The sequence below is a fragment of the Ovis canadensis genome, chromosome 7 (genome assembly GCF_042477335.2).
Source record: "Ovis canadensis isolate MfBH-ARS-UI-01 breed Bighorn chromosome 7, ARS-UI_OviCan_v2, whole genome shotgun sequence".
Lineage (NCBI taxonomy): Eukaryota > Metazoa > Chordata > Mammalia > Artiodactyla > Bovidae > Ovis > Ovis canadensis.
In genome coordinates, this window is record NC_091251.1 from 45,218,419 (window position 1) to 45,290,507 (window position 72,089).

Here is a 72,089-nt window from a genome sequence, read left to right on the forward strand (position 1 = left end):
ATGGATGTGAGAGTTGGGCCATAAAGAAGGCTGAGCACCAAAGAATTGATGCTTTTGAACTGTGGTGTTGGAGAAGACTCTTGAGAGTCCCTTGAACTACAAGGAGATGAAACCAGTCAATCCTAAAGGAAATCAGTCCTGACTATTCATTGGAAGCACTGATGCTGCAGCTCCAATACTTTGGCCACCTGATGCAAAGAAATGACTTATTGGAAAAGACCCTGATGCTGGCAAAGATTGAAGGCAGGAGAAGAAGGAGATGACAGAGCATGAGACAGTTGGATAGCATCACTGACTTGATGGACATGAGTTTAAGCAAGCTCCGGGAGTTGGTGATGTACAGGGAGGCCTGGTGAGCTGTGGTCCATGAGATCTCAAAGAGTCAGACACGACTGAGTGACTGAACAGAACTCCCAGTTGACTCAGTGGTAAAGAATCTGCCTGCCAATGCAGGAGACATGGGTTCGATCCCTAGGTTGGAAAGACACCTTGGAGAAGGAAATGGCAACTCACTCCAGTATTCTTGCCTGGGAAATTCCATGGACAGGGGTGGACACAATAAATAGCCACCACAGCAGCAGTAGTGCAAATAAGTCACCATCCAGAGCAACGAAATCCCAATGAGAACCAATAAGGGAGGTGGTTTAAACTATCTGCAAAGAGTTAGTGAAGGTTGAGTAAGGATAAAGGGAAGTTTCCCTATTAGGACATGGAGGGGGGAAAGGGAAATTCCCTAAATTAAAAAAAAAAAAAAATGAAAGAGCTCTGAAAAGACTGGCCAGTGTGAGCTGACGCTGAAGCCGACACACAAACACTAAAAAATGTCAAACTGTTATTCCCAGAGGCCAGCTGGTGCCTGAGACCCAGCACTGGGGTTATTAGGCCATAGCTGGAGCTCCTCTGGCTCTGCTTCTCTCCCCAAAGGTCTCTTGCTACCCAATAGGCCAATAGTTGCTAAATCCAACAGAACAAGATAAATTATGTCATCTTTCTCTCTGGGATTTTATGACTAGCGAAGATTTGTAGAGACCTCACAAGGGATACTCTCAAATTAAATACTAGATTTACATCCACCCTTTTATAATTTTATACATTATCTCCTAAGTAGAATTCACCTGATTTTCAGGGAAAAGAGGAATGGCCTGAAAAATACTCAAAGACATGATGTAGTTAATAAGTACTAAAAGTTTCAGTCTACACATTCCTTTTTAAATGAAGATTCCAGTGCAGCTGAAATAGGATGATTCCATTCTAACACATGTAAAGATATTTATCATAGTTGGCAGAACAGAATTGCTCCTTCTCAGTGAAATTATTTCATTCCTCTCTCAATGTTCATAAAAGTTGGATCATTAAAAGGCTAAACTATAAAATATTGTCCCACAGCTGCACACCCAAAATAAGTTATCAAAATTCAAATGGAAACACACTGCCCCAGCTTGTTCACTGTAGTGAGTAAAGGTATAACTAGCTGTAGCTGATGATATCTGACACTAAAAAATTACCCATCTAATACATAGCATCAGTGGGGGTACTGGCTAGTACCACCTTCCTGGAGCTGATTACATGCATCTCTTTCCAATTCTGCATTCGGTGATCCAACTTGGCAATTTGAAATTGGCCATGATCAGAGTTTTTAGACAAAGAAATTGGCAAAATCCACAAATCATAAGTTTTCTGCCCTCTAGCCCTTCCCCCAAGCCAGCTATTAAACATATACCAACATGCCACGGCACAGCCTTCTACTTTAATCATAGCTGAGCCTAATTTTTTTTAAAAAGTCACATTTACCTATTGTTGCCATTGTACCAACTCATAGGTTGATTAAGAAGATAAGTACTAGCAACAAGATTGCAATTCAGAGAAGGCATTGGAGGTAGGAGGATTCTCATGTGGGTAACATAAGAGTTATCCCTCAGTTTACTGGCAACAGCTAGCTGGTACCCTAGACTCATCGGCCAGCAAGTGAGAGGCTATGCCCAGATGCAACTTCTCCCAGATCTGAGGTCTTAAGATCTCTAGATGGTAGGCAGCTGGCATCTTCAGAACTTCCCTTTAAACAGCTGGCACTCAATCTCAGGTTGCCAGAGGCTGAAGCCCAGATCCTCGTGTGTCCAGCTGTGCTCCAGTCCTTCTGCAGAGAGCATCTCTTACATGCAGGAAGCCAAGAGGACGGGAACCCATGCACGCATTGGCCCCTCTGCCAGTCTGTATCAAACAATGCTGTTTACCTAGAGTTTTTGCATAATGATGGGGAAACAGACACAAGGATCCTGTGAAACCACAATTCATCTACAGAGTCTACATGGTCTATGTAAATGGTCTACCTGGTCCATGTAAATAGTCTACATGGTTTCTATGTAAATAGATCTACCTTCCTATTTACATAGAAATCTACCTGTAAAGAAACCACCTACAAACGTAGCCCCTTCTTTCAAATTCTAATTGCCACCCCGTTTTCTCCCCAACCTAGCAGTGCCTACAACATTGTTAAGCAAGGTTAACTCTCTCTAATAAAAGAGCAAATGAACATTCTTATATGACAGCTTTCAATAAGCAAAAGGAAAAAAATTAGTGTAGGGCCCTGGGGTTCAAATAAACAAAAAAGGAAATGGATTCTGGTATTTGCCTATGACACATTATGAGTTGGCGGAGGACAAACAACATTTTCTGTTCATGCAAAATAACCATAGTGAGGAATCTCTTTGTAAGTGAAGACCAAAGTAATCTAGGCATTTGGTGTTACCAACACGTCCTTCATTTTCTTGCAAATAACACAACCACCCTGCCCCGACACACACACCACAAATTCACAATCAAAGTTAAAAGAGATTTTAAAAAATTATGCAGATGTGAAATGTCATGTTAGTTATTTTGTATGTAAAATCCGTATTTGAAAAGAGAGATTAAAAAGAAAAATATAAAATAGAATTAATAAACACCTGGAGTTCGGCCACGAAATATGATTGAGATTAGGAGAAGGGTGAAGCTGTGGTCAAGCTGTTGATGCAAAAGCTCTGCTTGCCTGTAACCAGATGTGAATCATAACATCTCCATGGAGATGAGTGGGCAAATGACCAATGGTATATTCATGTCCACATTAAGAGGGTGAGAATTTCAATGGTTTATTGATTCCAAGTCAGGGGTTAAACAAGGAATCTTATCTAACATGAAACTCTTATGGACTCTTTAAATAATGCAGCCTGACTTTTTATTAGGCTGATCTCAAGAGGCTCCTTTATTTCTCTATAGCAGATGGTTTCCTAGCCTTTACTTCATTGTGATGCTATCTTCTCACTCAGGAAGTGAGAAGTATACCTCTAAACCTAAAAGCTAGCTTGCTATGCTCAGTATTTCAACATGGACCGTTTCTTGTCTCACTGATTTTATGTCATAATTATTATTGCTGGTCTTCATGTATAAGCACTCAACTGGAAGTGAGGTGATTGCACTTGACAACCTTTTAAATTTTATTATTGTGAGAAAGTATAATAAATGCTTCCCTGATGGCTCAGGTGGTAAAGAATCTGCCTGCAATGCAGGAGACCCAGTATAATACCTGGATAGGGAAGATCCCCTGGAGGAGGAAATGGCAACCCACTCCAGTATTCTTGCCTGGAAAACTCCATGGACAGAGGAGCCTAGAGGGCTACAGTCAATAGGGTCACAGATAGTCAGAAACAACTGAGCGACTAACACACATACATAATAAATGCAGCTGGGAATATTATATAATTGTTTCAGTTCAGTTCAGTAGGTCATTCATGTCCGACTCTTTGCGACCCCATGAATCGCAGCACGCCAGGCCTCCAACTCCCGGAGTTCACTCAAACTCATCCATCAAGTCGGTCGGTGATGCCATCCAGCCATCTCATCCTCTGTCGTCCCCTTCTCCTCCTGCCCCCAATCCATCCCAGCATCAGAGTCTTTTCTGATGGGTCAACTCTTTGCATGAGTTGGCCAAAGTATTGGAGTTTCAGCTTTAGCATCAGTCCTTCCAAAGAACACCCAGGACTGATCTCCCTTAGAATGGCCTGGTTGGATCTCCTTGCAGTCCAAGGGACTCTCTAGAGTCTTCTCCAACACCACAGTTCAAAAGCATCAATTCTTCAGTGCTCAGCCTTCTTCACAGTCCAACTCTCACATCCATACATGACCACTGGAAAAACCATAGCCTTGACTAGATGGACCTTTGTTGGCAAAGTAATGTCTCTGCTTTTGAATATACTATCTAGGTTAGTCATAACTTTTCTTCCAAGGAGTAAGCGTCTTTTAATTTCATGGCTGCAATCACCATCTGCAGTGATTTGGGAGCCCCCAAAAACAAAGTCTGACACTGTTTCCACTGTTTCCCCATCTATTTCCCATGAAGTGATGGGACCGGATGCCATGATCTTCATTTTCTGAATGTTGAGCTTTAAATCAACTTTTTCACTCTCCTCTTTTATTTTCAAGAGGCTTTTTAGTTCCTCTTCACTTTCTGCCATAAGGGTGGTGTCATCTGCATATCTGAGGTTATTGATATTTCTTCCGGCAATCTTGATTCCAGCTTGTGCTTCTCCCAGCCCAGCGTTTCTCATGATGTACTCTGCATAGAAGTTAAATAAACACGGTGACAATATACAGCCTTGACGTACTCCTTTTCTTATTTGGAACCAATCTGTTGTTCCATGTCCAGTTCTAACTGTTGCTTCCTGACCTGCATACAGGCTTCTCAAGAGGCAGGTCAGGTGGTCTGGTATTCTCATCTTTTTCAGAATTTTCCACAGTTTATTGTGATTCACACAGTCAAAGGCTTTGGCATAGTCAAGAAAGCAGAAATAGATGTTTTTCTGGAACTCTCTTGCTTTTTCCATGATCCAGCAGATGTTGGCAATTTGATTTCTGGTTGCTCTGCCTTTTCTAAAACCAGCTTGAACATCTGGAGGTTCATGGTTCATGTATTGCTGAAGCCTGGCTTGGAGAATTTTGAGCATTACTCTACTAGCGTGTGAGGTGAGTGCAACTGTGCGGTAGTTTGAACATTCTTTTGCATTGCCTTTCTTTGGGATTGGAATGAAAGCTGACCTTTTCCAGTCCTGTGGCCACTGCTGGGTTTTCCAAATTTGCTGGCATATTGAGTGCAGCACTTTCACAGCATCATCTTTCAGGGTTTTATATTTACTTGATATTAATTAATACCTTTAATTAATTCCAAGTCTCACTTGGTGCAATACAAGTAATACAAAGTATTATACTAATACCAAGTAAAACTAGGTGTCAGACAAGAAAGACAAAACCTGAAAACCCTAGCATGTCACATATGGGTCTTGAGTGTCTTCTGATTTAAGACACATCATCAAGATAATGCGAATGATTGTTAAGGAACAGGGGAGCTGATATTTTAAGGTGGAAATCATGAGGATCTTTGAGCAAGGGTGGAACTGAGATTAATGCTAAAAGTGCTAAAGCGATGAGATCCTTCACACGGAAAGAAGCTACCCTCTCTGTCCTCCTCCATTTTTCTATTTGTAACTAAACTCTTCAGAAATGTTCAAAATTGTGTTAATGTGTATTTTGAGATGGGCATTCTCATGTAGTGCTCATGACACAATAAAATGGTACTCTTAAGGGAGGCAATTTGGCAAAATAAACCAAGAACTTTAAAAATGCTCAATTCTTTGTCCCAGTATTTCTGTATTAAGAATTAGTCATGATATCAAACAAAACAAAACACCATAAATTTCCAAGTACAAGGGAATGATTAAATAAAGACATCTAAGTAAGAATGAAATAGTGCATTTTTACAAAAATGTTTTTTATGAAATATGTAATGTATTGAGAATATAGTTAGAATATTCTATCAAGTGAAAAGACTAATACAACATTGTATATACATTATGTCCTCAATGTATACATATACACACAAATATACATAGACAGATATAACAGACAAAACACTGAGAAGAAATTTGCCAGAGTATTTAAAGTGGTTATTTCAGGATGGGGGAGGGGAATAATGATGAATTGTATTTATTTTATTTATATTGCATTATACTTTCCAGTGGTTTACACTGAGCACTAGTTAATTTTTCCAGATTTACATTTTTAATGGCAAAAGATGATATAGAAATACTATATAAACATCAAGAAATATAAAAATGTATGAAGAAAAAGGGGCTTCCCTGGTAGCTCAGCTGGTAAAGAATCCTCCTGCAGTGCAGAAGATCCCGTTTCGATTCCTGGGTCGGGAAGATCCCATGGAGAAGGGATATTCTACCCACTCCAGTATTCTTGGGCTTACCCTTGGTGGCTCAGATGGTAAAGAATCCTCCTGCAGTGCAGGAGACCTGGGTTTGATCCCTGGGGTGGGAAGATCCCCTGGAGGAGGGCATGGCAATCCACTCCAATATTCTTGCCTGGAGAATCTCCATGGACAGAGGAGTCTGGTGGGCTACAGCCCATGGGGTCGAAAAGAGTTAGACACGACTGAGCAACACGCACAGCACAACATGAAGTAAAAGATGGAGATCCTTTCCCTATTTATTCTCCAGATGTGCCTGCTTAACAACAGGAAAAGTTTAATAGAGTTTATCTTTCCAGACTGTTTATGTCTATATGTATTACACAAGTACACACGTGTATGTACTTATATAATTATTTCATTAAAATATAACAATTATTTACTTTACATTAAATAAAATACTTTGGATGTTTCCTTGTTGTCGTAGGGAAATATATCATCTTTAATTTAATTTTTAGAGCTGTCTTAGAGTCACAGCAAAATTGAGCAGAAAGTAGAGTCCCCATGTACAATATCTCTGCCATCTCCACCGCAGACAGCTTCCCTCTACCGACATTACACATCAAAATGGTATATTTGTTACAATCAATGAAACTATATCAACACATCACCACCCAAAGTCCAGAGGTCATGTTCAGATACATTTGTGTTATTGTGCATTCTATGGATTTTGACAAACATATAATGACACACACATCTACCATTATAGTATCACACAGAACAGTTTCATTGCCCTAAAAGTTTTTGGGCTCTATCTATTCATCCTTCCTCCCGGTCCCTAGCAACCACTGATGTTTTTATTGTGTCCATTGTCTTGCCTTTTCTAAGATGTCACATAGTTGAAATAACACAGTAGGTAGCCTTTTCAGATTGGTTTCTTTCACTTAGTAATATGAGTCTGAGTTCTTCCGTGTTTTTCTCATGGCTTGATAGAATATTCTATGTGCTCCTGAGAAGAATGTATAGCCTGCTGTTGTTGGGTGGAGTGTTTTGTGTATGTCTCTTAGGTCCCAAATCTATGTCTTTTGATTAGTGAGTATCATTCCCCATTTACATTTAAAACTAATTAATAATAGGGAAGGCTTTACTATTGTCATTTTGGTCATTGTTTTCTGTGCATCTTATAGCTTTTTTTGCCCCTCCTTTCTTCTCTTAGTGCTTTACATTGTGTTTTGTTGGTTTTTTTTAATATAATGATATGCTTTGATTGGGGCTTCACAGGTGGTGCTAGAGGTAAAGAATCTGCCTGCCAATGCAGGAGAGTCAAAAGACATGAACCCTGGGTTGGGAAGATCCCCTGGAGAAGGAAATGGCAACCCACTCCAGTATTCTTGCTGGGAAATTCCATGGACAGAGAAGACTGGTGAGCTATAGTCCATGGGGTTGCAAAAAGTTAGACATGACTGAGTACACACACAAGTACAAATACACACACATACACACACAGAGAGAGAACTGAATCACTTTGTTCTATACCTAAAACTAACACAACATTGTAAATCAACTATGTTGTTGTTGTTGTTCAGTCACCAAGTCATGTCCAACTCTTTGTGACCCCATGGACTACAGCTTCCCTGTCCCTCACCATCTCCCAGAGTTTGCCCAAGTTCATGTCCATTGAATCGGTGATGCCGTCCAACCATCTCATCCTCTGTCGCCCTCTTCTGCCTTCAATCTTTCCCATTATCAAGGTCTTTTCCGATGAATCGTCTCTTCGCATCAGGTGGCCAAAGTATTGGAGCTTCAGCATCAGCATCAGTCCTTGCAAAGATTATTCAGAGTTGATTTCCTTTAAGACTAACTGTCTTAATCTCCTTGCAGTCCAAAGGACTCTCAAGAGTCTCCTCCAGCACCACAGTTCAAAAAGCATCAATTCTTCAGTGCTCTGCCTTCTTTATTGTCCAGCTCTCACAACTATACTTCAATTAAAAAAACAGTCTGTCCATGTAATCAGACATGGAGTTAGCATATCAGGTATTTGTTACCCTGATGCTTTTGGGTGATTTCTGGGAGATGGGGAGGTGTCCAGTATTATTCCGTCAATTGAAAACCAGACATGAGTGAGTGGCTTTTCAAAAATTCTGTAGCCATTTGTATTTCTTCACTTATTAATTATATGTTCATATTCTTGATCATTTCTTTTCTTTCTTTCAGATATGTACTTTCAGTCATCAAACAAAATTGAAAATTAATAAACCATTTTCTCTAAGAAGGGTGGCAGTGACCATGATGTGAATTGCAAAGTCAGAGCTGATAGGAAGATTCAGCCTTTAGTCCGATGGAGTTAGTCTTTGGAATGTTCCCATTGTAGTCTGTGACCTAAGAAGCCTTCTTTGGTGAGAACTCAGTGGGCTCATTCCTGGGCCTGGTTCATCGTCTGATTATTTTACGTGCCATTTAAGAAGTATAATGAGAGATGAAAAATTGGAAAGGTAAGCTTCCCTGCTTGTTGCTCGTGCTTAGTCACTCAGTTGTGTCCAACTCTTTGTGACCCCGAGGACTGTAGCCTGTAAGGCTCCTCTGTCCATGAGATTCTGCAGGCAAGAATACTGCAGTGGGTTGCCATTTCCCCCTCCAGTGTATCTTCCCCACCCAGTAACTGAATCCAAGTCTCCTGTATCTCCTGCATTGCAAGTGGATTCTTTACCCACTGAGACATCAGGAAGCCCTGAGTGACCCTGAATATTATGTTTTTATATCTACTTTCTTCTCTTTCCCTTGTCCCATCAACAGAACTATCAGGGGCCACTTGCTTTGTCATAAGGATTTGAAGAAAATAATTTAATAAAATTTATTTTAATTTGGAATGACTTGAAACCTAGATACACTCAGATTTAGTTTAATCTATTTCTTCCTTAATTACTCAGCATATTGCAAAGGCAAAGCAAAACAAATCAAAACAAAATGCATTTCTGATTCATATGTGCACAGATATCAATGTGCTGAGATGTATATGAAATGATGTTACTTTTCTCTTTCTAGTTTTATAACTTCCAGATCATTTTGGCCAAAATTAAATAAACCAAATCACTGATTATAATATAGACTTATTACAAATATCTCTACATACATGCATTCTTTAAGCAAACATGGGGTTGAGTCCAACTTTACTCTTTTATCATTATAGATTAGGAAGAAGTCATAAATTGGGTATAAATTGGAGAGAAGGCATTTAAATAGTCAAATTTTATATTAATATAAATAATATGTAACTTTATAAATTAGATAATCAAATATTTAAATTTAAATATTGTGGCTTATCCAAAACTCTCTAATTTCTCTCAAATAGACTACAATAAAACAAGATTAGTCACAGGACTGTTATTTTTCACAACTACCAAAATGCCATCAATTACTGAAGTATTTATTCTCAAACAGAAAAGCATAATGTTGTAATTTTACAATTTCAAGTTCTTGAAAGTAGACAGTAGACAATGTTATAAATCACTGCCAAGTGGTGAGAAGGGAATGAGGAAAAAAATAAGATAAAGTGATAATCCCCCAAAACTTATGACAAATGAAAGGTATATTAGTCACATTATTTCCTCCTTAAAATGTTTGTTCTGAATACTAGTACCCTGTTTACCCATGGCCAACACACCATGAAAAGACAATCTCTGCCTAAACTACTGCACATTCTGTCTATATGACTCATATTCCCAGACATTAATTGATTTTGAAGTAGCTGGATTTTCCCCACTAATTTCAAAATCAATTTGGCAAAAACTGGAAAACTATAATAAAAAGCAGAGGAAGATACTCCCAAAACTACATAAAATGCATTTGGCAATTAGCTTGGGTTATTCATGATAAAAGTCTCAGAAAAATTAGCCTTTGTATTATGAAAAACACTTGGAAAATATTTTTGAAATTTTGGTGACACCCCGTTCTTCGTGAAAAAAAATTAATCATAGTATTGATGCAGTGGAAAACACAAGGGAATTTTCAATGAAATGTTTTCTCTCTTTTTTACTGATGCAATATTTGAAATGGGAGCACAGGGCATTTTTCTAAGCAAAGCAGTTGTCTGCAAGTATGACTCTTTTGAGCAATTCACCTGTAGGCCTCTGAACAAAAATTGTGGATATCAGATTGAAAGACATGAACTCAGCCTGTTTCCGATTGAACTGTGGTCTTTATCATTAAGTGAATAATTTATAAATCTTTGGCATGTTCTTCATGTGTCCTTCCTCTTCCAGGAAAGAGGTAAGGGCCTTTGTTGGAATCACATGGAGTCTGGATCAGATTTGGGACCAGAGCCCACAGCAGCTCCCTGCTGGCCCAGAGTCTACCTCCTTATCATGTTACCTGACTTGATTTTCTTAAGATCTCTTCACGTTAGCTTGGTAGCATGCAAAAAAATATTCTAGTTATCATACCTGGATAAAGCAACTCACTGAAATGTGATAGGTTCTGGGCCAAGCAGAAGCTAAAGCATGGCAATGACTTCTATCCAGAGATAAGGATACTGGCTGTGACCCACGAATTCCCACCCTCTGGCCTAGGCACTTGACATTTGAGGTTTCCTCTTGGTTTGTTGGGCTTGTAGGACAGAACCTCTGTGGGTTAAAGTTCAAAAATTCAATACCATGGTTCAAGGAGCAGTCCTCTGGGAGAAAAGTCATGCAGCAGGACTGAAACAAGGTTTGGACACAGAATAACCCAACCAAGAGCACTTAGGCAAAAATTATTTACAAATTGAGCAATACTCCTACTGGTCATGCTATTGATGACTAATACATCTAAATTGGTGTGGGTACTTCAAAATCATCCATCAGATTATTAAAAAGGGATTTCTTGTTCCTTCCATTAGTTATGTTTATGACTCTTTCCCTGATGTTCATCAGTACATGGCAAATCATGCCAATTTGTGGAAAACACGGCATGGAGGGGTAAGTGAATACCCAAATTGGATATTTCAGCTGTGAAAATGAATTGGAACCAAAGAATATAATTTCAAATCAAAATTTGTCCTCAGTCTTTAAATTCAATTTTTTTCTTCTTTTGTGCCAGTAATACACATTCAGGAAACAAAAAAAAAGGAAGGTTCACCAACCCCCAAAATTGTCACCTTTTTTCTTGTACAATTCATTTCTCTTTTTCTCTTGCATTCTTGTCACCTTCTTTCCTCCCTTCTTTTTCATCACTCTCTCCATTCATTTATTCACTCTTTCAACAGTCATTTAGTTCCAGATGATATTCTAGGTGCTTGAATTCCTCAGTGATAAAACCACTGAAATCCTTGCCTTCATGAAATTTGCAGTGTCCTTTCTCCTGCATATGATATTAGCAGTGCTGATACAGCTTAAGGCCTCAGAAGCACCTGTTCGGTTGTTTTGATCCACAACTGCTGTCCCTCTTCCATGATACCTATATTTTCTCTGCCTGGAGGTGAGGGTCACATGGTGAGAAAAGGAGAGCTCTATCTAGGCACTGCAGAAGAGAGGGATTAAAAAATTCTCAGTCCTATGAGGAAATAGCCCAACCAAACTGAACCAAAGTACAACATCACAGCCCATGTAGACTTTGTAGTCCTCTAGATTTGAGATGAAGTCAGAGGTCATGAATACAATTCTATTTGGCATTATGAGAAAAAGGTAGGATTTAGAGCCATACAAACCTGTATGGGGCTGTATTTTAGGGCTGTATTTTAGGTCTGTAGTCTGGGGGCAGGTCAAATAACCTCTTTAGGTCTCAGTATCCTCAACTCTTAGTGAATTTAACATCATTTACCTTATGGGTTCTATCGCTATTTTATTCATTCATCCATTTATTCATTCAAGGAGTATTTATTAAGCCCTTTCTATGCATTTGGCACTGCGGTAAATACTGGAGTTCAGAGTGAAGAGATGATGAAGGGACAAAAATTCTTGCCATCATGGAGGGCATTACCACCCTAGGGAGTAAGCTACTGGGAGAGGAAGCATGTGAGGGAGGGGTTAGTTTCAATCATGATTGCATCTATAGGGTAACTAACTCTTAAATAGGCAGGAGAAGTACGTCAGAGAGTGGAAGGGTCTAGACACCGGCTGTGGATCAGATCCCCTCCAAGTTGCTTCCTGTGGCACATGCAGTCAGGGTGAGAGGCCTGATCAGATGACAGAGGCATCCTGTTCCAAGGATCAGAAAGACCGCAGCTGCCAGCAGAGAGCACCACAGACACTAAAATGTGAGGCCCATGCCACCTGCGGGAACTGAAGTTGGGGGGGGGGGGTGGTAAAACAGAATAAAAAGCTGCAACCACAGATGTCCCTGGACCCTCTCAGACCCCATCCTTAGTCTTAGAAACAAAAGGACAGTCGAGGACAGCTCAGCACTGCCTTCATCTCTGCACTGAAGTCAGGGACCCTATGGACTGCACACAGGTTTAAAGCCAGGAAAAATGTGACCCTCCAGCCAGTTTGAATGGTTTGTTAAGTCACAAGTTATTAGAGGATGTCAGGGAACCTTTGCAGCTGCACATTGACTCTCTGGTGATGAAGATTCAGTGCTGTCAGACGTCCCACATTTGTGGGCTGAAGGCCAAAGAGTAAACCCCAGATTCCTGCTTCCCGGCTCCTCAGTCCTCGGGTGCTTCAGAAGCAAAGAGAGTTCACCCCAGACCCAGCCAAGCCAGCACTGAAAGGCTTCCTTTCACAACAGGAAGTCCCCAGGCGACGGCAGAACTTGGTTTGGCCAGTGTCACCTTCAAGGGCTGCCGCTCCACTGGCTCTGTGGGCACAGAGCTTTCTTCAGGAATGCAGACGCTGCATGGTTTGCTAGCTGCTTCAGCTGTTCTGAACAAATGAATCCCCATTCCAGGGGACTCGAAACTACACAGTTTCACTCTATCCTGTTGTGTTGGCAGCTGCCTTTCAGTATTACCCTGTCCCCACAAAAACCTCAACACGGATCCCTTGTATGCATGGTATACAATAGGACCTTTCATTCCTGTTTTGGCACCTGCAGCCCTGGGTGAACAGCACCATGGAATAGAGAAAGCATTTCCCAGAGTGTGGTGCTGGGGACCCCACCCATGCAACAGTTGAGCAGAGGCAAGTGAAAGCTGTATGCATGCTTGAGGGGAAGGGAGGAGGATGAACCTTGGGAGAACCATTCTTGCAGCCAGCCTGTTTGCTTTGAACGTCAACTGCATGTGTTCTGGGCCATACACTGAGAGCAGAACCCAATCTTTGCCCTTAACATGTTTGTAGCTCCCAGGGTGAATCAGGCCATAGAGGCAAAGGTGCCAGTCAGTGTCCTTGGTTATGAGCCACTGAAACCATTTATGGTAAGATGGCTGCCTCTGGGAGCCAGGCTCTAAGTTTTCCATTCTGTCTACCAATTTTTAACTGTAGGACTAGTATAACAATCACTTAACCACTCTGTATTAGAATCTCATTTGTCAAATGAGAGTTACATTAGTATGTTACTTGAAATGATTAAAATGCTGAATCCATGGAAACTAACTGGAGCACCGTTGCAAGGATGCCCACAATAAAGGACAAAAATGCAAGGACCTAACAGAAGCAGAAGAGATTAAGAAGAGGTGGCAAGAATACATAGAATTGTACAAAAAAAAAAATCTTAATGACCCAGATAACCCCGATGGTGCGGTCACTCCTCTAGATCCAGACATCCTGGAGTATGAAGTCAAGTGGGCCTCAGGAAGCACTACTATGAACAAAGCTAATGGAGGTGACAGAATTCCAGCTGAGCTATTTCAAAATCCTAAAAGATGATGCTGTTAAAGTGTTGCACTCAATATACCAGTAAATTTGGAAAACTCAGCAGTGGACACAGAACTGGAAAAGGTCAGTTTTCATTCAAATCACAAAGAAGGGCAATGCCAAAAATGTTCAAACCATACAATTACACTCATTTCACATGCTAGCAAAGCAATGCTCAAAATCCTTCAAGCTAGCCTTCAACAGTACATGAATTGAGAACTTTCAGATGTACAATTTGGGTCTAGAAAAGGCAGAGGAACCAGAAATCAAATTGCCAACATATGCTGGATTGTAGAAAAAACAAGAGAATTCCAAAAAACCCTCGACTTCTGCTTTATTGACTATGCTAAAGCCTTTGACTATGGATCACAACAAACTGCAATATTCTTAAAGAGATGAGAATACCAGACCATATTACCTGTCCCATGAGAAACCTGTATGTAGGACAAGAAGCAACAGTTAGAACTCAACATGGAGCAATGAACTGGTTTAAAATTGGTGAAGGAGTACATCAAGGCTGCATATTGTCACCCTGCTTATTTAACTTCTATGCAGAGTACATCATACGTAATGCTGGGCTGGATGACTGACAAACTGGAATCAAGATTGCCGGGAGAAATATCAACACCTCAGATATACAGGTGATTCCACTTTAATGGCAGAAAGTGAAGAGGAACCAAGGAGCCTTTTGATGAAGCTGAAAGAGGAGAGTGAAAAAGCTGGCTTAAAATTCAACATTCAAAAAATAAAGATCATTGCAGCCGGTCCTATCACAGAAACAGTGTCAGATTTCATTTTCTTGGGCTCCAAAATCAATGTGGATGGTGACTGAAGCCATGAAATTAAAAGATGTTTGCTCCTTGGAAGAAAAGCTGTGACAAACCTAGACACTGTATTAAAAAGCAGAGACATCACTTTGCCAGCAATGCTCCATATAGTCAAAGCTATGGGTTTTTTCCAGTAGTCATGTATGGTTGTGAGAGCTGGACCATAAAGAAGGCTGAATGCTGAAGAATTGATGCTTTTGAACTGTTGTGCTAGAGAAGACTCTTAAGAGTCCCTTCGACTGCAAGGAGATCAAACCAGTCAATCCTAAAGGAAATCAACACTAAATACTTGTTAGGCCCTAAATGGGAAACCTTAAAAAAGAAGGGCTAGCTTTGCCGTTTAGAACTAAGATGGCACCTGGCGGAAGAGATAGGGGCGTGGTCTATGTTACCGCTTTTGATTGGCTCTCTTGATTTCCATGCACGTGGACAGCGGGTGATCACCATAGACTGCTGTTACAATGAAGCGCATTACAATTTGACCTTTAACGTGATTGGTGCAACTATGGTATATTAAGATTTGACCTTTAACGTGATTGGTGCAACTATGGCATATTCCGATTTGACCTTTAACATGATTGGTGCAATTATGGAAAATTCCCCACAAAACCCCCTTGCTTGCCTATATAAACCAAGAGTTTGTGGCAATAAAGCAGAACTGCTTAGACTGGACTCGTGTCACATCTGATTATCTCTGGCTCACTGAGGGGCTGGGTTGGCAGACAGCAGGCTCACCTCTCCTCAGGACTCCTCAGCTTTGCTGAGGCAGGTTTCACTGCCTCTCTCTTTCTGCGGAGCGCCCCCAGCAAATACTCATTGGAAGGACTGATGCTGAAGCTGAAGCTCCAGTACTCTGGCCACCTAATGCGAAGACCCAACTCACTGCAAAAGAACCTGATAATGGAAAAAATTGAGGGCAAGGGAAGGGGACAACAGAGGATGGGATGGTTGAATGGCATCACTGACTCAATGGACATGAGTTTGAGCAAACTTAAGGAGATAGTGAAAGAGAGTGAAAGATCTATCTATAGTGTGAAAGAGTCAGACGTGACTTAGTGACTGAAAAACAACAACTGATTCATATTTAACCTTCAGGAGGTCAGCCCTAACGTTACCATGAATTTATCCTTAACCATAAAGCTGTAGAAACAAAATCAGCAAATGGCCAGGCACAAAGAGAAGCTGAGAAATGAAATCCATTGCAAAGTTTCTGCTGCATGCACAGCCTGATTTGAATGCTGCTCCGGCACCATTGCCGCAACTCATGTTAGACAGCACTGCTACTATGGCTGGTCACCACTGAACACTGCTATCATGCAATTAACTATAACTTAGTCGTTTCCCACTTGCTCCAAATTCGAAGTTCTACTTGGAAGCAAATAATTGTCAAAGCCCAGTTTCCCTGAGACTTAAAACATTAGGCAGAAGTCACATTTGGTCTGCTCTCTGTTCTGTCCTGGGAGGTTGTATTCTATCTCCTATCAAGGCTCACACAATGATGGACTGCTTCACTGTAGTAAGGGTAGTAATTATGTCCGTGCAGTAACATGGACAACAACAACAATGCCGACTGACAAATGTCCATACAAAATAGTGATTCAATAGTAGACGTATGAAGTTAGGGACATAGCAGTCACTACCTGATACTTTTTTATTGAAGCAGAGTTGATTTACAATGTTCTATTAGTTTCTGGTGTACAACAAAGTGAATCAGTTATATTTATTTACATATATATATACACTTATCATATGCTTTTCCATTGTAGGTTATTACAAGATAATTTCCTGTGCTATACAGCAGGCCCTTGTTATCTAGTTTATATATAGTAGTGTACATCTAATAAATCCAAACTCTTAACTTGTGTGATTTAGTCGCTAAGTCATGTCCAACTCTTTGCGATCCCATGGACTATAGCCCGGCAGGCTCCTCTATACATGGGATTTCCCAGGCAAGAATACTGGAGTGGGTTGCCATTTCTTTCTCCATGGGATCTTTCCCAACCGAGATTGAACCTGAGTTTCCTGCATTGCAGGCAGATTCCTTACCAACTAAACCACCAGGAAACTCCTAACTTACCCCTTCCCATTTTCCCCTTCAGTAAGGGTAAGTTTGTTTCCTATGTCTTTAAGTCCATTTCTGCTTTGTCAATAAGTCCATTTGTATCATACTTTAGATTTGAAACATAAGCAGGTGCACAATTTAGAATTCAAGGTGTCATTCTTGACCCCTGCCTCTCTCTTACCCACACTTCCAATACATCACCTTTCAGTTTCACTCACTTAAATCCACTCGCTTACCTTCAATTTCCTAATCTCAGCCCACCGTTAACTGTGTTGTTAGATTAGTACACCATCCTCATGGCTGAGCCCCCTCCATGGCCCCAGCCCCTGTTTAGTCTATTCCCATACACCAGCCACAGTGATCTTTCCAAATTGCAAATATGAGACTTGATTATCCCTCCAGTTTCTAATGGCTTCATATATCTCTTAGGTTAAGGACAAACCTCATTAACACACTCACAGGATCCAGCCTCCCTTCTAAGCCCACATGCGCTCAGCTCTCCCTTCCTCATTCCGGCCCACCCACTCTGTTCTCCGTCTAGTCCTGAGGAGCCTGATGCTGTCTCTGCCACAGTCTTTGTCCATGTCCAGTACTTCTCTCCCCTCTCCTCTTTTGATCCCTATCCTTATTCAGTTCTCAGATCAAGAGATACTTCCTCATGGCAGTGAGGGGGGAGGGGGCTTCTCTGACCTCCATGACCAGGATAAATCACCTCGTTACAGACTCCCATGGCATCCTGAATCTCCTAAATGGACATTCATCACAAATGCCATTTTTTAATTGTGTGACTATATATATATACATACATATATATATATATATATATATATGTCACATGAAAATATGGACTATGCATGATTCTATTCACCCTTGCCTATCATCTTCCGTTTGTTGAGTGAATGAATGAATGAATTGAAAAATGGCTTCTTATTGGAGGTTAATATATCCTTGATGTTTGAGGAATTAGTGAGAATTTGTTGGATGAAGGAAAGGAGAAATGAAAATATCCCAGGAGAGGAAATAAGGAAATCAAAAGTTGCAGGACATGTGAGGGAATGGTGTGTTCAGAGAAAGTTTCGCACAGCTGGTATGAGTGATGGGAGATGGGTGAAGGATATAAGAAAAGCAGCAAATGAAGCGAAGTTTGGGTCCCGATTGTGAAGGTCCTTGAATGCATGCTAAGGAATTTAGAACTTTCTGGGCATGGAGAGAATCTGATAAGGTAAAGAAATTAAGCATCAGAAATGCAGGATGAAGGTTGAAGCGACCTTCTGTCTTTAAAATTTGATAATGTCAAATTAGCAACTATTTGTACTTCCACAGCAAAGTTCTACTTACTCATTGTAAAATTAAAGAAAGTTATTCCAAAAATGCCTTAAACTATGTTTAGACGTCTGTTTTAAGTAAGTGCAATCAGATTGTTGTTTTTTTAATTCTCTACTTCCAATATCTGTCTCCCAAATGATTATTATTCACATTCCAATGAACAGATGTCACATAGCCAGCTGGAAAAACTCAGTTACATATAACATGATCAATCAATAGAGGGCCTCTCTTTTCAGCTCAAAACAAGTTATTCCTATTAAGTTGATGATAACAGCTAGAGTAGAATATAGTTCTAACTAGTTTTTAAAATAAAACCATGCTTCTCAAATTTTTTGGACTTTGGCTCATTACACTCTGGAAAATTCTTAAGGACTTCAAAGAACTTTTGTGTATGTGGGTTACATCTGTGGACATTTAATATACTAGAAACTAAAACTTAAAATTTTTAAATAACTAATATATTTTAAAATAACAATAATAAACTACTTAAAATGCTTAACATATTTTGTGAAAATGACTATTTTTCTAAAAACAAAAAACATGTCTTAAGAGACAGCTGATTCTCATATTAGTATAATCTGGTATTTAATCTACTTAATGTTTCATCTGCATTTAATCTGCTGTGTTGCCTTATACAGATATATAGTTAGGAAAGGAGAAGTGCTTTGACGTCTTCTTTGAATAATCATGACACTGTATCTCAACTTGAAAAGTAATAGTTTCTTAAAAGTCAATTGCAATATGGAATATAAAACCATATCAATTAAACTTGCATGCTCTGAAACACTGAAATTCATTAGTCTCCTTTGCGCTTTGAATGGAACTTTTACTCCTACATGACTGAGTAACATCATGCACTGGTCATTTGGAAAATAATCATTCATTGAGTTGTATAGGCTTTCTAAATTTTGAGACATTTTATTATGGCATATCAAAAAAATCACACTCATATAATAACTATAAATGGAATACAAGCTTTAAAAATTGTTAATCACGATGTTGTGCACCTAAAGTTTATAGAATATTGTACATTGACTATACCTCAATAAAATAAATAATTTTTTTAAAAGGGAAAAAATGAACATCACCACTAATCTTATCAAGAAAAACTTCTAATATTGGAAAGCTTTCAAGCTCCTGGTGATAAGTATGGAAATGTAAGCTTTCAAAAACTTTATTTTACTTGAATGCTTAAAATTCTTTCATTGGCAACAAATTCCACAGTTGTTTTTCTTGAAGGGACATTGGCTTTGTTAATTCTAAGAAAATGTCTGCCAAATACCCAAGTCTGAATAGCTATAACTTGTCATTCTTTAAATAAAAATGGCATTTCATCAAAAACATGTCTAATTTAGCTTGAACTCAAATAAATGCACACATGCTTCCTTTTTTAGACAACACCATACTTCAGTAAGAATCAGAAGTACTGTGTATGTTACTTCCTATTTTGGCACAGAGAGAGTAAACCAAAAAAAGTACTTAAAGATCAAGACAATAAAATTAGTAGTTCTTTCTGCTGCATTAGGACAACCGTGTGAAAAAAGAATTACTCTCTGCAAACCTACAGAGGCTAAGTATACAGTGAGTGCCAATACGGTTTGGTGTCACCACCTTGATTTCTGCTTGGGCACCAGCGCTTTCACTCATCAGTGCTTTTATAGAGTCAGTAGAAATGTCAACAGCGACAAAAAGGAAGATAATATGTAAATATTATTATAAAATTATGAAAGCCAACTCATTGGAAGAGACCTTGATACTAGAAAAGATGGAGGACAGGAGGAGAAGGGGACAACAGAGGATGAGATAGTTAGATAGTTTCATCCAACTCAACAGACATGAGTTTGAGCAAACTCCAGGGGATAGTCAAGGACAGGGAAGTCTGACAGGCTGCAGTTCACGGAGCTTCGAAGAGTTGGACATGACCGAATGACTAAACAACAACATTATTATAAAAAGAATTTTGACCTGCTGAACCACGCAGAAGAATCTTAGGACATCAAGGGGGTTGTGAACAAAACCTTGAGTGCCACTAAGATAGAAATTAACTTAGAGAGGTAGTAGTTTGCTTATAATGAAATAATAGACTCAGCCTACAGTCCTAACTGATTCATGTTTTTATGGTTTTTAAGAAAGTCCATCTCTGCATCTTTTCACTACTTCAAGAGCAATATGCAACCTCTCAAGGAAATGATCACAAGTCAAAGGAAATTTTTTAAAGCATTCTGGTGACTCATCAGTTTTGGCCACTGCAAAGGCTACCTATATATTGATGGTAAAGAAAGGAGTCATTTATGCTGAATCCATGGTTGTTATCACTAAATATCCACTTAGTGACTCTGAGCAAACAAGACCCACCAATAATAGTAAGTAAGTTGTTTTAGAAAAATGTATGAAGTGTCATTTTGTTAAATAGCTTTTCAGATAACCAAAGCTAAATAGGAACATAAGGTGGTAAGGCAGATTTCCCTCTTTAATTGGAAAAGTAATTCCTCAGACCACAACATTATTCAGGATGATCTTCTCCTCTAGTGATTCATTTCATAACACAGGTTAATTCTGTACAAGCAGGGAAAGTTTTCACCCAACACTTTATCATACCGACAAGTGAAAAAGTCAGACCAATGCTTTTCAGAGAAATTGCCCACCCCATGCTGAAAGCTATAGTGAAAAATCAACTGATTCATCCTGAGCATTTTTGAACTTGCCGACAAGAAGAGGCAGGAGGAGAGCACGTTGATGGCCATTTGAGCCTGCCTTTGCCAGCTAGGTAGGTACAAGCCATAGTGACCCTTGTGGCTTTTCCAGTTCATGTTGGGGAAGAGCTTGACTTTCAGTTTCCCACACTGAGTGGGTTTCTATGAGTTATGCATACTGTATGAGTGCAACAAGGTCATCTGATTTGTCTAAGGGTACAAATAAAGGAAAGGAAGATGTATTTTTCTATTTCAATGACTTATGGACGTAGAAACCATGCCTTGGTCATGGAACCCTAGTGGATTTTCAATGATAAAGCAAAAGCATGCTGTCCTGGTAGAGAGAGGATCATTTCCTAGTCATTATTTCTCATAATCATTTTATGTTTATGTTTGAGATTATAGATGTGCAGACATGAGGGATTAATGCTAGGTTCTTGGGCACATACCTTCACCTATTTCTCAGCATTTCTCAGCCCTGTGAGCTGCTCATTATAGTAGATATGTCCCAGAAAGTTATCTAGTCAAACCAGCACCATCTGAGTCAGTGTGATCATCCTAAGAAACATTCAACCATAAAATCCCAACCCCAAACCAGCCCAACTCAAGAGCCTGGCCCCCATAACCAACATCTTGTCTTTCTCTGTAATTTCATGTCTCTATTCTTCCACACATGTATCAATACCACTGATTCAAGAAGCACTGACATGCCTGCAGTATCCTGCATGCCTTCTTCAATTCCCACCCCACCTCCTCCTTTGGACATGATATTGTCTCTGCCTGGAATGTCTTCTCTTATTTCCTGGTAGAACTCTGTGCCTTAACACTAGGCTAGAGCTAGGTATCAGCCTTCTGCTCTCATAGCATTTCATGCTAGCCTTTCATGATACTTTGTTATTCTGTTTGCTCATTTGTCTCCTCAATTACTTGAGATTCCTTTAGGACAGAGATTGAGTCATTACCTTCCCAGCATATCTAACAAAACAAAGGGATAGGCTACCCACTCCAGTGTTCTGGCCTAGAGAATTCCATGGACTGTACAGTACATGGGATCGTAAAGAGTCAGACACAACTGAGTGACTTTGGACTTCCCTCCATAGGAGTGGAAAAAGTCAGTTTCATTTCAATCCCAAAGAAAGGCAATGCCAAAGAATGCTCAAACTACCACACAATTGCACTCATCTCACACGCTAGTAAAGTAATGCTCAAAATTCTCCAAGCCAGGCTTCAGCAATATATGAACCATAAACTTCCAGATGTTCAAGCTGGTTTTCGAAAAGACAGAAGAACCAGAGATCAAATTGCTAACATCCACTGGATCATGGAAAAAGCAAGAGAGTTGCAGAAAAACATCTATTTCTGCTTTATTGACTATGCCAAAGCCTTTGACTGTGTGGATCACAATAAACTGTGGAAAATTCTGAAGTGAAGTGAAGTCGCTTAGTCATGTCTGACTCTCTGCGACCCCATGGACTGTAGCCTACCAGGCTCCTCTGTCCATGGGATTTTCCAGGCAATAGTACTGGAGTGGATTGCCATTTCCTTCCCCAGGGGATCTTCCCAACCCAGGGATCGAACCTGGGTCTCCCACATTGTAGACAGATGCTTTACCACCAGGGAAGCACCAGATCACCTGATCTGCCTCTTGAGAAACCTATATGCAGATCAGGAAGCAACAGTTAGAACTGGACATGGAACAACAGACTGGTTTCAAATAGGAAAAGGAGTATGTCAAGGCTGTATATTGTCACCCTGTTTGTTTAACTTATATGAAGTGTACATCATGAGAAGCGCTGATCCAGAAGAAGCACATGATGGAATCAAGATTGCCAGAAGAAATATCAATAACCTCAGATATGCAGATGACACCACCCTTATGGCAGAAAGTGAAGAGGAACTAAAAAGCCTCATGATGAAACTGAAAGAGGAGAGTGAAAAAGTGGGCTTAAAGCTCAACATTCAGAAAATGAAGATCATGGCATCTGGTCCCATCACTTCATGGCAAATAGATGGGGAAAGAGTGGAAACAGTGTCAGACTTTATTTTTGGAGGCTCCAGAATCACTGCAGATGGTGATTGCAGACATGAAATTAAAAGACGCTTGCTCCTTGGAAGGAAAGTTATGACCAACCTAGATAGCACATTCAAAAGCAGAGACATTACTTTGCCAAATAAGGTCCGTCTAGTCAAGGCTATGGTTTTTCCAATGGTCATGTATGGATGTGAAAGTTGGACTGTGAAGAAGGCTGAGCACCAAAGAATTGACGCTTTTGAACTGTGGTGTTGGAGAAGACTCTTGAGAGTCCCCTGGACTGCAAGGAAATCCAACCAGTCCATTCTAAAGGAGATCAGTCCTGGGTGTTTTTTGGAAGGACTGATGATAAAGCTGAAACTCCAATACTTGGGCCACCTCATGCGAAGAGTTGACTCATTGGAAAAGATTCTGATGCTGGGAGGGATTGGGAGCAGGAGGAGAAGGGGACGACAGAGGATGAGATGGCTGGATGGCATCACCGACTCTATGCACATGGGTTTGAGTGAACTCCAGGAGTTGGTGATGGACAGGGAGGCCCGGTGTGCTGCAGTTCATGGGGTCACAAAGAGTTGGACACGACTGAGTGACTAAACTGAGCTGAACTGAAGTGTAGCTCATATGGAAAAGAATCTGCTTGCAATGCAGGAGACCTGGGTTCAATCCCTGGCTCAGAATATCCCCTGGAGAAGGAAATGGAAACCAACTCCAGCATTCTTGCTGGAGAATTTCATGGTCAGAGGAGCCTGGAGGGCTACAGTCCATGGAGTCGCAAAGAGTCAAACACGACTGAAGCAACTTAGCACACAAGCAAAAGAAAAAAAAGTATGTGATAATGTCTCAATGGATGTTGGCTGGATATACTACGGGAGTACAGCCTTCCCTTCTACTTGCATCTTAAGTAACCAATTTGAATTTTGTACCCTAATTGAGTCTTATCCTAAAATGTAACTTTATCCACAGTCCTGAACTACTATCTCCATTTACTTTCTCGGTCAGAACTGTCTCTCTTCATTTTCAACATTAAAAGATCTCTTCACCTCCTCCCACCTCACATAAACATTTCACTGGTCATCATCTGCCTTCTCAAAATATAAACAACTAATTCAGGTCACTTCATTCACGGATATATAGTTAGGTCACTGTGACTAGCTGGATATTTAAAACATATTTGCTCCTTAATTATTTCAATACCATCATCAAGGAATGCTATGGATGGGGTCAAGGGAAGTAGACACAGGTAGGAGGATGGGTTTTGGCTTGACTCCCAGGCAGTCTGATAAGTCCTAGCAAGATTCAGTTTGGTTCAGTTCAGTCGCTCAGTCATGTCCGACTGTTTGCGACCCATGAACCGCACCACACAAGGCCTCCTTGTCTGTCACCAACTCCCGCAGTCCACCCAAACCCATGTCCATTGAGTCAGTGATGCCATTCAAGCATCTCATCTTCTGTCATCCCTTTCTCCTCCTGCCCTCAATCTTTCCAAGCATCAGAGTCTTTTCAAATGAGTCAGCTCTTCGCATCAAGGGGCCAAAGTATTGGAGTTTGAGCTTCAACATCAGTCCTACCAATGAACACCCAGGACTGATCTCCTTTAGGATGGACTGGTTGGATCTCCTTGCAGTCCAAGGGACTCTCAAGAGACTTCTCCAAGTTTCAGTTGCCATTAAAATCTGGCCTTGACTTTGGGTGGGTCTTTGGCAGCCTCTCTTCTCTGACTTGCACTCAGCTAATCCCTTCCTGGCCCAATCATGTGGGCCTTGCTTGGGTCCAAAGAAACACTGTGAACATCAGCTGAGGCAGCTCATCCTCATAGTGGCCATGATGAGTTTGATTTTTCTTGTAAACTATGGAAGCACTGAAATTTATGGATGGAAGGGACCCAAGAATTTCTTTTTTTTTTTTTTAAGGAAGAAACTGAGGCCCTGAGAGGTAAAGTGAATGCTTTGACTGTAAGTTCTCCTTAAGCAGCAGAGGAACGGAGTACACCAAAAAGCAAAAGGTTAGCATGGCAGTGAGCAACCTGAATAGATATAGCTGCCTGTACCTCCCGTAGCCACAAGGAAGAAGGATGAGAAAGCTGCCTCTGCACCACTTCTTTTTAAACCTGCCCAAATGTTACTATATTGTAATTAAAGTGCAATAAACGTTTTCTCACTCAAGTGCTCACATTCATTGAGTTAGCAATCTAAATTATAAAAATATCCTTTTTTTTTCTTCAAAGAACTGGGAAGTTATTTTAAGTGTAAAAACTATGGCTTAAGAATGTTTTTATTTTTTCTCAGTTAAACTGCATCTGTTTACCTTCATAGGACTAGAAAACTTCATAGACAGACATGATTACAGGCACATAAAAATCTTTTCATGTGGTACTTCCAATATAACATTTCTGTCTAAATCTCAAACTGTTTAGATTGCAGACATCTTATCTTCTACCCACAGGACTCACATTTGTTTTAATCAGTTTTAACAAGGATACCACTTCTCTCTCTTCTATTTCTTATTACAATGGACATGAGTATAATATCCAGATACAGGTCTCCAAACAAACACACTAGAGACAGTGTAAAAGAGGACAAGGATATTTTATACCTATAGTTTCTGTTGGTGCTTGAGGATTTCTGCCAGGACTCGCCTTCTACCCCCCACCAGGCAAATGTCAATTTTTAGAACCATGCTCACAGTTCTGGCTAAATAATATTTCTGGTGGAGTATGTGCAGACCACATGTTTTCTCTACCTCTCCAACACTTATCAGAACCCAGAGTGAAGGAAGAAGGAGGCCATAGAGCATCAGTTCCAGGCTGATCGTCTGATCTCCAGATGCTTGGGACTGACGTAGAATGAATTCACCCTCTCCTTGGGAGGCAGAAGGCTAAGTCTTTGTCCCCACACAGGGGCATTCTTGTAGAGGAGTGTTGCTGGGGAGGCTACTGACTCCTTTTGTAATACCAAGCCTCCAGATGAAGTCCAAGAACAGCAGATGCCCTTGATAAAGGAGGAGAAAAGCCTCAGTAGCATCAGGAACAGCCTAAAGCTGTTTTGTGAATAATTTGTAAGGAAAGAGCTCCAAACACTCTTTTCTTAGGAATGGGCAATAAGGACTGTCATGGCTTAGGTCAGGAAAATGTCAATGTTTCAGTTCTGAATTTAACATTATTAGCATCACATCAGGCCAAAAAAGTTCAAATAAGTCAGCAGTAAATAGGTAAAATTTGTCTGAAGCAGAATTTTTTGATAAAACAGGCAGACCTCTAAGAAAAATGGATAACAGTCAAAGTCTTTTTTGTAAGCTGAAGATTTATAAGTGTTTCCTACATATTACAGCTTTGGGGATAATACACTATTTACTTTTAAGAGAGCTGTTATTCTTATCTTTACCTACTCAATAAATATTCAAGAAATCTTAAATATTTAACCCCAATCTTATCATAAATGTAAAACAGCTGCTTTCTTTTCCTTAAAATTTTTGATTTTGATTAAGCTAAACAATTCTAAGAGTGCATTTTCTAACAAATTCTGACAATTAACCACAAAATTCTGTCTATAATATGCAACTATGCAGAAAAAATAGCATAAACATAGGATAACATTTAATTCACAAATTCTTTGTTATTTTTCATAGAATGAGCCTCACATCTGGAAAAGCTCAAATAATTGAGTAGTCTGTCCAAGAAAAGTCTATCGGAAGAATTCCAAATATACACTGTTTTTGCATTGTTGGTTGTATCAAATGGAAAGTTCTTGAACACAATAATATGTTAAGGAAGGAGAGGGGAAAAAAAAAAAAAGGACTTTCTACTTTATTGCTTCCTAGGACTTGGGCAGATACCTGATGTCTGCTGGGAACTGTTCCCTGCCCCCAAGTTAGGACTGTACTGGAGCAACTCCAGAGAGTTCACTGCCTGAAACACTGGGTAAAGGAACTCTATACACTGCCAGTAATCATGTGTCCCAGTGATTCTTTGTAGCCATGAAGGTTTCCTTTGTTCATTACTTCAATCCTTCCTGTTGTCATTTAAGCCCATTATTTTCCCCCTGAGCACACAATGTCACTAGACAGTCACACACTCAGCAGCCTCCTGAAACTCTCCCTATGTCTACAACTGCCCTGCAGTCTCTACCACGAAGAGGATGGAATTGAAGGGGCCACAGTTCAGAAGGGTCAAGGTCAAGAAGTAGGAAATTGCCTTTCCTGGGCTTGAGAAAGCACTCCATGCCAATGACACCCGTGAAATTAGCTAACATGTCACAGAAGTTGATTGCATGGCTTTGGAGGAATAATTCTTTTAGGCATCTTACTCCCAGTCTTGGAAAAGACCAGTATTATGGTCAGGCAGAGGGAAGGGACTGTGTCCACCTTGTAACCTTGTAACAGAGACTGGAATGACTCCTGGAAGGAGCTTATCATTTTTGCCTTGCAGACCTCCCCATCTGTGTGTGTTTCTACCTTCACACCACCACTGTTGTTAACCATTGTTTATTTTATGCTTAACATTTATCATAAGCTGTAATCAATTTTTAAAAAAAGAATACATTTGAATCAGTTCTGATGAGATGGATGAAACTGGAGCCGATTATACAGAGTGAAGTAAGCCAGAAAGAAAAACACCAATACAGTATACTAACACATATATATGGAATTTAGAAAGATGGCAATGACGGCCCTGTATGCAAGACAGCAAAAAAGACACAGATGTGTATAGTGGACTTTTGGACTCAGAGGGAGAGGGAGAGGGTGGGATGATTTGGGAGAATGGCATTGAAACATGTATACTATCATGTAAGTATCGAATCGCCAGTCTATGTCCGACGCAGGATACTGCATGCTTGGGGCTGGTGCAGGGGGATGACCCAGAGAGATGTTATGGGGAGGGAGGTGGGAGGGGGGTTTATGTTTGGGAACGCATGTACACCCGTGGTGGATTCATGTCAATGTATGGCAAAACCAATACAGTATTGTAAAGTAAAATAAAGTAAAAATAAAAATTAAAAAAAAAATTGGTCTGTTGCTCTATCTTCACTATGAAATACTGTTTCATGGAGGAAGTAACCCTATCTGTTTAATCATCTTTATAACTATATCACAGGTAGTACTTATTCTTGATACATATGGAGAGAACAAAAGAGTAAAACTGTAAACAAATACCATCCATAGGCTCCATTTCTCTTCTCCTCTGTTGCTTCAGAATACTCCATCCTCTAATCATTTATCCCTCTGCAGCAGGAGCACTCCTCCCCCAGGGATCATATTAGCCTGTATTGTCTTTCATAACTGGAGGATTCTGAACAAAGTTCTCCCTCCAGCCCCTCAAGGTGCATATCTAGCCAGCTAACACCTATAGCTAATTGGCTTGCAGTTTCTTAGAGTTTCACTTTGAGCACATCTGTGGACTGAGGTTTCAGTTTGAAAGGCCAGACCACAAATATTAAGCTAATTGAGGCATTATAGAGAGAGATTTTCCTTCAGGGATAAATTTATGAAGTTTCCTGATCTTGTGGATGATTGTGCCATCTTTTAAGCTCAATCCTTTCCTCTCCCTCTGTACAAAAATGAAAGAAAATCAGTCTGCCTTGGAAGAGAGAAACAAAGGATTGTGTGGACATTTGGTTATTTCTTTAAGCAGAAGATGAACAACAAAAAAATCATATAATAGTCTCTCTTTAAGTAAATGATACAGAGAAGAAAAACTAATGTGGAAACCAGCAATTTCATTCTTCAGAAAAACAAGCTGAAACTTTCATTTAATAAATAAAGTCTGACTGTCATAGCTTATTAAGTATTATAAAGGCACTTGGTGAGAGTAAACAAAAAATTTGCAAATGATTTTTATATCATTTTCAGGTACTGACTCTGTGCTTTTGTATTTTCATTTCTTTATTTTGCAAGTTGAAGTGCATGTGGTGTTGTGGAGAGAACAGAGGACATAGCACACAGAAGGGACTCAAAAATCTCTGACAAAAGAATAAATGAAAAGTCAAGTAACAAGAGTACTGTCCCAGTACCACTTACATATGACTTTGGGAAAATTATTTTATCTTTGAGAGCCTCAAAAATCCCAATTTGTAAAGTGATCCTCTCAGAACAATTCAGAAGTTTGTGGGAAATCCAAATGTCATAATACATATAAAAGACTTTATATTTTATAAACAGAGCTTATGTGTGAGATTTAGTATTATTGCTATCATTATTATTATTTTACAAGGAAATTATTATGGAACTCCCCAAGTTCTTATTCAGTTTCTATCTAAGTATAGGATAAATACTAGGTATGATGCTAGATATTGTCTTTTCCCCCATTTTTGGTATTCTGTAATTTTTAAAAGTCATACATCTCAACTATAAAAATATAAACAGTTGGGCAAATCTGTTTTTAAAAAAATGCTCTCTACCTATTCCTCATTCCAAACACACTCTCAGAGACAAATTCAGACCATTATTTAATTTGCAATCTGACTGATCTGATCCTGTATGTATACCATGTAAATTGCATATATTCTTTTTTAGAAAATGCAATCATATTATGCATGCAGCTCTGCACATTTTTGATAACCATATCTCAGTGCTTACAGATAGAGCTCCTGCATTGTTTTCAATGGTTTCCAAGTATTTCATAATGTTGTTCCCTCCAATAATCACAGTTGATGACTCTAACAGTGAAGTTGATTACGTCATTTAGTTAGATTAATGGTGTGGAGGTAGATGTATTGTTTTTCCAGCAGGAGTTCTATTTGCGTGATTAGTATCCCCTAAATCCTTCAGGCCTAGAGATTGCATAACTTCCCCTGGGCAGCCAGTCTCAGGGAGAACAAACAGCTCTTCCTCCTGTCTTACCTGAATCTCTTCTGTTCAGACATTGTAAGAATGTTTACAAAATAGGATTTGGAAAAGTTTTCTGGATAAAGTCCTGGACAAAACAGTTCGTCCTGGTTCTACCTGATGGTGTGATATTAGACAAAAGTCATATTTTCCTAGCACTGTGTTTTTTTCTTTTCACATAATGGTATCCAGAGCTGCTCTTTACACCCTCACAGGACTACTTTGAGACTGATGGAGACCACACAGGTCAGAGCCATTTGGGCACCTTGAAAAAAATGCTTCAGAAATCCAGATTATCTTCATAGTTAGGAATGTCCTAGGAAGCCCTCTTGAGCCTACCGTCTTTGTAGAGGTCCACATGGAATCACCTCAGCAGTCTTACCAAGAAGTTATTTACTCCAATTTATATGGGAAACTGAAGTTCAAAGAAACTGAAAACTTGTCTAAAACCATATTCCACTTAAGTGTTGGTGGAGAGCTTCAAACTGATCAGCCAAGCTCCAAACCGTGTGTTCATGTCATGAAGGACACCAAGTCCTCAATGTTCACAGAATCAAGGCGCCTTCCCTTTGGTGGGGTTTCAGGTGAGGCTCCTGGAGTCCTGCCCTCAGGGCTGATGGCAGTGCTTCCTGTCTGAGGCCAGTACTGAGCCCAGAGTATATTCCTCAGGCTGCCATGGGTTTAGGGTCTTCCAGAGAAATAAATGGGGCAGCTATAGGTTTTTATCCTGTTGTGGCCATTCTCATTCACACTGGAGTCAAGGATGCCCCAGCCACGGATTTGAGGGGATATATGGGTTCTGTGGAACTTTAGTTCCCCAGACGGGCTGTGCCAAGCACAGTAAAGGAGTCACTGTCTTAGTCCCAAGTTGTCTTTTTCTGGGGCTTCCCAAGGTGGTCTGGGAGTCATGAAACAAATGTCTGAACCTACAATGCGGGCTTTAGAGGCAGAGATTGGGATTAGTCAGGATAGATATTTAAATTCTTTCTAAAGATTTCCTGTCACTGATGGCCTGTTCCAGCTTTAAATGAGCAGAGGGATTCCCAGAGGTAATCTGGCTGCTTGAGTAGACACCCTTGGGCCTGTTAACAAATGCAAAGATTCCAAAAAGGGCAAGGACACTGGGTGATCCTCCTGTTTGCAGAAGACACCTCCTGTAGAGGACTCACTAGGGATAATTACAGCCCCAAGGCTGTCAAGGTGTCATCTGACTTTTGACCTATGACTCTGAGGCTGTATGCCCTCAGGTTAAGGATGCTCCTGGCCTGCCTATGATTGTCAAGGCCTGTCACCTTGGGTGGTAAGGTCTTTAGGCCTCCCTGGCAGCTTGATCTGGACTTGTCCTAAACTACCACACATGCTGACTCCTGCAATCTGGTAGCTCCTGCCAGCAACCAGGGAGCCCAAGCCATAGCTTTCTCACCTACTCAAACACAACCATGGAGATGGAAATAATGCGCATGGAATCCTACCCTGTACACCCTCTACAGTCAACAAAAATAAGACCAGGAGCTGACTGTGGCTCAGATCATGAACTCCTTATTACCAAATTCAGACTTAAATTGAAGAAAGTAGGGAAAACAACTAGACCGTTCGGGTATGACCTAAATCAAATCCCTTATGATTATACAGTAGAAGTGAGAAATAGATTTAAGGGCCTAGATCTGATAGATAGAGTGGCTGATGAACTATGGAATGAGGTTCGTGACATTGTACAGGAGACAGGGATCAAGACCATCGCCATGGAAAAGAAATGCAAAAAAGCAAAATGGCTGTCTGGGGAGGCCTTACAAATAGCTGTGAAAAGAAGAGAGGCAAAAAGCAAAGGAGAAAAGGAAAGATATAAGCATCTGAATGCAGAGTTCCAAAGAATAGCAAGAAGAGATAAGAAAGCCTTCTTCAGCAATCAATGCAAAGAAATAGAGGAAAACAACGGAATGGGAAAGACTAGAGATCTCTTCAAGAAAATTAGAGATACCAAGGGAGCATTTCATGCAAAGATGGGCTCGATAAAGGACAGAAATGGTCTGGACCTAACGGAAGCAGAAGATATTAAGAAGAGGTAGCAAGAATACACTGAAGAACTATACAAGAAAAGATCTTCATGACCCAGATAATCATGATGATGTGATCACTAAACTAGAGTCAGACATCTTGGAATGTGAAGTCAAGTGGGCCTTAGAAAGCATCACTATGAACAAAGCTAGTGGAGGTGATGGAATTCGAGCTGAGTTGTTTCAAATCCTAAAAGATGATGCTGTGAAAGTGCTACACTCAATATGCCAGCAAATTTGGAAAACTCAGCAGTGGCCACAGGACTGGAAAAGGTCAGTTTTCATTCCAATCCCAAAGAAAGGCAATGCCAAAGAATGCTCAAACTACCACACAATTGCACTCATCTCACATGCTAGTAAAGTAATGCTCAAAATTCTCCAAGCCAGGCTTCAGCAGTACGTGAACCATGAACTCCCTGATGTTCAAACTAGTTTTAGAAAAGGCAGAGGAACCAGAAATCAAATTGCCAACATCTGCTGGATCATGGAAAAAGCAAGAGAGTTCCAGAAAAACATCTTTCTGCTTTATTGACAATGCCAAAGCCTTTGACTGTGTGGATCACAATAAACTGTGGAAAATTCTGAAAGAGATGGGAATACCAGACCCCCTAACCTGTCTCTTGAGAAATCTGTATGCAGGTCAGGAAGCAACAGTTAGAACTGGACATAGAACAACACACTGGTTCCAAATAGGAAAAGGAGTACGCTGGACTGGAAGAAACATAAGCTGGAATCAAGATTGCCAGGAGAAATATTAATAACTTCAGATATGCAGATGGCACCACCCTTATGGCGGAAAGTGAAGAGGAGCTAAAAAGCCTCATGATGAAAGTAAAAGAGGAGAGTGAAAAAGTTGGCTTAAAGCTCAACATTCAGAAAACAAAGATCATGGCATCTAGTCCCATCACTTCATGGGAAATAGATGGGGAAACAGTGTCAGACTTTATTTTTGGGGGCTCCAAAATCACTGCAGATGGTGACTGCAGCCATGAAATTAAAAGACGCTTACTCCTTGGAAGAAAAGTTATGGCCAACCTAGATAGCATATTCAAAAGCAGAGACATTACTTGCCGACTAAGGTCCGTCTCTTCAAGGCTATGGTTTTTCCTGTGGTCACGTATGGATGTGAGAGTTGGACTATGAAGAAGACTGAGCACCAAAGAATTGATGCTTTTGAACTGTGGTGTTGGAGAAGACTCTTGAGAGTCCCTTGGACTGTAAGGAGATCCAACCAGTCCATTCTGAAGGAGATCAGCCCTGGGATTTCTTTGGAAGGAATGATGCTAAAGCTGAAGCTCCAGTACTTTGGCCACCTCATGGGAAGAGTTGACTCACTGGAAAAGACTCTGATGCTGGGAGGGATTGGGGGCAGGAGGAGAAGGGGACGACCGAGGATGAGATGGCTGGATGGCATCACGGACTCGATGGACGTGAGTCTGAGTGAACTCCGGAAGTTGGTGATGGACAGGGAGGCCTGACGTGCTGTGATTCATGGGGTTGCAAAGATTCGGACACGATTGAGCGACTGAAATGAACTGAACTGAATACCCTCTGCACAGGTATGTATTGTCTCAAGGATATGCTTCTCAGGAGATAAATAAGCAAAAAAGAAGGTTCTTATATATATCATTTTTTCCTGCAATTATGCATTCATTCATCAGCAAATATTTCTGTGCTCACTATGAATGTAAAAGATATTCAGTACAAATTTATAAACCAATATGTATGATTTGATTCAGAAATGTATTTAGGAGACTTGAATTTATGTTCCCATGTTTGATTCTCACTGCCTCCAATCACTCTTCCCACAGGAACATCTACTAATTGGTGACCTGGAAAATGCTCCCAACCGCCCTGGTTTTCCGTTTCTAACTTACAAAGAGGATAGTGTCTCACAGAACTGTTGTGAGGCTTCTATAATTCCTTACATGAAGATTTATAAAGTGTAACTCCAACATCCGTTGGATCACTGAAAAAGCAAGAGAGTTCCAGAAAAACATCTACCTCTGCTTATTGACTATGCCAAAGCCTTTGACTGTGTGGAACACAATAAACTGTGGAAAATTCTTAAAGAGATGGGTATACCAGACCACTTGACCTTCCTCCTGAGAAATCTTTATACAGATAAGGAAGCGACAGTTAGAACTGGACATGCAACAGACTGGTTCCAAATTAGGAAAAGAGTACAGCAAGGCTGTATATTGTCACCCTGCTTATTTAACTTATATGCAAAGAACAGCATGAAAAATGCTGGGCTGGATGAAACACAAGCTGGAAGAAGATTGCCCGAGAAATATCAATAACCTCAGATATGCAGAAGACACCACCCTTAAGGCAGAAAGCAAAGAACTAAAGAGCCTCTCAATGAAAGTGAAAGTGGAGAGTAAAAAAAAGTTTGCTTAAAACTCAGCATTCAGGAAACTAAGATCATGGCATCTGGTTCCATCCCTTCATGGCAAACAGAATGGGAAGCAATGGAAATAGTGACAGACTTTATTTTGGGGGGGCTCCAAAATCACTGCAGATGGTGACTGCAGCCATGAAATTAAAAGATGCTCACACATTGGAAGACAAGTTATGACCAACCTAGATAGCATATTAAAAAGCAGAGACATTACTTTGCCAACAAAGATCCATCTAGTCAAAGTCATGGTTTTTCCAGTAGTCATGTATGAATGTGAAATTTGGACTATTAAGAAAGCTGAGTGCCGAAGAATTGATGCTTTTGAACTGTGGTGTGGAGAAGACTCTAGAGAGTCCCTTGGACAGCAAAAAGATCCAACCAGTCCAGCAAGGAGATCCAACCAGTCCATCCTAAAGGAAATCAGTCCTGAATATTCACTGGAAGGGCTAATGTTGAAGCTGAAACTCCAATACTTTGGCCACCTGATGTGAAGAACTGACTCATCGGAAAAGACCTTGGTGCTGGGGAAGATTGAAGGCAGGAGGAGAAGGGAACTACAGAGGATGAGATGGTTGATGGCATCACTGACTCAATGGGCATGAGTTTGAGTAAACTCCGGGAGTTGATGATGGACAGGGAACCCTGGCACCTGCAGTCCATGGGGTCGCAAAGAGTCAGACACGACTGATCAACTGTACTGAACTGAACACAATCCAAAACTGTTTGTTAATGCCATTAACAATCACTGTCTAGTATTGTATTTCCCTCATCTTACACAATTATATTTTCAAAAAAGTAGAGATTTTTCCAAAGAGAGCTATGCAAATCTCTGCTCTATGGTCTATGTCCTTTGTCTTATTTGGCTTTCAAACGATCAAAACATATATAGGGAATATTGCTTCCACAACTGATTCCTCTTACAGTCTTTTCACCCAGATGAAAGATCTGTCAAGACCAATGTAATATAACCTTTACCCTTTCTTCACCTTCCTTAGATTCCACTTCTGTGATCAAGATTCACTCATGAGCCAAGCTGTGTGTGCTCAGATAAGAATGCTAATTTTTGACATTTTCCTTGTACTTTACCACCATGAAACTTGGCCCTCTAGAATTTAAATGTAAATCTAGTTATTTACATCAGTAAATAACTCAGAGGGGGATATATCAATATGATTTGGTCGCCTTTCTTTTAAACCTATATCCAATGGTCTGTAACTTTTTTTTATGTCTACATACGCTCACGATAGAAGAGTTTAAAAATCCCCTTGATAAAAATGAAAGCATTTTATTGTCTCAATTGAGTTGCCTTTAAAGGTCATTTTATTATCTATTTTATTTATTTTCAGAAAGTACAGATTGGGCCAACTTCTAAAGCCAAAATGATTATTTTTCCCAGACGTTTCCCAAATTTAATTGATCTATAGCCAACAGTCTCATATAATGATAAATATTTAACAACTTGGACAATTTTGCAGACTGTCACTTAAAAACTGGAACTGCCTAGAAAAGCTTCGGGGAAAAATGACATGGTTTGTTGATGATGTGGATTTTATAACTGATTCTATACCTTTTTTGCTTTGGATTTTAGTTAACATTTCAATGACATTTAGCAATCTGATAGTCCTCTCTGCCTAAAATGTTCACCCCCCACACTTGCCCATCTTCTTTCTGCTCTTGAAGAGAGAAGGGCCTATGGGAAAACATGAATATCACTCCAATTCTCTTTAGTCCATTTGAAGCCCAGCAGGATATGGGAGGGAAGAACGAGAGTGATTTCAGGATCTTCATTTCCCCAGTTCTGGGTTCTCTCCTCATGAGGTCACCGCCGTCTGACTATGTCCCTCAGTAGAGGTCTTTGGTCTTCTCCAGGATCCCTCTAGGCAGCCTTGTCTAAAACTCTTTCTTCTAGGTTCCCATGACCTCCTCTTCCTCTCAAACCTTCAGGCCTCTGAGTAAATACTACCTTAAATTTTACATGCAACCCCACCTTTCTAAACTCTCCTTGAGTTGCACTGCTTTGAATAAATCTCTGTTTTTTCATTAAGAGTTTGATTGCTACAGATCACTAATTTACATCTTTGCTATCTTTCACTCTGGCTCCACCTCTCTTCTTAAAAGCTTTCTAACTCTACTTAAAAAGAAAATAGAGTTGTTGTGGGGAGGGAGGTGGGAGGGGGGGTCATGTGTGGGAATGCATGTAAGAATTAAAGGTTTTAAAATTTAAAAAAATAAAAAATAAAAAATAAAAAAATAGCAAATACACTTTTATACTATTATATAAAATATATATAAAGTAAAACAACCTTAAGCATACTTTATACTATTATATATATTGGGTTGGCCAAAAAGTTTGTTCAGGTTTTCTATACCATCTTACAGCAAATAGTATATAAATATACTTTAAAGGCTTCCCTGGTGGTCCAGTGGTTAAGACTCTGCCTGCCAATATAGGGCACATGGGTTCGATTCCTGGTCTGGGGAGATCCCATATGGTGAGAGGCAGCTAAGCCCATGTACCACAACTACTGAAGCTTTCACACTCCTGAACTCATGCTCTGTAACAAAAGAAGCCACTGCAATGAGAAGCCTGTACACCGCAACTAGAGAGTAACCCCTGCTCACTGCAAGTAGAGAAAGCCTTTATGCTGCAACGAAGACCTAGTGTAGCCATATTGTATATACCTTAAAATACAAAACCCTTCAAAGCCATCTCAACCCTCACAATTTTCTTTCAGTTTTCCCTTGGACTGAGGTATAGCATAAACAAAACAGACAAAACAAGATTTTACTTATTTGCAACATTTTAAGCAATGCATGATCTTTTTTTTTTGTAAAATGAGGTAGAGATTACATCAAGGTAGAGGAAAGAAAAAAGAGGAGTTCCTCATCATCACTATCATAGATGAAAACATTTAATGCTCTTAATACATCATTTTGGAGATGGAAATGGCAGACCACTCCAGTACTCTTGCCTAGAAAAATCCCATGGACGGAGGAGCCTGGTAGGCTACAGTCCATGGGGTTGCAGAGTCAGACATGACTGAGTGACTTCACTTTCACTTTCATACATCATTTAGGCTCTAAAATAAGCAATTTATATTCATCTCATGGAAACCTCAAATCCAATGAGTAGACACTATTATGTCTCCAATTTACAGCTGAAGAAAGTGAGGCTTCAAGAGGCTAAGGAACATGCCCATGGCCACAGGCAGCACTAAGTCAGGAATTCAACTGAATGAAATCAAGACTTTGCATCAAGATAGTCATAATCATGTTTTCTTGATTTTTTCTATTATGAAACACTGCCCTTTTTGAAAATTAATCAGAAAATCAGATAATGATTTTGGGGCGCAAACTGTCAATAGCAATAGTTTTAAGCCCTTCTCACTAACCTTGATCACTTTGTTTTTCAGTTCCCTAAATCTTGGCTTGGAGTCAACCACTCTTCTCGGCCATTTGTGCTTACCTTATTAGCCAGCCTTCCATCTGAGGGACTTCAAGGGTCCTATCTCTAAGCTGTCTCCTTTGCTTCTTTTTGGTTCAGTTATTGGTGACCTATTTCCTCTGTTAGGCTATTCAAACTTTTCAAACGACAGCCTTTGGTAACTTTAAATGTAAGACAGAACTTTTCTATTTCTTGCCATCAAAAGCAACTAAAGGTAAAAAGAAATTTGCTTCTGAGAACATAGAGGGTTGACCAATCAGAAGCCATACTGTCTCAGCTTTGTCTACTTACTTTCCCTTTCCCATCAGATTTCTCTTATGTTCACTTGAAATAAAGATCTTGAGTTAACAGGAGTCCACGGCAGCTAATCTTGAGAAACACCCTGACAAGGATTCAGCAAAAAAGTGTCTCAGATACAAAGTTTTCAGCATAATCTGGAAAATGCCACTTCATGGTAAAGTATAATTGACTATAGTTCTGACAGTTTTTGAACACCAATTTAAATGCTTTTCATTATAACCTTATTAGGATGATAGATCTAACCCTGAAATTTTGACTGCTAATTTCACTAGCAATAGTCCAGATTTTCCAAACATCTGCTTCTATTTATCTCTTTATTTTTCTCAGATTCCCTCTGTGCTCATTGGCTGACCTTGACATCACAGCCAAACCCTAAATCAAGGCGTTTTATCATTCTCCATTTTTTCCCAAAGAAGGTCCTGAGTTTTTATTATCCAAGCAATAACAGATTCCATTTCTAGGACTTCTTATCTTTTCTTGAACCACATAATAAATAACTGGAATATTATGCTGACAAGGAAACTTCTGTTTTACATTTTTGGAAGCAACATAGTCAACAAGTTGATCAGGACCTTGGTTACACTATGTAACTTGTTGGTACATCTCCTTTCTGAACTGTGATGACAGGCAGAAAATTGGGTATATCCGCATTTCTATTACAAATTAAATAATCAAAATTTGATCTTAAAAAAAAAACAAGAAACTGTCAAGTTTGAAAAACAGTCAGATGCCCTTGAAAATAATGAGAATCTGATTAGACATTTGGGAAGGCATAAAATGCAGGAGTCTCAGAAAGGTGAACCACAGAGGGATCACATCAACCTAGGTAGGGAGTATTAAATATATATTTCAAACTGTTGCCCCCAAAGAAGTTCAATGATTAATCCAAGCTCACATACATGGATCTCTGCCTAAGTTAGCCTTCTTCTTGTTTAACTAGGCACCATGTCTAAGAACTGAGTGTCTGACTCATTCTCTTCTAAGCCCTAGAGGAACAAAGTTATACAATTCTCCACAGGTATTTTGGCAGCTTCTTGGGACATTCCACTGAAGGCTCATCTGCATTCCTCTCTGAGGAGCAATGCACTTGCTCCATTAGGGGCATCAGACCACCAGAACAAATGGTCACTCCCAGGGCAAGGTGGCGGCCTTGTTAGATTGGACAGAACCAGTCTATGGTCCAACTCCAGAGGACATTTATTGAGCATCTCCTCTGCATCAGGCACTGGGCGAGTTCCTCCCACAGGGGCTAGCTACCTCCTCCCTGGCCAGGAGATTTACATTCCTGACCCAACTCTACCAACAATTTGCCTGGAGAACTTGGATCTGAGTATGTTTTCTTTCTACAAAACTGTGCTTCTTATCTTCTAGAATTGTGGATCAAGTGAATAAATAAATGGTGAATCCTTTCTAAAAGTGTTCTTGAAATAAAAATGTAAATACAGAAATGTCTAAAACCTAAGTGCATACCTTGTATACATTTTCACAAACTAAACACACCAGTGCAACCACTCCACAGTCCAAGACACTGATTAAGGTCCAGAAGCCCTATACCGTGCTCCCTAATGGCCACCAACCCACCAGAGGTAAACACCATTCTGACTTCTAACAGCCTCAGTTCACTGTGACTGTTTTTGCTTTATATGTAAATAGAGTCACACGATACGCTCTTCTGTGTACGACTTTTGTTGCTCCACATGATGTTTGTGGATTTCGTCCACATGGTGATGTGCTTTGGTAGGTTCTTCATTCTCATTTTGTAGGATCCCATTGAATGAAGAGGCAACATTTTGTTTATCACTTCCACTGTTGGTGGGCATTTGAGTAGTATCTCCTTTTTGCCTACTACTAATAATAAGTATGCTGTACATGTCTTTTAGTGAACAAATGTACTCACTTCTGTTGGATACACAAGGAGGGTGTATCTGCTGACTCAGAACATATATGTGCATTGAGCCTCAGGAGATACTGAAGCCAAATGGCTTTCCAAAATAGTGGTTCCAATTTATCTTCCCAACAGTAATGCCTGAGAAATACCAACATTTGATATTCTTGGATTTTTCTTCCTTTTTTTTTTAAATTTAGTTAGATTAATTACTTCTTAGTGAAAACAGATCATTGTTATTTTGAGTGACTGGATCTTTTTTACCTCAGAGCTCACCACATCACAACACATTAAGATTCCATGTTCTCATACTACATGTCTGAGGAACTTTTTATTATATAACAAAAGCAGCATCTGTATCTATGGAAGTAGACTGAAATTAGGTCACTGGATTATACTATTCATATTTATACTATTACTTAGATATAGGGCATCTCAGTTTTAAACATCTGCAGTAAAACGTTTATTTCTCAACTGGTATTATGCCCTAGCAATAGCTATTAAAATGAATCATGTAACTAAATTGCCAGTCTGTTATCTCAAGATGAAGACGCTTGGTTTAAAAAAGGCTTTTTTAGAAGGTAAGGTGTCACAGAAACAGACTCACAGACATAGAGAACAGACTTATGGTTGCCAAGGAGGAAGGGGGGTGGGGAAGGGATAGATTGGAAGTCTGGGATTAGCAGATGCAAACTGTTATATACACAGTGGATAAATAATAAGATCTTACTGTATAGCATGGGAGCTATATTCAGTATCCTGTGATAAAACATAATGGAAAAGAACGTGAAAAGCAATGCACATATCTGTATAACTAAACCATTTTGCTGTACAGCAGAAATTAATATAACATCATAAATCAACTATACTTTGATAAAATATTGTTTAATTAAAAATGAAGATAAGATTCCAATTTGAAGAAGTCTTATAGATCCCCCTGACCTACTTTCTCATCCTATTGGTGAGGAAGCTGAAAACCATGAAGACCAGAAAAAATTCTTGCCTGAATTGCTAGAGGCACTTAGCATCAAAGCCAAGAGCAGAACCTAACTCCCCAGAGCCTTCTTTGACCTAATTCCCTTTCTCGCTTCAAAGCTTCCTGAAGAGCTGAGGAAAAGATGCCACTGCACAGAGGTGACCACAGAGGAAACCTAAAATGGACAGAGCAGTCAAGGAAAAGGCTGAGGTGAAGTCGCTAAAGAAAGAGCAGCTTCAGTCTCAGAGTCTCAGAGAAGCTGGCGGGCAAGAGTGAGGTGGAATATCTGATGGGTATACCCGCTGGCTGCCCAAGGTTAGACAGGAAAGTCACACAAGAACTGTTTTTTCTTTCAGTCATCCATCCCCCAGTCTAACCAGTCTTTTGCAAACTTCCTTGGAGGTCTCAGCCTCCTTCCCACCTTAGGATTTGACCATCTCTATCCAGATAATCCTTTCCATAATAGTCCCGCATTCCACTTCTCCACCCAAGTCATTCCTGCACATCTTTCAGCTCTCTGGGTCTTCTATATCCAGAGCACTTACTTAGTCACCTCACCATGTTATTCCTCTCTCATGCCTGGCACTGGGCAGGGAAATAAATGGATGAAGGAGTGAATGAATGACTATGCTCTCCAGCACAGTCCTTGTCTCATAACAGAGGTGGAAATCCTTGCCTTGGTTCACTCATCGTAGCTTCTGGTTCTTTTGTGGGAAGAAGGGATGCAGAGCTTTGCTGTTATTTTTAAGTAATGTTAACATTCTCCCCAAGTATTAATCCTAAATGCAACCAGAGTTGGGAACCATCGAGCTTGTGTGTATGTAAGTGTGCATGCTCAGTCGTGTCAATAGTGTTCAACTCTTTGCAACCCTACGGACGATACGATATCTTGTCAGGCTCCTCTGTCCATGGGGTTCTCCAGGCAAGAATACTGGAGTGGGTTGCCAAGCCCTCCTCCAGGGGATCTTACCAACCCATGGATCTAACCTGTGTCTTTTATGTCTCTTTCTGTGGCAGGTGGGTTCTTTACCACTAGTGCCATCTGGGAAGCGCTAATTTTAATATCCCCTCCAAATATTGATTCTAAGCTGCAACCAGAATTGAGAACCACTGGGCTTCAGTAATTGTTATCAATTATGGTTGCACATGAGAACTCTTATATTTTTTAAAAGAAATAAACAGTTGATAAAATGTAGTTTGTGTAATTTTTAATTTTCAAATAATTTGAGACAATAACAGTTGCAAAGAAAGGTACACTTTTAATAGTAAGAATAAATGAGAAGAGATTGTTTATAATCATCTCAAAGCCTAGAGTGGCTTCTCTACTCTTCTCTACATACCACTTTCTACCACCATCATAATTCACCTGCATCCCATCCCCCAGAAAAGAGAGGTTGGGAAGGGAAAGAGGGAATAAAACAAAATAAAAACAGCCCCCATTACAGCATGGTAGAATGACCAGAGAAGAAAGAAGCCAGTATCAAGGTAAGGGGGGAAATAAAAAAACAAGGGGATGAAATGACATCAACACAGTGGTTTTGCTCAGGGAAACAAAGAATGTTGGAATGTAAATGGTGAATTCCTATCCTAAAGGACAAGCTTCAATTCTGTAACTGTTAATCATGAAAATGTGACAGGGTTTAACCTCACCAAATATAGACCTATCCCTAGCCAAGCACAGGTATGTTCCTTTGTATAATAGCTTATTTGCCCCTTCCTTACCCACTGATTTCTATTATCACATTGTGAAGATTCTGCCTAGGAAACAGGAAGAGCTAAGCACAGGTAGGTGAGTTAATGAATTTGATTCATCTGACAAAGCTTGCTTAGTTCCTGCATCCTCAGGCCCTTTAGTTCATATTAGCGAACATCCTAGTCAGATGAAGGCATTCACCCATTTTGCTATTAATATCAGGCGGTAAACAATATGCCAGGAAAATCCGGCAGTTTTTGCAGCTTTGTCAAGTTTAGGTTTAGGAAAAGCTAGTTACTTTCCTTTTAGCAGAGAAGGGAGAAGAGCTCTGTGGACTTGTGCAAGTTATTTCACCCCTCTGTTATTCCTGTCCTCAACTACAAGCCAGGAGTAATAAGAGTACCTGTTTCATAGGGTTAATAGAATTTAATGAGTTAAGTAATATAAAAGCTTGGCACATAATAAGGGTTCACAATATGTAAGCTATAATCAGCATTAGCTCTTTCATTTACACAACTGGTTCTGCTATACCAGAAACCGTGTATTCATCCTGACATAATTGGTATATCAGGGAATAATCTGAGCATAATGCAAACTTTAAATCTGCTGTGTGCACCCAGCTGAACTGAGCTATGTAAGAATACACATATGCACATACCTAGTGTGGGCCTAGAAATACCTACCACTACTTTAGTTCACTGTGTGTGTGATGAAGCACATCCATTGTTACAACTTTTGCTCTCATTTCAGTAACTTCCTTCTTCATTGTAATTTATCCGCTGCCACCTTTCTGACACCCACTTCCACAAGGTTGTTGTTTAGTTGCTAAGTCGTGCCCAACTCTTTTGCGACCCCACAGACTATAGCCTGCCAGGCTTCTCTGTCCATGACATTTCCCAGGCAAGTACACTGGAGTGGGTAGCCATTTCCTTCTCCAGGGATCAAACCCACATCTCCTACATTAGCAGGCAGATTCTTTGCCATTGAGCCACCAGGGAAACCCCACGCTTATTGTAGCATATTTCTTAACCACTGAACATGTATAAAACTGCATCACCATTTTTACTAGGCTTGTCTTTTTCATGTGTCACTGATGGAGTTTAGGATTATTGTGCTCCTAGTCACATTTTCTCCATTAGCCCTGTGGCTCTTGTGCAATTTTGCATAGAGCTATTGGAACACATATTCTGCACTGTAGTAGAACTAACTATAGTTAGCATAGTTGCAGTCATTGATTATACAGTCATTGATATGAATAGTTGAACTGAAATGAATATCTTTCTTACTTATATTTTAGTTAGAAGTTATAAGTATATAATATACTGATAGTTTGGTTAAGTAGCATCACAAAGACTACTTTATTGAAATAACTAGGCTTCAACAGTATTACAAAACATATATAAAGATCCTTCTCAAAAGTTTTAGGATAAAATCCAGTAGAGCTCTTCCACTAATAGGAAGAGCAGTTTTACCTCCTCCCCTGGAGTCTTATTTCCAGTCCTGGTTGGGATTCTTCTTTCTCATTTACTAGGAATCTCCGTCTAGGTTTCATATTTCTGTCACAGTATACCCACAAACTTCCATCTATAGACATACTCATTCAAGAAATAACGTCTGGGGCTCCCCTGATGGTTCGGTGGTAAATAAAACACCCGCCAATGTAGGAGACATGGGTTCGATCCCTGATCCGGGAAGATCCCATACGCCACGGAGCATCTAGGCACATGAACCACAACTATTGAGCCAGTGCTCGTGGCCTGGGAGCCACGACTGCTGAGCCCACACACCCTAGAGCCTGTGCTCCACCTCAAAAAAGCCACTGCAACAAGAAGCCCACACACCACGAGAGAGTAGCCCCTGCTCTCCGCAGCTAGAGAAAGCCCTCACAGCAGCAATGGCCCAGCATATCCAATGAACACATAGATAAGACTATTTTAAAATTTTTAAATAAATTTATGTGATTTCCTCCTGGAAATCACAAATTTCCAGAATTTGTGATTTCAAATTCTGTTGATTTCATTCAACAATACTGTACAGACCTACTATGTCCAAGGCACCAGAGATACTGAACACAAAGATGAATGAAATACTTCCTCTCACCTAGAGAAACTCAGGGCCTTCAGATTCCTGACAGAGTTATTCCTGAGATGGTTCAGCTCATGCATATCTCTAAATTAAAAACAAAATTTTATAAGTATTTTTTTAGCTATTTTAACTTTAGTGGCAGATAATTACATTTTTATACAATTTTAAATAGAACGTCATATGATGAAACTCATGTTAGAATATGAACACCACATTGAAAAAGAAAGCGTGGTTTCTGGTATAGAGGTTTCTGACCCTTCTCACATTACTGCTTTTATCTTAACAAGAGAAAATATATGAATGTATGTCGTTTCCAAGAGGATAGGAGGAGCATAAGGGTAAGATCCAAATGGGGAACACCTTTCTAGTAGGGGAAGTAGGAACATCATGACAAGGTCTTTCTGAGAATGTTCCTGCCTGGAAAATCCTATGGACGGAGAAGCCTGGAAGGCTGCAGTCCATGGGGTCGCTGAGGGTCGGACACGACTGAGCAACTTCACTGTGCATTTCACTTATATATATATATATATATATATATATATATATATATATATATATATATATAAAATTACATATTAATTGCTTATTAATTAATATAATAAATTAATGATTATCATTATATAATATATACATTAATATATACATTAATAACTATATATTAATTATATATTAATTATATATATAATTATATTGTTGAAATGACCAAGATCTCATCCTGGGTAAAGGCATCTGAAAATACTCAAAGACCATGGTGGGGGACTGTGTCTTAAAATAACAGTAAGATGGTGCAGTTCTGAGTCAATTTTCAAGGTTTCACATGATTAAAGTGAGTCATCTCTACTACTACAGTCCATAGGATCGCAAAGAATCTGATACGACCAAAGCAACTTAGCATTAATCTCTACTAATCGAGCTCTTGTATGAGGTGCCTGGAATTCAAGGTTACTTTGAATATGACTTTGGAATCCATAGATGATAAATTCCACTGAATTCCTTTAGTCTCTGGTGAAATTAAGCAAGCAAATCACCACTTTTGAGTCTTCAAACTTTTATTAATCCAAAGGATGCATTTTAAAATCCTCCCGTTTCCCAGAGTTCCAGAGCTGGTAAGGGAAACATCTAAGAACTATTCAGCCCCTAGACTTTAATATTCTGTATACCATATTCTGCCACACATTAGATCCTAAGTGTAGGGAAGTCCAGAAACTTAAGTGAGTGGCAGCCTTGTTTTAGTTTGAGAGTTTACTGGCAAGTTCCAAGGACTGGGGTAAGCTGTCAGGAAGGAGTCCTGGAAAGCAAGCTTAGTAAACAGGAAAGACAGAACTTCAGTTGGTTCTCATTTCAACGTCCTGCTTGCATGTTTCAAAGGCGACCAAGCAGAATGCCAATCCATTGGAAATGCTGTACAATATATAAGGACAGAACTAGAAATTAGGACCTACATGTTGAGTACTGAATATAAGCAGACCTCTCTCAAAGTGTACACAAACTGTGGTTGCTAGAATTTAAACAAATTTTAACCACAGAAGAATTAATCCAGCCTTAAATTTCTGGGTTAAATTCAGAGCAAAATATGTGCAAAACAAAATTGAGATCATTCCTGAATAACCAAGTTAAACCTTTAGAGACACTGAAAGAAAAACACTGCCTCCCTCCCTTTCTCCATCTCTCTCTCTCTCTCTCTCTCTCTTTATTTCTCTCACACACCAACTCCTCAAACCAACACCAAAAAATTATTTTTAAAAATACAGATTTTTAAACTAACAAAATAAGCTCTAAATACAATTGGAGTGCAGGGGCTTCTATTAATACTGAAGTAAGCAATGCACAGAATTTAAGCAAAGTCCTACTTCACTCTCCTCCAAATGTAGTTTTGTAATTGGTCTGCAGATGTTAGTTAGTAGGAAGAAAGTGCCTAATAGATCAGAAATCTGAGTATATTTAAGTAGAAAGAATGCTTTTCCTTTAACTAAATAGTACTGGGTCCTAGGAATCAAACCAAGAGAGTACACAGCAGAGGAAAAAGGTCAAGATGACACAATTCTGTTTGTCAGTTGACCGCCTGATCTCTTAAACAGTCACCCTTTGATGCTTTGCATGTTCTCAGAGGATAGACATGAAATTAACCCCAACAAAGATCCCTGAAATTCATATGCATTTATCTAAAACTCCCCTTACCCTGAAGTTTTGTAAGGAAAACTATTTCATTTTCATTTAACAAACAAAATTGTGCATTAAATTCCCACCACCCACCATGTAGTATGCTCAAATGCAACACTCACTATCATTGCTTGTGGTGGTGGTTGAGGCGGGGAGGCAGATCTCCCTCTGAATCTGGGGTCTAACGTGGCCTCCTAGTGCATTTGGAGAGCAGTCTTTGTGTGAATTCTGGTAGCTGCCTGGCTACGCTGAGAAATAAGTGATCCACACTGCTTCTGGGGTGGTACCCAGGCAGGCACTCTCTGCTCTGAGCTGGTTCCTTTGCTCTTAACATAAAACATTTAACTCCTGCTCTGAAAGGAAAGATGTGCTGGCTATAAGGAGTGGCAGGAGTCCTGGATCTAGCAAGGACTGGATTCCTGGGAGTTGAAAATCAGTTGAGTGATTTTCTCAGACTGCATGAGACCATCTCTGGGAACACACAGCAAATAAAATGTCACAAATGAAGTCAAAATTGGAGATGAAGCTACAGGACTGGTCTCACTGGCCTCAACTCAAATCCAGCTCCAGAGTCAACTAATACCTTTCAGGAAAGAGAAACGTAGACAAGAGTCAGCATGAAAAGCATCCTGGGTCTTGGATATTCTTCTAGTTAGAGAGCTCATATGAACCTTCAAAGCACTCCTATTTATAGAAAGATACAGCTGAAGCACTCTGCTATAACCCACAGTTTGATCATGCCACCCAGTCTGGATCTCATTTCTTCCTCCTTTCCCCTAAGTCTGTGTCATTGAGATTGCAGAATGACCTGAGGCTGAGTTGACTTATCCAGGATGTTTTGAGAAAATGAATAATTTCTAATGGAGCATCATTGGGATTATGCCAAGGGAAGCACTGTGCAATTCAGACATTTTAACATAATCGTTAGAACCATGATGATTCAGGCAGGATGCTATTCTAGAACAGTAATGGCCATCTTTTTAGAAGCTACCGAAAGTATTGTTGTCTTTCTCTCTCTCTCTTATTTCAAATTGTTACATGATTAGCCATCCACCAGTCTTCCATTAGAGAAACAGCCCATAATCACTCCCCTGGAAGGGGCAGCCACATGCCCTGCCAGGATGCCATACTATGCCCAGGCACAACATACAAGCATACCCATGCCTCTCTGCCATGGCAGAGAAAGTCGTATCCAGGAGAACTTTGGCTTCTTGGCCTCATTGCAGATGGATTCAAAAGACGAAAAGAGACAGACAAAGCAGCAGATGGAGAGTAGCTGGCTGAGTTGATTCAGCCCACAGACATTTGCGCAACCAAGAAATGGGTGCAGCTTTGCAGTACACTAAAGTACCCCTGGGTGGGATGATGGTAGAGCTGAGTAGGGATGCCTGTGTGGCATAGTTGGAAATCAGGGTCCACCCAACCAGGGCTGAGAGTAATATGCAACTGCAAGAACCATAATCACTTTGTAGTAAAACCAAGTTACCAGAGTGGGGCCCAAAGACAACGGAATTTCAATCTTACTGATTTTGGCTCCTGTTCTTATATTTATGTAGCTGCTTGAAATGCTAGTTCTACTGGGTTCTGAACATTCTCTGCAAGGAAGATTCCCAAGAAATGGGCAAAGAAATACCTTAGGCACAAGAAATGATAATCGATCCTTCCCGAATATGGTGAAATCAACACATTTCCCAAGAAATCTGCATCATCAGAAGTTCTCCCTAAAAAAAAAAAAAAAGAAAGAAAGAAATTAGTAGTGAATGAACACAGTAATCAACCCTAAAATATTGCAACTCTTTGAAAGAACACAGAGATACAACCTAAAATATCACTCCATTTTCAAGGTTCTATCAATCCAAAGTAGTAAGTATCTTCATATTTTTAAAGTATAAATTGAAGTAGCACAGCACCTCCTTTTTAATTCTTCTGGATTCATAGAGATATAAGTCCTGGTTGAATACAAGTTGAACATACATGCTAGGTAGCTTTTTCAGTGGTGATGGATTTCTCTCAAGCTCTTCAAACCATTCCACACCAACATTCTTGATTTATGTTGGCAAAAAGCAGCTTCCTAGAATTTTGGTTCCCCCTGAACTCTGTGTCACTGCAGAGCCCATGTGCCCCAGAGCACACATTCTCAGTCACATCTCTCTGCAACCCTAAGGATAGCATGCCAGGCTCTTTTGTCCCTGGAATTTTCCAGGCAAGGATACTGTAAAGGGTTGCCATTTCTTACTCCACAGGATCTTCCCTACCCAAGGACTGAACATGAGTCTCCTGTGTCTTCTTCATTGGCAGGTAGGTTCATTACCTCTGAGCCACCTGGAAAGCCCCTGCCCCAGGGAGGTAAGATGCACAAATCTCAGCAGCATACGCTACTCCAAGATATAACTAGAGAATACAAATGGGCTAGGGTGGTGAAACAACAAACCATGAATACACATTTAAGCTGAAGCTGACAATGAAAATACCACCAAAAATGCACAGCCGATCAAGTGGAACAGTGTGCTTTTCCTGACTGGGCGAGATCCAAGATTCCCTGAGGAAGCACATCAGCTGTAAGCATCCCCCCTTTTCAGCTCCATGTTAATTGCTTCCAGATTCTTTGAGGATCTTCTAGGTAATTATGAGTTAGGTGCCTCTTAGTCATGTTAATTATCAACACATAGCAGCGCCTAAATTTCTGCTTTTTACATTAATTGTTTTTCATAGAGCATCGCTTGACTGGAATTACAAAGACTTCTTCCCACCACACTAAGAACATTTTGGTTGCGTCTAACAAGTGGATTTCAGAGGGACTGGCAGTCCATGGGTTGGGCCCTTGTGCATTTTGAAATAGCCTGTATGTTACAACCATGGCACTCAACCTGAACAACCTTATTGTCCATTTGTTGTTACTGAGTCAGTCTAAGTCAGGCTTTATCTGCATCAGTGGGGAAAACTTAACAACATCCGCTGGATCGTCGAAAAAGCAAGAGAGTTCCAGAAAAACATCTATTTCTGCTTTATTGACTATGCCAAAGCCTTTGACTGTGTGGATCACGATAAACTGTGGAACATTCTGAAAGAGATGGGAATATCAGACCACCTGACCTGCCTCTTGAGAAACCTACATGCAGGTCAGGAAGCAACAGTTAGAACTGGGCATGGAACAACAGACTGGTTCCAAATAGGGAAAGGAGTACATCAAGGCTGTATATTGTCACTCTGCTTATTTAACTTATATGCAGAGTACATCATGAGAAATGCTGATCTGGAAGAAGCACAAGCTGGAATCAAGATTGCCAGGAGAAATATCAATCACCTCAGATATGCAGATGACACCACCCTTATGGCAGAAAGTGAAGAGGAACTAAAAAGCCTCTTGATGAAAGTGAAAGAGGAGAGTGAAAAAGTTGACTTAAAGTTCAACATTCAGAAAACTAAGGTCATGGCATCTGGTCCCATCACTTCATGGGAAATAGATGGGGAAACAGTGGAAACAGTGTCAGACTTTATTTTTTTAGGCTCCATAGTCACTCCAGATGGTGAGTGCAGCCATGAAATTAAAAGACTCTTACTCCTTGGAAGAAAAGTTATGAGAAACCTAGATAGCATATTCAAAAGCAGAGATATTACTTTGCTGACTAAGGTCCATGTAGTCAAGGCTATGGTTTTTCCAGTAGTCATGTATGGATGTGAGAGTTGGACTGTGAAGAAGGCTGAGCGCCGACGAATTGATGCTTTTGAACTGTGGTGTTGGAGAAGACTCTTGAGAGTCCCTTGGACTGCAGTCCATCCAAAAGATCAGTCCTGGGTGTTCTTTGGAAGGAATGATGCTAAAGCTGAAACTCCAGTATTTTGGCCACCTCATGTGAAGAGTTGACTCATTGAAAAAGACTCTAATGCTGGGAAGGATTGGGGGCAGGAGGAGAAGGGGATGACAGAGAATGAGATGGCTGGATGGCATCACCGACTCAACGGATGTGAGTTTGAGTGAACTCTGGGAGTTGCTGATGGACAGGGAGGCCTGGTGTGCTGCAATTCATGGGGTCGCAAAGACTCAGACACGACTGAGCGACTGAACTGAACTGGACTGAACTGGTACTCCTTTCCATGGGGAAAAACATACGTTATCACTGCACTTCTGGTCTCTATCCATACTTCCATTCACTCTTGCCATGACAGTGCATATAAACCACATCCTTCAATGTCAGCATTATCAGTCATAAAATTTGCCTTACTCTTTTTTCTTAACTGTGTTTGAATTTGGGCAGAAAAAAAGTTTTCCCTAGCACACCCCAATATTTGGTGCATTTATTAGGAACACTGAGAAATTAAACAAATAGCGAGAATGCTGGAGAATAAAATAAACATGTTAAAAAATCTTGAGGGGCACTTGGCTTTGGATTTTTATGCATGGGAGAGATGTTTCGACCTTTGTGGGTTGTGGAGGCTTTTATTGGCTCACAAGGTTGCTTTTCCCACTTGAATTTTTTAAAAGTTCTGTGACTTGGAAAAGGGGGCATAAGCTTCAGATCACATGATATTTCAATTCTAACAGATGATTGCAGCTTATCCTATGATTGCTTTATATATGGCTCTTTGTTTACTTATGGATTGTGACACCCAACAGGAAAGTTGTACGGCCCTCAGCAAAGACACAGTTCTCAGTCAGGAGAAGTATCAGGACAACTGGGCTTTACAATGAGGTGGCTGAGGGCCTCAAGAATCAGCCAAGGCACATGTGTGGGAATGAACTCATCACACACCAACTGCATGGGCCTTAGAGGGCCTGGACATTAGTGGGCATGGGCAACCCCATGGTGAAATCTTGGTCTTCACACACATGTGCTGATGAATCTGGCCCCCTGCGTACACTGGTGAGGACTCAAGGCCACACATTAAGTGGTCAAGCTGGGATCTGAAAGCAGGCTGTTTGTACACTACAATCCAAGTTTTTAACAACCTGTATTGATTTTCCTTCACTGATGCAAAAAATTTAGTGAACTGATACAACATAAATGTATCATGCTGCAGTTCTGGAGGCCATATATCCAAAAATGGGGCCCACTGGGCTAAAATCAAGGTGTTGGCAGAGCTGCATTCATTCTGGAAGTTCTAGGGGAAAATTCATTTCTTTACGTTTTCCATTTTCTAGAGGTCCCCTATATTCCTGGGCTCAGGGCCCCTTTTCCATTCTTAAAGACAGTAGCATAGCATCTTCAAACCTCTGACACTCACACTCTTGTCTCTCTTTTATAAGGGGCCTTTTAATTATATTGGGTTCACCTAGATAATCCAGTTCAAAATTCTTCAGAATTTACATCTGCAAATTCTTTTATTGCCTTGTAAGGTAATTTCACAGGTTCCATGGACTAAGATGTGGACATCTTTAGGGGACCATTTATTATTCTGTCTACCACACCAGGATACATCCACATGGAAACTGCATTTTGGATCATGGTCTTTGATGACATACTAAGCCCCACATTCTGGGAATGTCATTTTTTTTCTGGGATGATTGCTTTAGGGGTTGAGGTTTGGCCTCTCTTCTAAACGTGGTAGGTGTGGCCCACCAGTGAAAATATGTTTTTGAAACTTTTAACCAATCAAATCTATTAGCAACTTGGCATTGAACAGTATACTTTTTGCAGGGACAACACCAAGCCCAGTAAGAGAAAGCTTGGGCTGCAAACACTGGCAGAGCCTCTCTCTCTGCCGAGACGATGGAAATCTTCCATGTGCTGTGCTTAGTCGCTCAGTCATATCCGAATCTGCAACCCCATGGACTGTAGCCTGCCAGGCTCTTCTGTTCAGGGGGATTCTCCAGGCAAGAATACTAGAGTGGGTTGCCATGCCCTCCTCCAGGGAATCTTCCCAATCCAGGAATTGAATCTAGGTCTTCTGCATTGCAGGGGGATTCTTTACTGTCTCAGCCACCAGGCCCAGCACTTAAAGAGAAGAAAATTAGTTACTTTGGACTTAATTCATAAGAACAATAGAATCTGATCTCATACTATGATTCCTTTGGGTTTTGTCATCTTTGGACTTTAATTTGTAAGGGGATTCGTGTCTGGGCTATAAGTTTTCTAAGAATTACAGTGGGAGAAATTTATTAAAATTTAGGGCATCTCCACATTGTTGGTCTTTTATTAAGAGAACTTCTTTCTGAGTTCTCTTTGATTTTATTGCTGAACCCCCAAGAGGTTATATTAGACACCTGCAGTAAGTAAGATAATGGGAAGAGAAAGGAAATAGGAAGAACAATTTTGGTCTTTAATTTAATTAATGCACTGTTATAAACCATTTCAAGTCTCCCTGAGGCAAACTTTCCTCCTGGCAGGAGCAGACCTACCCAAACCAGCCCTGCTGGATGAGCTGGTTTAAGTCCAGGCAGGATTTGGTATCTGTGGTCAAGGCTGGGGAATAGGCTGTGGTGAGCTGTTGTAAGCTGGTCCTGTGCTCCAGGACTCCAGGGTCTCCTTCCCTTCATAAGTCTTGAATGGAGTCCCCAGAGCTGTGGCCACCAGGAAACAGACCACCTTCTCTGATATCAGGTTTGCTAGTTTAAAAGGTGATACTTTGGACTTCATCTGGCCCATTCCTTTGTCTTATTTTCAATTAGATCCAAATTTGAGTAAAACACAGGAGTAGAACTTATTGGGCTCCCATGAACTTTCCAGCAGTTCCTTTTTCCCCTTTAGATTGCTGTATTGGTCTTCCAACCAATCTCTTTTTCCAGGCAACACTTTCAGGCATTTGGGTTTGTACTCATTTGCTTAGAACAAGAGATCTTAACCATTTTGTGACATGAACCCCTTTGTCAGTGTGGAAAATCAGTGAACCCTTCTCAGAATAATGTCTTTATAGTGGTAAAGAATCTGCCTGCTATGCAGAAGATGCAGGTTGAATCCCTGGGTCGAGAAGATCCCCTGGAGTAGGAAATGGCAACCCACTCCAGTATTCTTGGCTGGGAAATCCCATGGACATAAGAGCCTGGTGGGCAGCAGTCCATGGGGTCACAAAGAGTCAGACATGACTTAGGAACTAAACAACAACAACAAAGGCCTAACATAAAAGATTGCAAAGTAAACTAATCATACTGAAACACAGTTCTCATAAATGGCTGAGAAACAAATCTGAAATATATAAATATGAATCTCTGTTAGTGTATTAAATAACAAGATCTAGTATTATGATACCAATGTATTGAGTAGCACAAATAACACTTCAAGATATTTCTAGCCACTATAATGAAGTAAAAGTGAAGTCGTGTCCGACTGTTTGCAACCCCATGGACTGCAGCTTCCCAGGCTCCTCTGTCCGTGGGATTTTCCAGGCAAGAGTACTGGAGTGGGTTGCCATTTAAATATCTCTGACACCTATTGGTGACAAAGTGATAGGAAATGATAATTCTGATGTGGTATGTTGTCCAGATTCAAAAATGAAAGCAATGCAAAACTGCAGTAAAAAGTTAGTGAATATAAACATGAAGTCTTTTTTCTTTTCAAGTTTATTAATGCTCTCCATGGAAACCCAAGTCACAAATCCTGGGCTTAGAGTGACTTCCTATTACTTATTTGCTATATAAAAATCCCAGTAATCTACTTTCCCTAAAGGTCCTCAACCAGATCTCACTGTAGTTCTTCATACCTCATCCTGCATCACTTAGCCAGGTTGATCTGCTTTTATCTGAAACAAATCAGATTTTTAACACTACTACACAAAATACTCAGATTTGCCCACATCCATTTCATTCATTCAAGTGATCACTTCAAGCCCTGAGCCTTTTCACTGTGCATTAAATTATACATGTTTCTTTAACAGTCTTGTCTCTGTGCATAGGAAAATGCCATAGCATCTCATCTCAATAAAAAGATCTGAATATTGAGAGTTTTCATAGAATTGCAAACTCAATGAGAACAGAAAATTTTCCTGACTTATTTATCATTGTACCCACAATTTGGGACATATAGAAGAACATCAACCAACATTTATGGAATAAAAAAGCCAATCCATTATCCAATAATAAACTCAGATTTCTTAGTGAAGCAAATACATACTTAATAGGATAGAGGATCTTGGGCTTCCCTGATAGCTCAGTTGGTAAAGAATCTGCCTGCAATGCAAGAGACCCTAGTTTGATCCCTGGGTCGGGAAGATCTGCTGGAGAAGGGATAGGCTACACACTCCAGTATTCTGGCCTGGAGAATTCCATGGACTACGTAGTCCATGGGGTTGAAAAGAGTCAGACATGACTGAGCGACTTTCACTTTGACCTTTAAGAAGATACAAATTACCTGGGAAACAAGACTTTAATCATCGGAATGATGAAACTGGCTTTAACTCTTGGAATGTCTATTTCTTTGTTATTAGAAAATACAAAACCTTCTCCTTACAAATGCCGCCCATATACACAGGGGATGAACAAGTACCTTAGTTTTCCTTAGAAAAAATGTAGTAAGTGTGTATCAATTTTCTTATTGCCTTTAATGGTGATAAATCTAAGTTTTCTATTTTGAGAACTGCTCCAGAGACAGTCTTCATAACTACCTCCTGTTACGATGTTCTGGATGCTTTAATAAGTATATTTGCTCAATAAATCATGTTAACCTTTGCTCCTTTCATATTATTCAAAACTCAGTACTCCACTATTTTTTCCTGAAATACATGAATAATTTTTTAAAACATGAAAAATATCAGTTAAATTTTATCTTAGGTTTCAAAAATATGAATAGATGAAGCAGTTGTTTCTCAATAGTTATTGTTTTGATTGCAGGTTGGCACAAATGGATTTGTTTTCTGAGTGGTGGTAAAATAAAACATTAATATGTCATAATTTGTTTTTAAGAGCTTAAATTGTTTTCCATACTGAAGAATTGAGTTCTTCAGTTGTGAAATCATTTTAGTGAGTCACAAACATTATTTCTGAGGATAAAATAGAATAAAGTAGAAAATATCAAGATACATTACATATAGTAAGTAATGTTTGATAAGCGGTGTGTGTGTGTGTGTGTGTGTGTGCGTTTATTAAGGGGTGATATAAACGTATTTCTTGCTATTAGTCATGGTCAAAACATTTTTTAAAACATTAATTATAATCATTTTATTGAGTCTACAGATTAAGAAAAAAACTGTGAATTGGATATAACCTTGCCTAAGGTCACAGAGTTTTGGACATTTTAAGCAACATTGTATCTCTGGATTCCAATTCCAATCCAGTGCTCTCTCAAAAAGAAAACGAACTTTATTTTTGTTTATTTAGATTTTTTGCTTTCTTCTCTTTTCTCCATAATGAACCAAATATGGAGCCAGAATTTTTATCAGAGTTCTTATCATCACAAGAACTTTCGCTTTACTGTTTGTATTTCTTAATCCAGGAATCTTCAGCTAGTTGGATTTTACTGCGGGCAATAAAGCACTGTATGGAATGGATTTGTAAAAGTGTTCTTGAAAATTTCTGTATCACAGAGATATAGGAATTAAATGGCATATAAAGAAAGCGGAGCACCAAAGAATTGATGCTTTTGAACTGTGGTATTGGAGAAGACTCTAGAGAGTCCCTTGAACAGCAAGGAAATCCAGCCAGTCCATCCTGAAGGAAATCAGTCCTGAATATTCATTGGAAGGACTGCTGCTGAAGCTGAAAGTCCAATACTTTGACCACCTGATGCAAAGAACTGACTCATTGGAAAAGACGCTGATGCTGGGAACGATTGAAAGAGGGAGAAGAGAAGGGGACGACAGAGGATGAGATGGCTGGATGGCATCACTGACTCGATGGACATGCGTTTGAGTAAACTCTGGGAGTTGGTGATGGACAGGGAGGCCTGGCGTGCTATAGTCCACAGGGTTGTAAACAGTTGGACATGACTGAGCAACTGAACTGAACTGAACCCATAGAAACTACCACAATAATGACTGGCCTCCTGGAAACACTCCATAGATATTCAAAGCTAAATTCATATATCTACAAGTTTGTCCTTCATGGATATTTAATAGGACAGCCAATAGCTTAAGAGCGTAAACTTATTTTGAAAATTATAATATCCTTTATTCATCAAATGTGACCAGACGAGCAAAATGACTCTACTGCAACAAATGCTATTAGGCTAATATTGTATTTAATGCAATCAAGCCTATGCATGTGGCAATACACATAACTATACTTATTATTTAACAGTGTACTTAATTATATAAAAAGAGTAATTTTAAATATCTAGTGGAGAAAAACTTTTGGAAATAAAGACCATAGCATGATTGTTAAGCAATATACTACAGAAAGCTGTGGCATCATTTTCCCTGATTTTTTAAAAATAATTGCTATTTAAAGCTGTCTCATTCTGTGCTAATTAAGAGACTGAGGAACAAACTATGTATGTATAATTGATGCATTATTTGTCTGAGTCCAAATTCTTGATTAATTTTTAAAATATTTTAAAATTAAACATTGACTTTCAATGTTACTTTCTAGAAGGACACATTTATGAATTAACTGTGATTTTTAAAGGAAATAATTAAGAATTTCTACATCAGATTCAATGCCATCCTCACCTGTCTACTCAACTGTGTTAAGGTAAGAAAGCATTTGACCACCCAAGAAAATGCTTTTCTCCCTTTAAAAAAAAATGCTATATGTGATACTTTAAAACTTTGTATTGCAGCCTGTTTTTAATGTTTGATAATTGTTAATGTTTGATAAATGTTTGATAACTTTTCATAAGTTTAATAAAATTTCCTTTTTAAACTCTATATTAGAATCTATAGTAGACTCTTTTGGGGCTTTCCAGGTGGTGTTAGTGGTAAAGAACTTGCCTGTTAATGCAGAAGACTTAAGAGATGTGGGTTTGATCCCTCAGTCAGGAAGGTCCCCTGGAGGAGAGCACGACAACCCACTCCAGTATTCTTGCCTGAAGAATCACCATGGACAGAGGAGTTTGGCAGTCTGTAGTCCATATGGTCACAAAGAGTGGGACACGACTGAAGTGACTTAGCTCACACACACATAGATTCTTTTGTTAATAGACATTCGTATAAGTACCTATTTGGTTGCTCTGAAGACAGATAAAAGATAGCTTTGTAGCTTTTAATGTGTGGATGTAGAGTGGAGAGTGGAGAAAAGGTTATAGACCTACATGTCAGCAACACGATGGCACTGGAAGATGGTCTCAAGGGGAAGCCGGAAAATCAAAACAAGAATTTGAAACTTACATCCAGTTTTAGTATCTAAGGTATACGTATTAACCAAGAACTTGAGAAGGAGCTGGGCAAAATAAAAATGGCCTCTGTCCATAAGAGATCCATGCACCTAAGGAGGACCCGAGTAGAATCTGAGGAGGACCTCTCTGCATCAGCCCTGTGCATTGAGGTCATATTTTGTTGCAAGTCACTGGCCATCTCAGAACAAAGAGGAAGAATCAGCATCTCAAGATAGTATTTTCACAATAGCTGAAAAGCTCATTCTCTGCTTGAGCTCAGAGATGATCTCTAGCTCTATTCTTTGACAAGCAGCAGACTGTGGAAATAGGGCAGTGTTTTTCCAGAGATAAACAAGGTTAATGGATATTCCATGATGGAAAGTAGCCGGTTCTAGATGCTGCCAGCCAGCTCGCATTCAAAAGAACTTACAGAAAGTTTGTCTGGCTTACACTCTTGCTTCACCCCAAGGCATTAGATTATCCAATGCAGGCAATAAACATACTTCTTCCTTGCTTTCCTGACTGCAAACTCTTTAATGGGGAACCCTGAATGAGAGGCCAGCTCCTGCCACCACCTAAAGTTCCAGGTAGCAGGATCCTACTGGGTCATACGCTATAATTCAGTCAGGAGCATCAGGTCCCAACATGCTAAACTCAAGTAGAAATGACAGAAATAGGCAAGCCCCTCCCCTCTTTTTCATTGTTTGAAAATAACAACAGTTATAGCCAAGACACATGAGTTTCCATTAAAAAAAAAATTGATGAAGCACTTAAATCTATTATTGCTAAAGAAGCAGCATCTAACAAGCTGCAACTAATTTATACCCTCAGAATGAATTATGGACCCAGACTACCACACTTCATCAGCCAGAGGGTTAATGGGAGACCCTGAGGGTGATTTTGCTTAATGCCTAAAAAACAAACAAAGCAGTTGAGCCTTTTATAAAAACTTAAGTCTACCTATCCAAATAAATCAGATCTCTGATAAGAAAACTCGAATTTCAAGCCACCTTTAAACCACAGCCATGAATGTGAACAGGAGAAAAAGAAACATCCTGATTATGCTAAGTCTTCCTTAAGAGTTACCTCTTTCTGGTAATCCCCAGATTGCATAAATCATGTAACTGTGAATTAAAATTGGCCTAAAAGTCCAAGGAAGATTTGAGGATAAACAAAAATTCCAATCAATCTTGCTTATTGTGGCTATTTTAGTAGTCTTGAGGAAGTACTCACTAACTCTTTGATGAATGAATGACTGACTTTCTGCTGGTAGGTACTGAAACAGATCTGTACGTGATTGCATGAACTGAATATTCATTTTGCAGATGGGCAAACTTTAGGTAGGTTTATTTTTCCACCTCTTTGCAAGGTATAAACAACTAACAGGCCAGTTCAGATCAGTTCAGTCGCTCAGTTGTGTCCGACTCTTTGCGACCCCATGAATCACATGTCAGGCCTCCCTGTCCATCACCAACTACCAGAGTTCACTCAGATTCACGTCCATCGAGTCAGTCATGCCATCCAGCCATCTCATCCTCAGTCGTCTCCTTCTCTTCCTGCCCCCAATCCCTCCCAGCATCAAAGTCTTTTCCAATGAGTCAACTCTTCGCATGAGGTGGCCAAAGTACTGGAGTTTCAGCTTCAGCATCATTCCTTCCAAAGAAATCCCAGGGCTGATCTCCTTCAGAATGGACTGGTTGGATCTCCTTGCAGTCCAAGGGACTCTCAAGAGTCTTCTCCAACACCACAATTCAAACGCATCAATTCTTCAGCGCTCAGCTTTCTTCACAGTCCAACTCTCACATCCATACATGACCACAGGAAAAACCATAGCCTTGACTAAACGGACCTTAGTCAGCAAAGTAATGTCTCTGCTTTGGAATATGCTATCTAGGTTGGTCATAACTTTTCTTCCAAGGAGTAAGCGTCTTTTAATTTCATGGCTGCAGTACTAAGGTGCAATTCAAATTTAACCCCAAGCTGATTTTGTTTTGCTTTGTTTATATTTCTTTTTTATCTTTCTTGTAATTTAACTAAGGAGAAGACAATTTGCACGTTTTGCAATTACTCAGGTCTGAAGAGTAAACAGAAAAAAACCTTCTAATTAGTAGACACAAACCCAAAAAAGCTTGGGACTTGACCATGCTTGTTTTTGAAAGGCCACACAATTTCAGTTTGATGAGGGACAAACATTGATGCCATGTTTAGTACGACACTGAGGGCCAGTCTTTATATCATAGGTAATGATGTTACCTCTTCTTTTATTCAATAGTTATTGAATACTGTATTAGTCCCAAAGGGTAGGTTAAACTGCAGTAACAAACAAGTCAACAAATCTCAATGCCTTATCCCAACAGAAGTATATATCTCAATCACACAATGTGTTCTGCAATTCCAGAGATCAACCAGGGCAACTTTTACCCTCTGATAACATGGTATCTAGGTCCAAATTTATGCCTTTTATTTATGCAAGGTGATCTGACTAGCTGTGAGCCAAGATGACAGGTGTCAATTTTGGCTTAGTTATTTAAAAGTGGGGATGAATTAACTTTCTCTCTCTTCCTAATACAGAAACCTTAGAGATGAAAAATTGAAATGAAAGTATCCCATGCTGGAGGGACCCTAGATATGATCCTTGGGAAGACCTGGGTTGGCCAAAATGTTTGTAAAAACCCAAACTAACATTTTGGCCAACCTAATACTAAATGTTTCTTTCATAGCTACTTTAGGCAAGAAAATGAGATAAAGGCTGAGGATGTTTAGGCAAACAAAAAAGTATACATTAACACTGTAGTGATTTGTGCCATTCTAGCACTCATCTCTAGCATTCTAGCCTTTCATTCATCCATCCATTCCTATACTCTCTAAATGACTCATTCATTTATAATACATTTATTAAATACCTAGCTGCTAGAATTTGTTTTTGATGATAGCACAAAAAAGATGACTAAAGCTGATTTCTTTTATCAAGAAATTTGTATTCTAACATGCTAATTAGTGTATAACTACTATTAAAACCACATTTCACTATAGGGCCACCTAAGATAGAAATAAATGTTGTGTTATAGAAATACATTCATTCAGACAGCAAATTCCACAAACACTGTGCTAGGCAGAGAAACTAAATAATCTTCACTGGCTACAATGAAGAGCTAGTCACTCAGTCATGTCCGAATCTTTGTGACCCGTGGTCTATAGTCCACCAGGTTCCTCTGTCTGCAGAATTTCCCAGGCAAGAATACTGAAGTGGGTTGCCATTCCCTTCTCTAGGATCTTCTGGACCCAGGACTGAACCCAGGTCTTCTGCAATGCAGACAGATTCTTTACCAGCTGAGCCACAAGGGAAGCCTTGGCTTTAGTAAGGGATAAATTAAAAGAAATGATGTTTGAGTTGATCACTAAGGGGTGAGTATGCATTTTTCCTGACCAACACAAACCTTTACTTAGATCTTCAAGTGAAAAAATGTTCCCAACTAATTTTCACTGCAGAATCTAAAAGTCAAGAGTATAGACTCAAGTCAGATGTCTGGTTGAAAATGTTGACCTCTTTATGGATCAGCCAGTTATTAGTGACTGACAACTTCTCTGGTTTTCTCATTGGTAAAATAATAACAATAATTTAAAAATACCTATTATATAGGGTTGTTCTGAAGCTAAAATAAGAAAACATACTAAATTCTCAATATGAAATAGTAAGTATCAGTTCAGTTCAGTTCAGTCAATCGGTTGTGTCCAACTCTTTGCAACCCTGTGAATCACAGCACACCAGGCCTCCCTGTCCATCACCAACTACCAGAGTTCACTCAGACTCATGTCCATCGAGTCCGTGATGCCATTCAGCCATCTCGTCCTCTGTCATCCCCTTCTCCTCCTGCCCTCAATCCCTCCCAGCATCAAAGTCTTTTCAAATGAGTCAACTCTTCGCATGAGGTGGCCAAAGTACTGGAGTTTCAGCTTTAGCATCAATCCTTACAATAAACACCCAGAACCGATCTCCTCTAGGATGGACGGGTTAGATCTCCTTGCAGTCCAAGGGACTCTCAAGAGTCTTCTCCAACACCACAGTTCAAAAGCATCAATTCTTTGGTGCTCAGCTTTCTTCACAGTCCAACTCTCACATCCATACATGACCATTGGAAAAACCATAGCCTTGACTAGACGTAACTTTGTTGGCAAAGTAATGTCTCTGCTTTTGAATATGCTGTCTAGGTTGGTCATAACTTTTCTTCCAAGGAGTAAGCATCTTTTAATTTCATGGCTGCAGTCACCACCTGCTGTGATTTTGGAGCCCAAAATAGGTTAGTACAATTATTACTATTTTCCTCAAAAAGGAAAGTAAGAATGCAGTATCCATAATGCTATTGCTAACTGGACCAGTTTCCAAATAGATTCCAACCTGTGTTACTGAATAGCAGAACTTGAAAAGGATAAGCAAGGCATCCCACTACCCTCTGAGCAACAATATTTACTGTTTTTATCCTGTTTTACAATAAAGCTGTGAGATATCTTCAGTGTGATCCATGGTTAGTACATATTGATTGATGAGAACCTGAATTTTTAGACTCTGGATTTAAAACTGAAAAATCCTCTACGTAGAACAACCTCCATTCAGTTCAGTTCAGTTCAGTTGCTCAGTCGTGTCCGACTCTTTGCAACCCCATGAATCACAACATGTCAGGCCTCCCTGTCCATCACCATCTCCCGGAGTTCACTCAGATTCACGTCCATCGAGTCAGTGATGCCATCCAGCCATCTCATCCTCTGTCATCCCCTTCTCCTCCTGCCCCCAATCCCTCCCAGCATCAAAGTCTTTTCCAATGAGTCAACTCTTCGCATGAGATGGCCAAAGTACTGGAGCTTCAGCTTTAGCATCATTCCTTCCAAAGAAATCCCAGGGTTGATCTCCTTCAGAATGGACTGGTTGGATCTCCTTGCAGTCCAAGGGACTCTCAAGAGTCTTCTCCAACACTACAGTTCAAAAGTATCAATTCTTCCGTGCTCAGCCTTCTTCACAGTCCAACTCTCACATCCATACATTACCACAGGAAAAACCATAGCCTTGACTAGACGGACCTTAGTCAGCAAAGTAATGTCTCTGCTTTTGAATATGCTATCTAGGTTGGTCTCTGATCCTTTTTCCTATCTTGGTGTGAGCTCAGATATTACCTCCTCTAGGAAGCCTTATCACACTCACCACAACAAGAAGCCCTTATGTTTTCTTGCCCTTTGAGCTTCCCTATAGAAACACTTAATGAGACATATTAACCTACTGATGTGCCTGCTATTCACACTCAAATCTGAGCACCATGAGGAAAAGGTCCACTGTCCCAAATTCATCATTACCACTGCAGTGCTGAAACAGTACCTGCTGTGGAGTAGGTACTGAATATACTTTGAGGTCAGAAAGTATAATTATACCAGAAATGAAAGAGTATGGAAAGATTAAGATGGAAGCTACAAGTTGAAATTCCATGAAATGATGAACCCTTAAGTGAGGCTGTTAACAGTTGAAGTAGAGGAGAATGTATGTCATAGAAACAAGATGTAGAGAAATTTCAAGATCAAGCACCATGAATATAAATGTCAAAGTCATTGAGAGTCGTGGTTATAGGATTTTTCCTATACAGTAGCTCAGTCATATATAAGGGTCTGATGACCTATTAAGCCTTTTTAGAAAATCCTTGCGAGAAAATTCCCCAAACTACCCAGTCCTGTATTCAACAATGATTTTCTTTTTTAACGGAAGTTCAAAGACCAGAATGGCCCTCTTAGAGACAGAGATACAAGCCTAAAACAAGATTTCTTTGGACTAAATGTCAAAGTTCCAAGTAATAGACCTTGGCCTACCATTCATAGAAGATATACTCCTAAATCTGGAATTCTTCAGTTCAGTTGAGGGTGAAGGACAATTCAGACCAGTTTCTCAATAAATGCTAATCATGAGTTGTAGCAGTATTATTCCACTCATCACACCAACAACTCTACTTCATTGTAAAAGGAAAGCTCACTTCTATCCCTCCAATCCTGTTCCTCTAGCATCTCATATCTTTCTAGTCTTTCAGTTCCACCATCAGTTCAGTTCATTCACTCAGTCATGTCCGGCTCTTTGCGACCCCATGGACTACAGACGCCAGGCTTACCTGTCCATCACCATCAGCTTACTCAAACTCATATCCATTGAGTTGGTGATGCCATCCAATCATCTCATCCTCTGTAATCCCCTTCTCCTCCTGCCATCAATCTTTCCCAGCATCAGGGTCTTTTCCAATGAGTCAGTTCTTCACATCAGGTGGCCAAAGTATTGGAGTTTCAGCTTCAGCACCAGTCCTTCCAATGAACATTCAGGACTGATTTCCTTTAGGATTGACTGGTTGGATCTCCTCTTCAGTCAGTTCCAATCATCATTCCACACACAAGGCAACACTGTAAACCACTTACCCTGTTTCTAGAATCATTTTAAATCAAAGAAGTAAGTGTTAAGGTGTATTCCATTCAACCCCAAACAATGAAAACTAATGTAAACTAAAAATGCTCATAACAGGATTTGAAACAATATATGAATTATTTCCTATTAAAGTAATTTGGTTCTTTGACTCTTGAATATGATAATAGAAGATAAAAAGCCAAAAATGAAATAAAAACTAATACAGAGTTGAAAAACCCCATCAAATCCAAGAGAAAGCTTTGGCATATTTGGTATTAAAGATGATAATTATTTTCAGAAATATAATCCAAAGGTCATAAGCAGTCTAAGAGTTTGTGCAGTGTTCCAGGTTGCTAGATACTTCTGGTATAGGAGACCCAATTAGGAGAAAAGAAGGGTCACATGAAGAATGAGAAGTGCGCATAACAACATTCTACATTGAGAATGGTCTCTGGATAGATGCATTACATAATGATGAAAGCTGTTCTAATAAGCAGTATAAAAGTGTATTTACATTCTTTTTGGTCATTCCTTTTCTTAGAGAAAATGACTATAGGGATAAAGTGATATATAAGGGTGCATACATGTTCAGTCATTCAGTCATGTTGGACTCTTTGCAATTCCATAGACTGTGATTCACCAGGAACCTCTGTTCATGGGATTTTTCAGGCAAGAATACTGGAGTGGGGTGCCATTTCCTATTCCAAGGAATCTTCCGGACCCAGGGATTGACCCACATCTCCTGCATCTCCTGTACTGGTAGGAAGATTCTTTACCACTGAGCCATCTAGGAAGTCCCAAACTGATATAGATCATTTTACAAAAGAACAAAGTTGTATATTCCATTAATAATTATGCCACAAACAGCAAATACATGTGGCCATTCATACTCATTGAGCAACCAGATCTATAAGCTATGGTGTTTAAGTCATGGTGGAATGGATTTTTACCTACCTGGTCCATACTGTGTAGGTAGTATAAAAATATACCACCCAAACTATTTTTATGAACAGATGTTCTGAATGGGGCTAATCATGGAGGTGGTATGCTGATATGACAATCGACACTAATAAACAGATTTTGTTTAAGATACAGTATGAAGACAAAGTTAGTTATGATTTGTCAAGAAGAACAAAGACTATTCTCTTCCAGAATTCCTGTGTTCAATATGACAGTGGTTACAAATTTGTTCCTCATATGAGGTAATGTTTTGCTAAGGATATTTAACAATATTTAGCCATCAATTAATTGGCATTGCATCAAAAGAAACACCTGTGTTCCTGCTAATCTGGTGTGGTTTCTTAATCACATTGACAGGAAGTTAGCAAAGCATGTAATGTAGAAACAAAATTAGCAAAGCTCTGCTGTATATCACACTGTTTAGTGGGATCTATGATGAATCCCAATTTGCTTACATTTTTGATGAAACTAAAAGAGTAAAATAAATCCATTATCCTCAAGTGGGAACAGGTAGAAGCTAGAATATATCACTTGAAGAGAGAAAGAACTTCACTCAAAAAAAAAAGGATATCATTTGATGATAGAGTAAGAACAACTTTTCAGGTGAGTCTGTATCTGAGACACAGCAAGAAAAGTTCTTTCGAGGAGAGTAATAATCCATATAATCATAGAGATTTCTGTGATTGAAGGACGAAGGAATAAAGAACCATCTGGAAGCTGTTGCCTGTGATGGGAACAGAAATCCCAAAGCTTAGGCACATCAGAAGACATACCCAATTTCTTCAGGAGATCCTTAACACATCCCTTAAATTATTTATCATCTTCCCTTTTTAATCTGCTATTTGTTTCTAACTCTCTCTACTTTAAGTTTGTTCTTATCATCTTTGAGGTCCAGAGCACCTATCATAATCCATATATTCTAAGAATTAACCTGACATGTCAGTACTTTTAATGAATTCTGCTATCAAGGCAATTCTTTATTCTGTGTATATAAATCTATTCAGATCCAAGTGTTGAAAGTCACATTCATCATTTACTCATTCATTCATAATGGGTACTGACTAAGCATTTGCCATATACTATAAGCCCTATGAGGCAATAAGTAGATGTTAAAGTCAAGATTTTCACTTTATAAGAACTTATAAATGAAAATAGTTTCCCTATTAGTAGAGAAGTACTATTTCAGCATTGATAACCTAATTAAATCTCAATCCAATTTAATCAGTACTTAACTGGTTGCTTTCTAGTCCAGTCTACTCATTAATAGGGTGTGAGGGAATGATTTTTGGAGATGGGTGAAATGAGTCCTACCTACACAGCTTGGCAAGAAAACACAAAACAGTATTGGTTACTCTCTGTTCTTAGCCGACATGCACCCAGCTGAAAGGCCCAATACAATGGTCATGTTTTTGTATAAATGGACAACTGCCCTGTGAGGTATGATGTAGGAAAGAGATGAACAGAAGAAGGGAGAATGCGTGGCCACAGATGGCCTGAAGTCACTATCCTTCGGCCTGCTGTTTCATTGCTCTTGAAGATCCACCACTGAGAGAAAAGGCCAGCTATTCAAGGTGAAATAATACCACTTCTAAAATATGAAGATAACTTTGGGCTGCTTACAGATAACACCATTCACTAGATGAAAATATGGTTATACTTCTCAAGGGAGAAGAACGCAAAAGGTAGTGTAGGCCCTTGACTAGAGATTTAAAGGGTTAAGTGGAGCAAGAAGACACGTACAGGCCTAGCTTATGAGCTGGATGTAAAAAATGCAGCTGACAAACACGTGATATCCTTGAGGCACCAGGACAACTTTATCCTGAGAGGTCAAATCAATCAGAGCCTGTCTGTGAGCTGATCCCCCAGCCAGTGACTCAGCAGTCCTGACACTCCCTGCGAGGTCAGCTACCCTCTGGGGAAGAGGAGATCTCTTCAGGCACATCAGAATAACTCTGTCTCAAATAACTTTCCCCCGCCTTTATAGCTGAGCTTCCAGAGACATGACAGCGAGTTTCTAGGAAAGAGGCTAGAAGCTGTGCAGTTAGTCTCACATGATGGCGAGTTTCTAGGAAAGAGGCTAGAAACTGTGCAGTTAGAATTTCAAGGGAGATCCAGCTAAGCCTCCCCTCAGACTCTGGAGTTTGATTCAGTATTACCTGAGCCTCATTGCTTCCCCAGAGATGACTATTTAACCACTCAAGGAGTTTCCTGCTGTTTTTTCGAGATGGGGACTTCATCTGCTTTGCTGTGCAGAATCTCTATTAGCTGATTGGTTTCTCTATGCCATACAGCTTTCCAAGTTTGGGGGCCTCAGGATGAGAAACTGGATTGTGTCTTTCTGTATCAAGATGGTGTCACATGTATAATGCGTTGTTCGACACTCCTCTGCGAGCACTGACTTGCTTTGGAAATGTCAAGGGACTATGCCTCAGTCTATCATTTGTTACTCTTTACTGCCACTACAGGCTTCTCTGCTGGTTCAGAGGGTAAAGAATTGTCTGCAATGTGGGAGACCAGGTTCGACCCCTGGGTGAGGAAGATCCCCTGGAGGAGGGCGTGGCAACTCACTCCAATATTCTTGCCTGGAGAATTCCCATGGACAGAGAAGCCTGGTGGGTGACAGTACATGGGGTCACAAAGAGTTGGAAATGACTAAGTAACTAAGCGTAAGCACTGCCACTAGATTTGGGAGAAACTACTTAAACCTCATATTCATTACCCATCAAATAGGGGTCAGTACTCTTGCCTGGAAAATCCCATGGACGGAGAAGCCTAGTAGGCTGCAGTCCATGCTAAGGGTCGGACACGACTGAGCGATTTCACTTTCACTTTTCACTTTCATGCATTGGAGAAGGAAATGGCAGCCCACTCCAGTGTTCTTGCCTGGAGAACCCCAGAGATGGGGGAGCCTGGTGGGCTGCCATCAATGGGGTCACACAGAGTTGGACACGACTGAAGTGACTTAGCAGCAGGGGTCATAATATCTAACCAATTTACACAATTATTTTGAGAATTCAATGAGATGAACCATTTGAAAAGTGCTATTAGAAACAGTATCATTCTAGATAAATACTCATTCTTACCATTGTAACGCTTCTTCTGCATGCACCTACTATTTTTATTTAGCTCTACCACATTCTGCTTTGTATTGAAGCAACTTTTAAATTTCTCTTTTCCCTTTGAGGCAGCAAGCTAGCTAAAGGAACTTGCATCTTTATGTCTCCCTGAGGACCAGCCTAGAATTTTGCATAGTCAATGAATACTGGGCAAAGATCCATCATATGGAAAGTGTACCCCTGTGGCACACAGTTTGTAGCTCTGATGGTTGTTTTCATTGCTCAGATTTTTAAAAATACACTTCAGGGGAAAATATCTTACTTATTTCCTCTTTAAATAATAACTCCAGGTAATATTCAGGAAACTCCCAGGCATAAAACTGCTTCTAGAATGTTATGAACGTCATTTTTAATAGCAATTTCCTATTAGGTGAGGGAGACTCAGAGTATGAACTTCCAGTTACAAAATAAATGAGTCACGGGCATGAAATGTGCAGCATGGGAAATATAGTTCATAACTTATTATCTTTGCCTAGTGATAGATGACAAGTAGATTTGTCATGATGACCATTTTGAAATGTATAGAAATACCAAATCCCTGTGATATATATCAGGAACTAACATAGCATTATAAGTCCATTATACTTCAAAAAACAAATGAATAAACAAGCTCATATAAAAAGAGATCATATTTGTGATTACCAGAGGTGAGAAGTAGAAAGAGAGGTAACTGGATAAAGGTGTTCAAAAGATAATTTCCAATTACAAGATAAATAATTACTAGGAATACAATGTACAACATGATGAATTTAACACTGTTGTATGTTATATACAGCTGTTATGGATCAAGGAAAAAATGTTTTCTCTATTCCTTTAACTTATCTACATGACATGATGGATGATCACTAAACATATTGCTTTCAATTATTTCAAGATGTATATAGGTCAAATCATTATTCTGCATGCCTTAAATGGTATTGTACTATATGTCAATTATATTTCAATAAAATTGGGGAAAAAATAGCAATTGCTATAGAGAAGAACTCCTATGCCCACAAGAGCAGTCTTTATCCTTTTAACATGCACTATTTCCCCCACATCCCAAGTATCTGAGTTTTTTCCTTATTCACTTTTCCCAAAGGCCCAGGGATGGTGGTTGTTTTCTATAGTAGCCACCTCTGTTAACCTATAGATATCCCTACTGTGTAGAACTTAACCGTTTACATCATTGACTATTCTTCATATTAAATCTTGTTCAAGTCACAAAGGTGGCTTCTGTCTCCTCACTGGATATCACATGGCAGAGTTGGTACTAAGTGGTGTTCCAATCTCTCTGTGGGGTTATATAACTCAGGGACTCTTCTTCTGTGGCAAAGGGATAAGCTGTCTGCATCCTAAACACATGTCTAGGAAGTCAGGATCCTATAAGTGACAAGTCATAACATCTGGCAGTATCCTCAAAGGATTCTTTCAGCAACTGAGTAAGTCATAAGGGTCAAGCCCTTGCTTTATACTTCCACAGTTTGCATTTTATAATTATATTTTGCATTTCTGAATGTGTTATAATTAAGTAGAAACATGCATTTATATATGCATGTGCCAGGTGTACATGAAGCATATCCATTGTATGTATCCATATTTGAAATCCATAACATACTGCTTTTTATAATGCATTTTCTAAAGAGACATATAAATCCTCATTAAATTTCAGCCACAAATATGCAGCTCTTTCCTCTTAAAGCAATGGTTAGCCCTGCAGAAACTATGGAAGTCCAATAGCAGACTATTCCAGTACAAAGTGAGGGGAAAAACTGTTGTATTTTCTTTATGGCAGGGTGATTCTATCTGATGGAAAATATTAGGATTCAATAAGTAACTCATAGAATTCATCAAAATTATCTTGTTGAGTTGTTTATATTCCCCTTTTTGTATAAAATTGTTCTTCTTTTTTTTTTAAAGCTCTAGAACATTAACTCAATTGACTCCCACACCATACTATGAAGTCAGCGAAGCTGACCTTTTCTGATCATTTTATAGGATGGCGTAGATGGGAGGGTTTAAGGGGTTTAGCTGAGGTCACGCAGAAAATAACAAGTAGAAAGAACAGATATTTTCTGACTCTTTTCCACTCCATTATGCTACTTCTTTATGTTTCTTTTTTTAAGTAAATAAATCAGTGCAGTATTTAAGGACTTAATTATACTACATTAAGAGCTTCCCTGGGTGGCTCAGTGGTAATCTGCCTGCAATGCAAGAGACTTGGTTTTGATCCCTATGTAGGGAAGATTCCCTAAAGAAGGAAATGGCAACCCACTCCAGTATTCTTGCCTGGGAACTCCCATGGACAGAGGGGCCTGGCAGGCTACAGTCCATGGGGTTGCAGGAGTTAGGCACAACTTAGCGACTAAACCACCACCACCACATACTATGTTAAATATATACTATATATCAGACACTATGCCAAGTGCTTTTACATAGATTAAAATCATTTAAAATACCTGCTAAAAATAATACAATTATTATCCTTATTTTATGGATGAGGCTTAGAGGAAAGCAAAGCTGCTCAAGATCAAACAGTTGTTAAATGCCAGAGGTGAGCTTCACATCTAGGCAGTCTTGATTTTGGATTCTCATGTTTATGTCACACACGTGCTTCCTTTACTCGACAGACATTACTGATGAAATGTGGAGTCAAGTATTCTGCTTAAGAATGGAAGAAAAGGTACCACAGAAATTAATAATCTAAGCCTTCAAGATATTCTGTGTTTCTTAAAACATGAATACCGCAAAGTAATGAAGTGTAACCATATCATAAAAATCAGTCTAAATGGAAACTGATGTTTTACAAAATCATATAATTCTGCTATTAAGAAGCAAAAAAAAAAAAATTACATGTAAGAAAAATTTGAAGCAAGCACATAAAACTGCTAGTCATATATGTTACAGTTTTATTCTAAAACACTGCTATCTGTCCGTTCACTCTAAATGCTCTTTAGAGTTCGCTCTCAATGTTGCACATTCTATGGCTTTGGGCAAATGTATAATGACATATAAGCCATTATGCAGAGTATTTCCCCCACCCTAAAAACCCAGAGTATTTCATCTACCTCGCTACCACCCAGGCAACCACTCGTCTTTTTACTGTCTTTATGGCTTTGCCTTTTCTAGAATGTCATCAAACTGGAAGCATATAGTATATAGCTTATCAGTTCACTTTTAATTAATCAATTCTTTTGGTCTTAGGAAGATGAGCAGATAGGAGAATTAAGACTACACTGAGAAAACTGTAATAGCTTACAAAGTTTTTTCACCAAGTATAAAGTGAAATGACATGGGATTTACAGGGTTAGAAAGAGAAACTGCCTCCATAGGCAAACAGGCAAATGACAAATCATAGCCTGGAAAAACCACTCCAAAAACAACAACCAGTAGACTTTCACTTTTAGCCAGGAGAGGGTAATTGGTACTAAACTTGTTCACTCTCCATAAATAATTATAAAACTGGGGGAAACAAATCTGAAGCAACAGTTTTTAGGCACTGGATCAGAGGCATTGGAAGACAGCGATCCTTGAGAGGAGGAAAACATATGATGTAAGTCCCATGAACTCCTTGGCCTTCTGATTTGAGGCATGCACTGGACCACGCTGCAGAGAAGTGGCACTCAAAAGAAGGTGGTGATCTCACTGAACTGAAGAGGCAGAGGTTGAAATTTTGA